The 72089-nt window shown below is 40.0% G+C and overlaps 2 protein-coding genes across 8 annotated transcripts; one reads left to right on the forward strand and one right to left on the reverse strand.

The window, feature by feature from the left end:
* The first annotated feature begins 1376 nt into the window (after positions 1 to 1376).
* On the forward strand, positions 1377 to 43444 carry ckap5 (cytoskeleton associated protein 5). 7 transcript variants are annotated; one of them, XM_056387069.1, is made up of 45 exons: positions 1377 to 1490; positions 6213 to 6309; positions 8700 to 8893; positions 11137 to 11343; positions 13211 to 13382; positions 13477 to 13609; positions 13731 to 13831; positions 14294 to 14407; positions 14545 to 14649; positions 15633 to 15722; positions 17980 to 18144; positions 22131 to 22259; positions 22385 to 22561; positions 22728 to 22829; positions 23734 to 23844; positions 24277 to 24369; positions 25072 to 25257; positions 25378 to 25472; positions 25623 to 25806; positions 25967 to 26115; positions 26520 to 26694; positions 26854 to 26967; positions 27392 to 27520; positions 27658 to 27852; positions 27990 to 28116; positions 28847 to 28932; positions 29235 to 29345; positions 29985 to 30107; positions 31026 to 31175; positions 31268 to 31471; positions 31562 to 31697; positions 31798 to 31991; positions 32080 to 32252; positions 33319 to 33342; positions 34651 to 34824; positions 34935 to 35055; positions 35175 to 35354; positions 35463 to 35650; positions 37743 to 37818; positions 37906 to 38094; positions 38264 to 38401; positions 38514 to 38621; positions 38706 to 38865; positions 38991 to 39109; positions 41143 to 43444. In XM_056387069.1, the coding sequence occupies exons 2-45, from the start codon at positions 6253 to 6255 to the stop codon at positions 41401 to 41403; spliced, it is 6219 nt and encodes a 2072-aa protein (XP_056243044.1). In that variant the 5' UTR covers positions 1377 to 1490; positions 6213 to 6252; the 3' UTR covers positions 41404 to 43444. The 7 variants fall into 7 exon arrangements, with proteins under 7 accessions (XP_056243044.1, XP_056243047.1, XP_056243046.1 ...); XM_056387072.1 differs by having other exon boundaries at positions 38514 to 38597; XM_056387071.1 differs by lacking the exon at positions 33319 to 33342.
* Positions 43445 to 45533: 2089 nt separating this feature from the next.
* Positions 45534 to 50778, reverse strand: LOC130176543 (homeobox protein DBX1-B-like). Its single transcript, XM_056387693.1, has 4 exons — positions 50227 to 50778; positions 49614 to 49697; positions 46451 to 46653; positions 45534 to 46292 (listed from the first exon to the last, which is right to left on the reverse strand). The coding sequence occupies exons 1-4, from the start codon at positions 50594 to 50596 to the stop codon at positions 45993 to 45995; spliced, it is 957 nt and encodes a 318-aa protein (XP_056243668.1). The 5' UTR covers positions 50597 to 50778; the 3' UTR covers positions 45534 to 45992.
* Between the last annotated feature and the right edge of the window lie 21311 nt (positions 50779 to 72089).

The following is a 72089-nucleotide window of genomic DNA, read 5'->3' on the forward strand; positions in this document are numbered from 1 at the left end:
GGCTTTCACTTGTTCAACTTTTAAACATTTTAAGCTTCACTAGTTAACTAGTAAAGTGAAAAGAGGTTGTTACAACTTAACTAGCGAACATTTTGGTCCTCACCAGTTGACAAGTTAAGTTAAAATGTCAACAAGTGTAACTAATGGATATTTTGAACCTCATAGTTCAGTTCAGAGGGCCACTAGTGCATCAAAAAGCTCACTTGTTTGGATCTTGGTGCTACTAGTGCGGCGCCTGGCGTTACTTGTAAGGCTTTTGTTGGAACTACAGTAGTTTGTCAAAAGTACCACTAGTGGCTGGAAAAGAGTGACTAATGAAAGCTTTTTTTTTTACAAATAGTGAGACAAAATGCTGAACTAGTGCAACCAAATGTCCAACCATTGCTGACAAAGACCGAATGTCTGATGTCTGATATCAAAGATATGGAGTAAATTCTCAAATGGCTTTCCATAAACCACTACCAGTGGAGTCACATGTCCTCCGTGGCTGATGACCTCTGTTTTGCAACTCTTAAAGTGATCTCTTTTAGAATATGACCTTCGACTTGTGTGGCCTACATTTATGTGTGTACATTTATGTACATATTTACAAATGCATTACATCAGAATAATTAAGCAATACACGCATGTAATTGGATGAATAACCTGCAGCCATTAAAATCAGTATATAATATCAGAGACAGTAGAGAAACTGTATAGAGGATCTTTGGTAATATCGAATGAAATGCACCTATCATGGGAAGATTTTTATAGGGAGGCCCTCATATCATAGCAGCCAATCAAATCTCATGCAAAGATAAGCAATTCATACGATGGTCCAATCAGCAAAGGAATTTCATATCTTAAGGGCGGGCCCTAGTTCAAATGCAACCAATCAATGACATTTTCTCGCGACAAACAAGGAAGCCAATTATATTATGGGTGATGAATAAAATGTAAACGTGTCAGATGCCAGTTCAACATTTTATAGTATGCGCTGGTGTTTCCTGGTCTGTATTTGATTCTCCATGCAGCGGGACTGTACATAAAGTCTGATTCAATACGAGGGTGATACAGTCGAGGCAGTCCCCCCGTATCCGCCCTTCTCCTGTCTCTCCGCCCTTGGAGGCATTTCAAAAAACTGCAAACAAGTTGGACGTAGGTAGCAACGGTAGAGCCGGAAATCGGTGTTCATTCATACTACAAATAAGAGTTCAAAAGATCACAGTCGCACAGGTAAGATTTATAAATAATTACAACTGTATTCTGCAATGTTAATTTACTGAATATGTCAACCCGTGCAAAATATATGTTAATTAATTTGATACTTTATTTGAACGAGAAATCCGATTGCTGTCAGCTTTATTTTGAAACGGAAGTCGTGTCTTGTCTTGTAGGTGGCACTGGGGACGCTTGTATAAAGCTCGGCTGGGCTGCTCCGTAGTGATTCCATTATCATCCCCATCTAACTGGACTGCCAGCGCCGTATTGTCTCCTAGAGACACTAGCAGGTAACCTAGCGATATAAAATAATTTCCTTATTTTAGTTAAAACTCGTATTTGACTCAGAAGCAGTATGCTAGGTTTTTGTGTTTCTGCAGCTGTCGTTGTTAACTGCGTTGTTAGGCCTGGCTGTGTTGGCGCGGATGGAAGATTAGCTTATAGCCTTGTTTCTAAGCAGCTAACGGCGGCTACCGGCCGCTAGCAAACAATATGGTCTCGCTGTGGACATTTTCTGGATATAATAAGTTTATACCACACATGCCAACAACACAGACGTTTGTTGACAACGTAAGCTGCTTGTATTTTTTGCTGAAGTGGAGCTAACCAAAGGGAGCGGGGTAACGTGCACGTAGCAACTGTAATTGTTGTTGCTAAGTTAGCTAGTTAATGGCGTTCATCTGACTAGTATCTATCGACAGCTAGTTAGGATGCTGACCACTCCCTGTCTGAGCAAAGTAAAAATACTATAAATGACACTCAGGAAAATGGTTAGCTGATTGCACAGCTTGTAAACGGTTGCTAGCCCAATTGATTATGACTGGCTGCATTTGAGGTTGCAGTCTGAGTGCACGGAGGGTAGCTGTACGTGGACTCCAATTTTGAAGTATTTAGTCTAAATTCAGAGATACTTAAGGCCCTCGTGTGTTTATTCTTGTATGCAGGTCAAAATATATTTAATATTGCTTTTACGTTACTGGCATATTTGTGAAACACAATGTATAATTGTGGTTACAGCGGGGTGATGCATCTGTCTTATGTGTGATATGTTGTCTTCTGTGATTGTAATGATAGTGAAATTTACGTTAATCTTTATCGTTCTAAAAGGTTTCATTACAGTTAAATATTTATGAACTAGACTGTGTCAGAGTGGAGTGAACATTAATTACTGCTGCTTGTTTGGCCATTATATCCACATGATGAGTTTTCCTAGCTTGTGTTACCCACTATTAGTTTAAATTGTGGACGTAAACAACAGTAACCTGCTTGAGCAAAACATCATCACTCTGTCAACATCCACGTTTTTTGTCAAAATTATTGAAATATTTGATTCAGCAGCTTTTATAGTTTCAGGATTTTGTTCCTACACACATTCCAACTTCACATTTAACATTGGTTAAAGAGGTACTCCTGAGGTTTGTTTATATGAGAACTTTTAAGGTTGTTGCAAGTGAGCCATGGTGGCTGACCATAAAGAGCTTTTCTTAAACTGTATTGTTTTCAAATGACTCTGCTTGATGGTTTAAGTGCATGCAGAACCTTCCATGTTCCCAAGTGTGTGTGTGCACCTGTGCTATGAACAACCAAAGTCGTGTTGAATTAGCAATTTTCTTTTAATGGAATTTGGTGATCCTTCTATGCAGAGCTCTGCTACAAGTTTTGGTGTCACACATTTTAAGGATTCTATTGTGGATCAATATGCCCCATAGTATTTAGAAGAAATGTCTAATGTCTTCTTCAGCCTGTTTACTAGGCTGGGTTGGATCAATATGAAATATGAACCTATAGCCACTCCCTGAATTTGCATTAGACAGTCACATGCTTGTGCTTTCAATTGGAAGTAAGTACATGTAAGTAAGTGAATGATACATACTGCAACTGCGGGAATGACTATACACGAGTTGGAGTCTCTTTTATGGCCAAAAACGGACAAAGTATCTTTGTTAAAGCATATGACATGTTAATGGGAAGATTTTGCTTAGTTGGATCAGGGTAATACAGATTACTGTTTTGTTCAGACCTATCAATGTCCTGAGGCTGAAGCTTTTATTAAGTTTTTACTTATTGGCTGAGCTATCAGCTGTAGTCTTAATGTATTTAGTCAGTTTTTCGCACTACAGTCAAAAGCTTGTAAAATTATTCAAATATGATTTGGAACCAAACTGATATCCAGTGAGGCTGATATTATTGGCTCTGTACCAGGTTATCTGTAGTGTAAAAGAAATTTCAAACTGGTTTGATATTGAACCAAAAACTGGATGGGACCAGTATACCAAATTCTACCACTAGGTATCCCACTTCACTCAGCAGACGCTCCCGAGTGGAACACAGTGACACTGAGGGAGCCCGTGAATAATAGTGTAGCAACTCCAGTCCACTTGGTGAAGGGAATGCATCTCTAGGGCGGTTCACTAACCGCCAATACTGAACTTTGATCTCCTTCATGTTGCTGGCTTTGGCTCGGCAGTAAATTGCACTGTCTAACACTAGTGGCTCTGTTTGTCAATTTATAAACAAACATAATATTTAGTTAATCACATTGCTATATTACTTCTTACTAATGCAATAGAGTGCCACAGTGATGACATATTTCTGTAGGCCAACCCAGATGTTAGCATCACCCTGGTTCCCTCAACAAAAAGCCAATGGGATTTTTTAAAAACGTGAAAATGTCTTTAGCTTGTGTTAATTAAAGTAGACCATATTTTAGCCATCTAACTAAAAAACCCATAGACTTCAGGATGACTTAAGGCCAGCGCTTCACCCCAACCCCCCCCCCCCCCCCCCCCCCCCCCAATATTTGAATATTTATTTATCTTTTTTGTCACTTCCAATTTATTATATTTTTTATATTTCCTTATTCTCAAGTAATGGTGCTGGCCTCAAAAATCCATTATTGGTTGGATAGTAGAAATCCCTTTATGTACACTGGCAAGAAGAAAAAAAAAGTGAATCCTTTGGCATTACCTTGATTTTATGTTTAAATTTATCCTAAAATATGGTCAGATCTTCATCCAAGTTACAATTATAAACAAACAATCTATTTTTGTAATAACACACAAACCATTGTATTGTTCTTGTTCATATAAAAAATGTCATTCAAACATTCACAGTGTAGGCTGGAAAAATGATCTGAACTCTTCAGCTAATGGCATTAACAAAAGATAATAGGAATCAGGAGTCCAGTCAGTGAAACAAAATTGGAGTAGTGGGTTAGAGCTACTTTGACTCATTAAAAAAACAAAAAACAAACAAACACTGAAACAATTTCAAGCTTGCTATTCACAAGAAACATCTGCTGATGGGAATCAGGCCTCGATGTCATAATTATGATTAGATAATCATCAGTTCACAGTTATACAAGCTGTTTATAAATGGAGGTAATTTCATACTGTGGCTATTCTCATTAGAAGTAGGTGTCCAAAGATGACTCCAAAGGCACAATATGGAATGATCAGTAACATAACAAAAAAACAGCTACATGCTTAAAGGAAACATTGGAGATTGTTAACTTCTCTGTTTATGAGTTGACCAAACACAAATCATGGTGCATGGAGCATGGTGTCCATAGCAGGACACCACAGCCGCTTCTCTCTCAAGAAAACCCCAAAACATCCGTGTGCCTAAAGTTTGTCAAAGAGCAGCTTGACTCTCCACAACACTACTGAGAAATGTTTTCTGGATTGATGAAACTAAAGTTGAATTGTTTTGGAAGACCATGCAGCACTATGTATGTGTAAAAAGGGCTCTGCATGCCAACATGAGAGCATCAACCCAAAGTTGAAGCAGGGTGGAGGGAGCATCATGATTTGGGGATGTGCTTCCTCTGAGACTGGACATCATTGAGGGGAAAATGAATTCTTAAGTTTATCCAGGTGTCTTACAGTATAATTTCAGGGTGACTCTCCATCTGCTGAAACTCCTGAACATTGAGCAGGTCTGATCAGCAGCTACTGGAAGAGCTGGTTTGAGGTTATTGCTGCCAAAGGAGGTTTGACCAGTTATTAAATCCAAGGGTTCACTTACTGTTCCCATCAGCACTCTGAATGTTAATAGGTGTGTTAAATAAAGACACAAAAGATTATAAATGTTTGTTATATTAGCTTAGGGATAACTAATACAATATGGAAAATGTATAATTGTCTACATTTGTGACATAGATGAAGATCAGATCACATTTTATGACCAATCAATGCAGAAAACGAAGTCATTTCTAAGGGTTTACATATTTATTCTTGTTGCTGTCTGTTTACATCAACAAAACAAATCACTCATGTTCTACTTTTTTCTTTTGGTAAAAGTTTAAAAACCATTGATCTAGATTACATACTGTAGATAGATGAATAATATTTTTTTTATATATATATATATATATATACCGAGTTGGATCCCCTTTTGCCTTCAGAACTGCCTTGATTCTTTGTGGCATAGATTCACTAAGGTGCTGGAAACATTCCTCAGAGGTTTTGGTCCATATTTACATGATAGCATCATGCAGTTGCTGCAGATTTGTCGGCTGCAGATCCATGATGCGAATCTCCCGTTCCACCACATCCCATCTCAGTTTGAACTTCAGCAGATCGTCTTGACCATGTCTACATGTCTAAATGCTTTGAGTTGCGTCCATGTGATTAGCCTATTAGATATTTGCATTAACGAGCAGTTGAACAGGTGTGCCTAATAATGTAGCCTGTGAGTGTATATCTGCTGTGTATAAAGTTGTACCTTTTGGTGATTTGTATGTGTTTTTTGTTTTATCTCAACAAAACATTAGATATTGGTGTGTAATTTGGTTATGTGCAGTCCTTGACTGTCCCCAGCAGATGTGTGAGTGAAGAGGGCTGCAGCTGAAAAAACAAATTTAATTAAATTTATTTATTTATTTATTTTTTTTTTTTTGAAAGTGTTCCACTCACACTTATTTATCCCTTTAACAGTAAACTAGTCACAGTTAAGATGAAATGCACTGAATGTCATTTTGTGTCATTAATGCTGTTGTTGTTGTTTTCCAGTTGAGTACCTTTGGGGAAGCCCACCCCTCGAGTGGCCATCATGGGGGACGATAGCGAGTGGATGAAGCTTCCCATCGACCAGAAATGTGAACACAAGGTAACTGATTCATTAACTCAGTTTTCTTAAGATTTCTTTTAAGTCAGATAATGATAGGAAATGTTACTGAGTCCTCCAAAGAAAACGTGTATGCCCTGCTGATGATGCATAGTGTTTCCTTTTGTGGCCTTTTGTATAAATTTTGGACCAGCTAATGGTTCCTACCCATCGGTTCGTATTTACTGTAGCTCATACTTGAACTATACTCAGATTCACAGTTCAACTAACACAGGCACAGCTGCCACTGATTAACTTTGTTACAGACTTGCTTACCTTGTTTAATTGGATCTTATCCCCAAAAGGCTTTTAGTTTGGGATTAAACTAATACACAAATCCAATCCAAATCTTACTAGCGTCCTGTAGACCAATCAAGCATTACATCAATCTTAATATACTATACTGTAAGCAGTTAAATGGGAAACAATACAATGCCAGTTATTAGTTATAGTGTTTGGTTGTACCTTTCCCAAACTTTGTCTCCAAAACAATGGGTTTCAAGTAGGCTCCAGACTGGCTCTTGTTAGGCTGCTTTTATGCAGCACAGTAGCATGTTAACTTCTGCCTGGATTTTTGAGGCTGGTTATATTCTACATTTTCCTCGTTGTTTAATAATGCTACGAAAATACAGAACAAGAATGAATAGTTTCTACTATTAAGTATTGTCTGTGTATAAAACCCTGATATCTCTTAATCCTCCCGTTCGAGTGTTGTCCAAAAACTATTCAAGACGCACTGTTGCACTGGGAGTAATGTTCCTTCATTTCAATTTTGATTCATAGACTGTGCTGCTGCCAGAAATGTGCTGTTTCCAGTTTATTAGGTCCATCTGGCTAAAACTAATACAGCAACCTGAAACAAATCCTGCCTTCATGAATGTTGTAATTAGAGCTGAGATGTTTAGTTGATTGATCGATTTACTTAATCAACAGAAAATTAAATGGCAGCTGCTTTGATAATGTTTTAGTTATTTTCTTCCTACAAAAATGCCAAGCGCTGGGTTGTAGCTTCTCAGATGTTAAGTTAGAAGCTTTTCTTTGTCATACATGACATCTTGGGAGTTTTGGACAGATGTTCAGATGAAAAAGGCAATTTAGATATGTAACCTTGGCTTCTGGGAAATTATAATAGGAATTGTTGCAGCATATTGTATACAAAACAATTGAGTCATTTCAAAAATAACTGGAAGACTAATTGATGATGAAAATAATTGCAGCACTTAATGTTCTTTTTTGTTTAAATTGTTTTAGACAATACACTGTAAGACGTGTTTCTAATATTTAGTCTACCCAGTTTACATCAGAGGATAGATGAATTAATAAAAACACCTCAGCATAAACAGGCTTCTGTAATAAAAATGAGCACCAACATTTTGTTGGTGTTTATCTTTTCACTTTTATTTGTTGATGGTCACAAAAACGTCAAATAATAGACTTACCATTTGAATATTATTTGAGGAATGTATATAAATCTTATAAGGAATATCGAGCTGCAAAGTGAGAGGAGCTGTTTAGATGCCCCTGGAAGCACAAGCTCATTTTTCCATAGACAATATTGGAGCACATCTGTCACTTGGGATTGACATTAAACTGTCCTGGTTTAATCATTACAACACAATATACGAAGCTGTTACTTTATTGGGTACATGTAGCTAAAACTAATGCTTGAAATAAATCCTAACTTCATTAGATGGCAGTAATTTTAGCTAGTACCTTGTCAACCGACAACTGACTATTGACAACTCTGTTAGAAAATATCTGGATCATTTATTAAAAAGTTGAAGGCACGAACCTGTGTACATAAAGAGTTGACGGAAAAGTTAACCAGGACTCCCATGTTGCATTTCAGCAAAAAACCTCCAATCACCAAGCTTGAAAATTCTGATGTTCAATCAAAGCAGCTTGTTTCAGTGAATGAAATACCATTATAAGTTTCTATATAAGTATAGAAATAATTATTTTGGCAAATTAAAAAACACTCCCTGCAGGTATTGATTCTACCCTTCTTGAGCATGTGAGCCAGATAGTTAATTTTAGACTTCACAACCAAATATGAATCATTGTTGAAGTGGAACCAGAGCAAGACTAACAAGCTAAACTGAGATGTACTGAGTAGAGCCTGACCAGTTTGATTAGTCTGTACGTGATCACACACCACTACTTAAACCTTAACTGTGATTAATACTGGCTTTGAAGTGTTTAAAATAGATGGGAAAATGTAAGCCATTGTAGTTCTGCTGATAACAGTGGATGTGAACGGTTCTGCTTTTTCCTGCATATGACCCCGGATAAACTGTTTCTCTCTAACCAAATGGGTTTTTATAAATTCCAGTTGATGATTGTGTTTCTTTCTGTTCCTCATACATTTCTCTGTGACTTGTGCTCTTCTTCAGGTGTGGAAAGCCCGTCTGAATGGATATGAGGAGGCTCTGAAGTTGTTTCAGAGGATAGAAGATGAGAAGAGTCCAGAGTGGGGGAAGTACCTCGGACTGATAAAGAAATTTGTCACAGATTCTAATGCTGTGGCTCAGCTTAAAGGCCTGGAGGCTGCCCTGGCCTTCATTGAGAACGCCCATGTAGCTGGCAAGTAAGTAACAAAAATTTAATCTGCAGACTTGTTACAAAGCCTGGAATTAGCAGAGATTCAGACGGAGAACAGCCCAAGGAAGGGGGCTGAATTGGTCAATCAAATACAGTTTGGTTAGAGTAAGTTCAAACACCAGAGCCCTGCACAACAATTTGTAATGCTCGCAGATGGATGTCTGGAGAGGTAAACAGAATGCTGTTTATGTTAAAGGGTCATCTACCAAAGATTGTGTCCTTGCGTGCATTTGATTGGTCAAGCAGCATTACATCAGCATTGCCAGATGACTTTGCAGTTTTGACAAAGCACTCAGTGTTAGCACCCCTTTTGCACTTCTTTCATGCAGGGTTAAAGGTGGTTGAAAAAGGCCTTATTATTGAAATGACTTTAAAGGAGAAAATGTTAATCAAAAATGTTTCCACTGTCTTTTGAAACTCATTGTAGAGCTGTCCTCTGTGTTTACCAGCACAATAATGTGATGACTGGCTGGTTGTTATTTATGGTGAGAGGCTTGGCAGCTGATCTTGATAATACTGTATGCATCAGATCTGGTTGGTGTGTTGCCAGTGAAGCAGGCTCTCAGTACACCAGGTGCATTTTTTTTTTGGGGGGGGGGGGGTGGATGTTCTCTGTTCACTGAATAAATGATCAAAAAGAAGAACTGGGTGGTGACCAGTGAAGTCAGTGGTTAGGTGACTGGATGTTAGAGGAATGTGGTTTTTACAATGTTGAGAGTAGAAGGATAAAGAAAACACACAGGGCTTGGACTGTCTCTGAGGGAAGAGCCCAGGTGCTCACAGCTGCACTGATGACACAACCCACCATTCACTTGCTAAACAAAAGATCTTTTTCATCACAACTATAGACATTTATGATGCCAGGGTAATGGAACTTGTAAACCTACATTAAATGTAGCTATTATTTCTTACCATTGTCCAGTGAAAATGTCCACTGTGAGGAAGGTCTATGAGAACAATGAGCCAGTCTCAGCAGTAATCCTGTAGTTGTTACAATCCTGCTGAGCCACCAACCAATAAGGTACTCAGTCCAGTTTGATTCCAGATGTACTGCAGGAGTTTGGCCACTGTCTTGTCCAGAAACAATAGAGGCAGAAAATAATAATCTTTTTTTTTTGTTGTTTTTCCTCAATACTATTGTCAAAGTCATTTTTGGTGTGGTTGTTATCATTAGGAGTTTTATTAGTTTTTCCATTTGCCCGTGTTTATCTGCTTTAGCCATGCTGCGCAAAGTCGCACTGACGTATGTTTCCTCTACAGCCTCATAACCGAGGATAATGGAAGCACTGAACCCCAGCAAAAAGTGCTGCTGTGGTCCTGCTAGGCAGGAGGGCTGATGCAGTCACCCCCTGCTGGTCTCTTCCTCTGTCCTCGGTGGCTTAACTGACTGGAGAAAAATGGCTCTTTGTAGTCTGTCTGTGTTCAGCTCTCAGCATGTTTGTAGCTTCTACCTGAATCTCCGTTATTGTAGTTTAGCTTCACTCCTGTGTTGCTTTTTGTACTTTCAGATATCAGCCTTATTTTACTTTTTGTGGTCATTTTCAGCTGTATCAGAGCTGTGTTACTGCTTATACAGATTAGGCTTTGCTGCTGATTCACACCAACAGCTTTCCACTGGCCAACTGAGGGGATGCTTTTATTGTGAAAAAGGTATAGGAAATGTGCTTGTCACAAAATTGGCAGAGTTTAATTAGTGGTATATATAAATTACTTGACCTTGCTGTGCAGTGCAGTGGACAATCACTTGCACTTACACTAGCAGTGTGACTTTATTTTGTATTTGTTTTTTATTTTAAGTAACTCCACTTGCAAAGACTCAGAACTCAATTAGTTTGAGAAAATCCATCATATTCAATGTTGTTTTGCTTTTGTGTTGCCAAAGTTCAGCAGTTACATGTGTAGATGAATTTGACAAATCTGAACTACATTACTCTGAAACAACGTAAATCTGACAAAGATGTTCACTGCAATGAATTAACTGTATCCAAGTTTCTACTCTTTACAAAATGATTTTCACTCCGAATGTAAATGAATGACACCAGTGCTTGCCTGGTATGGTTGTCAGTGATATGAAGTAAACATAACAATCAATAAAAATCAGATTAAATCCAGATGTATCTGTGTATGCTGACCTTTAAAAGTCCATGCAAGTCAACCTTTATAAGACAGTGTCCAAAAGTATATCCAGTGTGCTCTGACATGTGTTTGTGTCTATACCCTTTGTTTCAGGACGACAGGTGAGGTGGTGTCGGGTGTGGTGACCAAAGTGTTTAACCAGCCAAAGGCTCGGGCCAAGGAGCTGGGCACAGACATCTGTCTAATGTACATGGAGATAGAGAAGGCTGAGGTGGTTCAGGATGAGCTTCTAAAAGGACTTGACAACAAGAACCCCAAGATAGTGGTGGCCTGCATTGAGACACTCAGGAAGGCTCTGAGGTGAGTGACGCTCTCCTGGGTTAGAATGACTACACTAAGAAACCAGTAATGATGACGCATTGCTTTTGCTTTTTTCTTGTCAACTCAGGGAGAGGTAGCCAACTAGCCAGACAACAATGAGGCAAAAACAAACTAAATTGGAGCTAGATGCTAGATCAGTGGCTTTTGACTGCCGTTTATGAGGACACGTTTGAGTATTACCGGTAATTAAATTTTTCTTCCATCAATATGGTTTGTAAAAAAATATAATACTAAAGTTAAAATTTGATGGACTATTTATTAAAAAAAAAAAATATGCAGATGACATTTTATAATACTTAATTAACCCCTCAGTATTCCTTATGTCAGTCTGTAATGAACAAATATGGTAAAGTGTCTACTCTATCAACTGGTCCAAGATACTTGCAACTTTTGACCAATCCCAACTGAGGTTGAATGTAACCACAATGTTGCCATAATGACTTAACACACCAGCAACTGAACACCAAATTTTTTATTTAATCACTGCTGGATAATGAGCATTGAAGTTAAAATAATATCAATGTATTCTGGAATATTTGGCTTTGTTAGATCTATCTCTTCAGAATTTATGTAGTTTGAATTTCACGTGAAATTTTTCAATAGTCCATTTCAAGTTATATTTATTTGATTAATTCTAAAATTTACACAACATTAATATTCGCATTAAATAAGCTCAATTCAAATACAGAAAAGTCAAAAAGTCTATTCCACATAAATTCAAATGCTGAAATTCAAGATATGGAATTCAGTTCTGAACATCTGAGACACAGAGGAGGAGCAATTAAACCACACATGGTCTCGCTTTCATTTCTATGAAAGCTGCTCACTGGGCACTGAGAAGCACTCGCCTCATTCCAAAGACGTCTGGAACCGCAGAGCACTGGAGTCCTTCTCCAGTCAAGTTGGCTAAAAGCTGCATGTGCTGAGCAAGCTATCTTCCTATTGGCTTCTCTCACACATTAATGGGATAAAATGATAGTCATAAAGCTCTTCTTGACTTTGCAAGCACCTCAAATTTAGCTTTTGATCAATAGGTGTGTGAATTTCCTCTGAATTTGAGAGTTGCATATATACTAGAAATAAAGTTTGTGAAATTACACAACTTGAAATTGACTTTTGAGCATTTCACAAAAGTTATTTTAGTGAAATAAATAAATTCAATATTTAAGGTTCAACACCAAGTTTTTAGTAGTGATTTACATTTCAAAATTTGGTGTTGAGATGTTGATATAATAGATATTATTATTATTATGGCAATGATTAACTTCCATATATTCCAAATATCTACAAGTACATTTCATTTAAATCCAAACAACACATTCAAACTTAATTTCTAACTTTTTTTCTTTTCTTTTTCTTTTTTTAACTGCAAAACATTAAAGATGGGTTTGAGCGATCGAGCACACTAATATAATCTAACATGGATATTAATACATACATACATACATGCATGTAATGGATAATATTGCATATAAAAGTATAATACTGATAAAATGTGTCAGTGGCACAGTTGTGTCCTCCTGGTGAAAAAAGTGGTGTACTTTCATTTTCTCAGCCTATATTTCTTTCATAGGATTTTCTTCCATTTCTTTAGTTGAAAACCGTGTTATATATGTGTTATATGTCTAATATCAGTTTATCATGTAGTAGCATAGGTTTCACATTGTTTATGGATAGAATAGTGCAGTGATGTCATAGAAAAGTACTGATAGGCCCTTTGACTGCCTCCCACAAAAGAGCTGTTCAATATGAATATGATGACTGCTGGTCAGCCATTACTTGATGTGCCAGTCTTCTATCGCCTGTCAGTGACACTAACAACTTGCCATCCCTTGTCTTCATGTAGTGAGTTTGGATCTAAGATTGTGACATTGAAGCCAGTAGTGAAAGTTTTACCCAAGCAGTTTGAGTCCAGAGAGAAGGCGGTGAGAGACGAAGCTAAGCTGCTGGCTGTAGAGATCTACAGATGGATCAGAGATGCTCTGAGACCACCACTGCAGAACATTAACTCTGTACAGGTGGGACATGCTCATCACGCATTTTCACCCACCTTAATGTTCAACTTTCAGAGTCAGGATAAACTAAGCAATGCTGTTTGTTCTGTCCCTGCAGCTGAAGGACCTGGAGGAGGAGTGGGTGAAGCTGCCTTCATCTCCTGCCAAGCAAACCAGGTTCCTGCGTTCCCAGCAGGACCTGAGGGCAAAGTTTGAACAGCAGCAAGCCCAAGGTGGAGCAGAGTCTGATGGTAGGTTTAAATGCGTAGCAAACTGCTAACAGATGTATATGTCTATGCAAAACCTTGATTTGATGGTGGGGAGTTGTACAGTCATGGTTTGGTGCCATCTCTTCTTCTGTTCCTGTTTCAGGAGAGGATGTGCCAGAAACAGCAGCAGCTGTGGATCCTTATGAACTGCTGGAGGCTGTGGAGATTCTGTCCAAAATGCCCAAAGACTTCTATGAGAAAATAGTAAGTTTATCAAACTATGTAGACTACACAAGAACTTAAACAAAAACATAATGTCTGCCTGTGTTAACTGCTCAGGTTTCATCTTGGATAGGTATACACAAACAAAATTCTGATTGACTTAATTCGACTTGACTGATTTACGTTCAACTTCTAAAACACCATAAGTGGAATTTTATACATGTACAAGACATGAATTTGTAATTAAGCTTTACTGTGTGATGGCAGCACGGTGGTGCAGTGGTTAGCACTGTGGGTTAGGTTAACTGGTGACTCTAAATTTGCCTGTAGGTGTGAATGTGAGCATGATTGTCTCTGGTTATCTGTCCCTGGTATACCAGCTGGGATCAGCTCCAGCCCCTTTACAAACCTCAAGGATAAATGGGTATAGGTAATGTGTGTGTGTGTATGTGTGTGTGTGAGAAATTATTTTGATATGTAACTTTGCTGTGTCTGTTTTTTCAGGAAGCTAAAAAGTGGCAGGAAAGGAAAGAAGCTCTGGAGGCTATCGAAGCTCTGACCAAGAACCCCAAACTAGAGAATGGAGACTATGGAGACCTTGTCAGAGCACTAAAGAAGGTAAAGACTGAAGTACTTCTGTGGTATTATCTGGAAGTAGGTGAAAGGACTCTTATCATAAATAAAGACTGGTCTAGATAGACTTGTGTTGAGGGGGATCTCTTACCTCTTGTTCACTTACTGGTTTTTTGTTCCAGGTTGTTGGGAAAGATGCCAATGTGATGCTCGTGTCATTGGCAGCTAAATGTCTGGCTGGACTGGCCAGTGGCCTCAGGAAGAAATTTGGAACATATTCTGGACTTGTAAGTTAAAGGAATCTATTTATTTTATCACAGTGATTATGTTATTTCTTTTTATAATAAACTGTCTTGGAGTCTCAACAGAAGAGTTTGTTTTAGTATCTAAAAGATTCGGGGTTGTTTTTCTTCCAGTGAAGTTATTGGGTATAATTGGAAAAAACTACTCAAAAGCTTTGTTTTATTAATTTGATTTGAAATCCATTTTGTATGTTTCATTTACTTCTAATGTAAAGGCAGAGCTTCAGACTTTTTACATTGGTTGCCTTGGTGCGCTTCTTCATTTTTTTTTTTTTTTTTTTTTAAATAAATTATTATTATTATTATTATTATTATTATTATTATTTTTATTTATTTATTTAGTTTTTTTTTTTTTCAATGCGCACAAGTAATGAATTTAAGTGTTTGTTTTTTGGGTTTTTTTTGTCCGTTTTATCATCTGAACCATGGCAATAGGACAAGCTGTTCTTTGTGAAAGGCAGCTGTATTGGTATATTTCAGGCTCTGGTTCAGAACCAGTCCTGTCCTCCTCACAGTCCTAAGCTAAGAATGTGTACAGGTGGAGAGGGAGAAGAGCTTGATGCATCATAAGAAGTCCACAGCAGTCTAGGCCTATAGCAGCATAACTGAGGGATGGTTCTGGCAAGACTGAGCCAGGCCTAACTATGAGCTTTATCAAAGAGGAATGTTTTAAATGTAGAGAGTCTGCCTGGACCCAAACTGGAAGATAGTTCTGTAGTAGAGGAGCCTGACAGCTGAAAGCTTTGCCTTCCACACAAGTAAACCTGCATCCTGGGAGTAAATTATTCTAGTGGAGTAATGGAGTACTATGAGCTCTTTAAGATATAATGTGGCCTGGCCATTAAGGGCTTTTGCAGAATTTTTAAATTCTGTTTTGTGATGACTCCGATAAAGGATTTTAAATTCTGGTCTGTTCCATGTATCAAAATCATTGTTTACCGCTAAATTGGAGCCGTGTGTGTGTTTAGGTGGTTCCAACTATTCTGGAGAAGTTCAAGGAGAAGAAGCCTCAGGTTGTCCAGGCCCTGCAAGAGGCGATTGATGCCATCTTCCTCACTGTAAGTACAGTCTAAATACAAGGATTATATTTAGTAGTGAACAACTACCAATTGTGATGAAAGCGAGAACACGAAATCTGTGATAATGTTCTTCAGTCTCGTTCCACCACTTTGGTGTGGCTTCTGTTGGATGAGCACCTCTGTATTAGGTAGGCTTGAATATGTGAAAATCTGTAGTCTGCGCCGACAACAGCCGTGGCCAAAGGTATTGTGTTTTCAGGTTGTCCGTCCGTCATCCCATTATTGTGAACATGATATTGCAGGAACATTTTGAAGGAATTTCTTTAGATTTGGCACAAATGGTCACTTGGACTCAAGTGAACTGAACTGAATGAACTGATTTAGAATTTGGTGGTCAAAGGTCACTGTGACCTCACAAAATGTTTATGCACATATCACATGCTAATTATGATACAATTTAACACAAATGTCTAATAGAATAAAAGGAAGTGATGACATTTTATATGCAAATGGTCAAAGGTCATCTTAACTGTGATATCATAATGTTCTGCAGAAACATTTCTGGTCAATAAATTAAATATTAAGTAACAACTGATTCTCTACACATTTTAAGTTCAGTCACTGCCAGGTTTAACTATTGCAGAGCATATTGAACTAAGTGACAAAAATAAAGTTAACTTGCTAATATATGAACCATTTTTATAAATTATATAAACTTGCTGCTATTTGATTGCTGTTTGGATGGCACAACAGATGTCAAGTAGTAAAGATTTAGCAATATGCAAAGACATTGCTTAAGTTTAAATGGTGAAACTCAATTTTGCAAATTACTAATTTAAAAATAGCTGGTAATTAAGAACATAGGAAGGACTTAACAGACTTAGCTGCAGCTGCACCAGCATTTTCTTAAATTCACCACTAAGTCCTTCTTAAATGATGCCTAAAGTCCCTAGTCTTAGAATGCTGATAATTTACATTTACTCATTTGGCAGATGATTATATTTATGCAAAGTGATTTTTATAAGTTAGGGACATCACTAAAGTGCTACAGTAGAAGGCCTTAGAGAATGCAATAGAAAGTACATGGGGATCAGGTAAAGAAGTGCACATTAAGTGCGAGTTAGGCATGTTAGCTGGTTAGAGGTTATTAGGAGGTGTTAGGTATTATATCGGGGTATTACAAAATTAAAAGGGATTATCCACTCAACATGATTCTGCCTCTTTTCACACACCACGAATGGTAACGACAACAATATCTATACCACCGTGAGCATCCACACTGAGCAATAAGCAGCATAGATGTGATGTGGTGCGTCTTTCAGCACCACGGAGATGAGCAGATAGAGAGAGAGATGTTGTTTATTTCAATAAGTTAATTTTATTGCTGATAGAAAATATATTCAAAGTTTTACTAATCCATACTCCTGTGTGGAACAATTACACCTTAGTCTTCCTAACTGCTGTGGTTCATATATTAGTTATTTTATTTTGTTAAAGCGAAGCATTGAGAATGACACCATGTAAATTTGGGTGTGTCTTGATTGGCTGCTGATGTTTCTATCGTTTATAAAATCACTCTGAAAGTGATCCCAACGATATTGTTCACCACTGTTGTCATTATAGTTGTGGTAGTTATCATTCTTGGTATGGACTGCCCTGAAGAGAACATATCTTGAAGGGGCTATTTGTAAGTTTTCTCTGCTGCCGATCATGGTTTCTTGGCAGGAGCGGTTGGTTTGCTTCAGCAAAAAAATAAAGTGCTGGTCAATGCCAACTTGTCTGCTAAAGTCTTCCGTAAACACACACCAACAGCAAAAGCCCTGTGGAAAGTACCCATGAAAGGAGGCCTGGGAGTGGCCTGGGAGCCATTGTGGGCAATGCATTCTGTTTGTTGTAGGATCATCTACTTTAGATGAATATAGGAAATGTACAATCCTCTTCGGTTTACTTGCTTATAAAGGCACTCAATTTGGAAATAATTGCACATCTACTAGAAAGATGACCTAGTTAAAGATGAATCCTTTTTCCAGCTGTGAAATCCCCTTTAATGTTCATTAAAGTAAGAATTATTTTTTAAAAATCATTCTTCAGTTGGCTTGTCATGACTCTACAGGGTTTGCTGCAAACCCTCATATAATGATTCCTAACTTAACATGACTGTTGTTATTTATAGAGCACTCTACTGATTCTCCAGACCAGCCTCTAATGCGTTTCAGAAGATGCCCCTAATCTAAGTTGGATTGTTATTTTCTGTAGTCTCATAATGTCATATTTAATGTGATGTATCTTTTTCCAGACCACTCTCCAGAACCTCTCGGAGGACATCCTAGCTGTGATGGACAATAAAAACCCCTCCATTAAGCAGCAGGCCTCTCTGTTTCTAGCTCGTTCCTTCAGACACTGCACACAGGCCACGCTGCCCAAGAGCATCCTCAAACCCCTCTGTGCTGCTCTCATTAAGGTACACAAACCCTGGGTGGAAATGTCTTAACAGTGTTATTATCTTTTTCTTTTGGTAACATTGTACATGATAATAAACCTGTTTCTTAGAGTTTACCATCTCAATATCAGACTGACATGAAAATAAAGTTAAGTTAAAATGCTGACCAAAAAGTAGCAAAGTGCTGCTGTCAGGGAGTAGTAAGTAAAGTACTGTACTGTGTAACCTGTAGGAGCACATTGTTGCACAATTCTGACACACTGATTATCATATAGGGGGAGATGTAGGATACTATGTGAGATAGTTTCAGAGTAGGGCAGCTGACAACAAGGGAAAGACCATGTGACAGCCTGTATAGACAGCTGACAGGAGACAAAGATCCCAAGGGTGCTGCCATGGGCTAGCAATCCATGGTAGCAGTGGCGAGGCCTAGCATCTTTGTCACAGCCAGCATAAGCTATGTCAGATATAAGGAAAATACCCCAAGGGTCAGCAAGAGCAGGGGTTGAAGATGACCCACAGGCAAACTACACGGCAACAGACACTGGAATGGACATGACTATGACTTGGATATGCGACTCAGTGAAGGATAGGGGTACGGACCTATTCTCTAGGACTAAAGCTGGGCAGAATAGTTCTCAGGGTGATGTAAGCGTAGTTGGAGAGAATAAAAATGTTAGGCTAGAGGGAAATAAGCTCCAGATTTGTCCTTGTGGCTGGCAGAAAGTAACGTCAGTTAGAGGCCTTAGAATGCATCAGGGAAGAAGAGATGTGTCGCAAAGGAAAGGCAGTGTGGCCGCATCGATCGATACTTTTTAAGAAGTCAATCGAATAAGTCGGATGAAGTCCAGCGACAGGTAGAAAACCACAGTTCGAAGGATATCAATAACACAGCTACAGAGGGGGAGACTACAAGAGGGGATGCAGCTGATATTGAGGTGAACAGGCCAACCAGAGAGAGAAATATGGAGCAGAAAACCAGGGTTAAATGGCCAAGGGCAAATAGCAAGAAAGAATGGGTCAGTCAATACAGATCTATCAGTACTTTTAAGCAGACTAGGAGGAAATCCAAGCACTAGACTAGAGAAGATAGGCAAAGGGAAATGGAGAAATTAGTTAAGGAAAGAAGACAATTAAGAAAGCAGTGGGAAAGGGCAACAGAGGAAGAAAGGGGGGGAATTAATGTGTTGCAAGAAGATTTGAGAGGCGGGCTAGCAGTACTTAGAGGGGCTGAATATCTTAGGAAAAAGAGAAAGAGGAAAGAATATGTAAGGACAGCGTTTTACAGGGACCCTTTCAAGTTTGTTAGAGGATTGTTTAACCAGGAAAACGGAGGGCAGCTTAAGGCAACAAAGTTAGAAGTGGAAAAGTATTTAAGAAACACATATTCAGATTTGGAGCAGAATAGAGTAGTAGGCCTTCCACCCGACATGCCACCATTAGGAAAGATAGATCATGAGATGGATGTTAGACCACCCAGGTGGAAGGAGGTTGAGGAGGTAGTCAGGCGTGCAAAGGCTTCTTCGGCCCCAGGGCCAAATGGAGTCCCCTACCGGGTTTATAAAAGCGCACCTGATATCCTAAAGTTTTTGTGGAGGCAATTAAAAATAGTTTGGGAGAAAAAGGTTATTCCCAGAGCATGGCGTAGCGCAGGAGGTGTTTTTATTCCAAAGGAGAAGGAATCCTCAGACCTGAGTCAGTTTCGAACGATCTCTCTCCTAAATGTAGAGGGGAAGATCTTCTTTAGCGTAGTTGCACGGAGATTAACTAGTTATTTAGAAAGGAATAGCTTAATAGATACTGCAGTACAGAAGGCAGGAATACCAGGTTTCGCAGGGTGTTTAGAGCACACTACCATGATTTGGCATCAAATTCAAGCAGCCAAGACAGAGAAAAGAGACTTGCATGTCATATTTTTGGATTTAGCAAATGCGTTTGGTTCAGTGCAACATAGCCTTATTTGGGAGGCATTTGATTATTTTAGAGTGCCTGGAGTAGTGGTTAATTTAGTAAGGTCGTATTTCCAAGACATTAGACTATGCTTAAGTACAGCAGGCTTTACGACAGGGTGGCAGAGGCTAGAAATAGGCATTATGGCAGGGTGCACGATTTCTCCATTGGCATTCACAATGGTGATGGAGGTAATCATTAGAGCTTCCAAGTGGGTTATAGATGGAGAGAGGCGGCAGGATGGGATGCGCCTTACACCAATTAGGGCCTACATGGATGACATGACGTTGATAACTACAACGGTGCCATGTATGAAAAGAGTACTTGAGAGACTTAATAAAAACTTTAAGTGGGCTAGTATGAAAATCAAGCCTAGTAAGTCTAGAAGTATCTCAATAAGTAAAGGGAAGTTAAGTGATAGGAAGTTTGTAATAGACGAAGAGGAAATTCCATTAATTATGTAAAAACCTGGTGGTACAAGGCAGACTTGAATGACGGAGAACAGGTAGTGCAGTTTCGGAAAGATGTTGCTGAGGGACTGGATAGAATAGATAAGTCGGGGCTTCCAGGAAAGTTGACGTTGTGGTGTCTGCAGTTCGGGTTATTTCCCAGGTTGATGTGGCCACTGTCTGTATATGAGATTCCATTATCTGCTGCAGAAAAAATGGAAAGATTAGTTAGCTTTTACATTAGGAAGTGGCTAGGTGTTCCTAGATGTTTAAGTACGGTGTCACTGTATGGGAAAGGCATACTTCAGCTCCCAGTAACTAGTCTAGTGGAGGAGTTTAAATGTACAAGGTTAGCATAGAGCTCCTGTTATCTGGGAGTAAAGATGCAGTAGTTAGTAAGGTGGTTCCAAACCCAATCAAGGGGAGAAAATGGACAGAGATTGTGGGTAATGTCCAAATAGGCCGGGGAGGCTTGGGGCTTGGCCCAGGCAAACCGGTGTGGAGTAGAGCAGGTCCCAAAGAGAAGAGAAAGCTAGTTGTGGAGCAGGTTTGTAGACAGGAGGAAATATTAAGGGGTGCTAAGGCAGTGGCCCAGGCTAAGTAGGGACAGTGGGTGAAGTAGGATGTAGAGGATTTGTAGCAAGGTCTGTTGTCTCTTTGGTGAGGGAGTTAGGAGGAAGTGGATAGAGTGTGAGGAAAATAGTAAAGGACATGTCAGATGAGGCAGCAAGATCCAGTCAGTGGATTTGGATGAGAAGAAGTAATGGTAGCTGGGGGCCCAGCAGGGGGAGCACTTAGGATAGACAGACTCTTAGGAGAAGCAAGGAAGAAATCCAGGTGAGGAAGTGTTTTTAAGTGGGGGGGTGTGGCCTGTGTGAGCCTCTTTGAGACCATGCGGTTAGTTCAGGTGAGTTGGCCTGTATTGTTTGTTTGTATTGTTTTGAATTGGTTTGTAGTGTGTCTTTGACTGTTTAGGTGAATTTGTTTGTTTTAGGTGAGTGGTATTGTCTTGGAGAGTGGGGGAGTAGGGGAAGGTAGAGCACAGCCTAATCCGGTGGAGGAGAGTTTAGCTTAACAAGGCATCTCTCCCTGACTCTACCTCCCTCATTCAAAATGGCTGCCACTTTCCAAAAAAAAAAAAAATCTAGTCCAATAGAACGGAACTTTTTAGGGGAGTTTTTGTTTGCTGAATCTGCTAGTGTGTTTAGTCCTAGTTGATGATAGTGTTGTTTGTGGTAGCATAGGCAAGATAAAGGAGAAAATAATCGTGGTGTGAGGAGCAGTGATGGCTGGCATTAGGGGAGTGACTCTGGGACGCCAGTGATCACTGTCTAGCCTCCTTGAGGTGTCGTGGGACCAACTAGACGAAACACTGGTGAAAGGAGGTTCCCACCTGATGACCCCAAAGACATGTTAGTTATCACTGCTCATTAGTCTGTATAGCTAAATTAATAGTTATCATAGGACTTAGGATATTAAGCTTAGGGAGCTATTCACTGAGTCTGGTCCATTTTCTGTAGCACAAGTTTCTTGTGTTTACCTTAAATTTCAGGCTGTTGATGAAATTATTTAAATCATTACCTGTTCTTTTCTCTTTAACCATCACAGCAAGTGAATGACTCTGCTCCAGAGGTGCGTGACGCTGCCTTTGAAGCTCTGGGGACGGCCATGAGAGTGGTGGGAGAGAAAGCTGTGAACCCTTTCTTGACTGACTTGGATAAACTCAAACTGGATAAGGTATGGATCAGTGGCAGGATGAATGGAACCCACATCCGCTACGATGAATTAAAACCAGTAGTAAGCTCCAATTTTTACTGTCGGTAACTGCTAAGCACTGTCCTTTTTGTTTAATTTGAAAACAGATAAAGGAGTGTTCTGATAAAGTAGAGCTCCCTGGAGGGAGGAAGGGTGCAGGAGGTGGAGGAGGTGGTGGTGGATTGGCAGACAAGAAGTCTGCAGCTAAAGCTCCTCCCCCTGCTGAAGCTCCACCCAAATCCTCTGCCCCATCCAAGAAGACCCAAAGTGCTGCTTCCAGCAAGGTATGCTCAGAGCAATGCATGTATGGAAAACTAAGATTAATTTAAAAAAATTATGTTTTGTCACCTGGTTGTCCCCAATTTTGCTGGGTCATGGACAATATGAACAAATATATCAAAGTGGCATTAACAGTTTAGAGCTGAAGTGTTTTGCGTCTCTTTTTTGCAGCCATCAGGGGGTCCACCTAAGAAAGGCAAACCAACCTCTGGAGGTGGTGGAAAATCCAAGAAGGCTGCTGACAATAAAGAAGTCACAGAGACTGAACTGTCCGTAAGTCTGTTTGCTTTTGACAAAAGTTTGTCACAATACCATACGAAGAGAAGATGGTTCACATTAGTTATTGGAGCGGTCAGAGTTTGGCTGATGTTTTTCTTGAGCTCCAAAAGCTCCTCAATGACATTCTGTGGCGCAGGTCATTCTTTGCCTGTTGGATAGATGATTCTGTCCCTGGTCCATTTTTGTAGTTAACGTATGTTACTGACTCATCTTCTCTCAAAGAAATGTATTCCTTCTGTGTTAGCAAACGGTATGACGTGACGTACCTTCAGAAACTCCTGTAGGTTAAACCTGGCGTCCCTAATGCCTTTAGGACTAAATGGCCAAACTTGAAGAAACTTGCTTAGCAAAATTAAGGCTACAACCAATCTATAATGTTGTTTGTTTGTTTTAACGCAAAAGCTGGTACCTGCTCCATTGAAAGAAAACATCTGATTTTGTGTGTGAATAAGTAAATTTCAAGTTCTGTTATACATCTTGCATTCCGGCCAGCACAGTAATGGTCCTTCTGGAAATCAATGAGGTTTCTAATTTAGTTTTAGTTTTCAGCCATTAGGAATAGACTTTTCACTTTTTGACATTGTGCCTTGTTAAAACAGGAAAAGCACAGGTAGAATTAATGATGGCTACATTCCCTTTAGGTGAGGCATTTCCAGCGCCCTGGTATTGTGTATGCTCACTCACTGACATGGCGTACTGGTACAGTGAAGGGGATGGAGGCATTGTTACTGTGACTGTTTCGACCTGTGCAAGTCGAAATGTCTGCCATGAAGAGGGTTTTCTATTATGGTTCTGAGGGATTCAGAACAAACAAAATATTGCTGTTGGAATTTCTGATTACTTAAGAGTGTGTGTGTGTGTGTGTGTGTTTGTGTGTGTGTGCGCGTCTTCATATCAGGCTGAGGTGTGTGAGGAGCTGGCAGCAAATGTACTTCCCGGTTCCTGTCTGCAGCAGTTGGACTCGGCCAACTGGAAGGAGAGACTAGCCAGTATGGAGGAGTTCCAGAGGGTAAATGCAGTAATTAGTTGATATAAGTCGGCACCTGCTTTGATTATTAGTTTATTTCAGATTCTAAAATGTGAGGAGTTGAAGCTTTTCTTTGTAATATAAAAGTCACAGATTACATCACATTAGGCTGTCAAATATTATTACATCTGGCATTTTTCTTTTTCTCTGACATTTAATAGACAAAATGATAAATTGATAATGAAAATAATCCAAAATTGCTGCCCAATTTGGCACTAAAGGAAATATTAAAAAAAAAAAAAGTGTTGGGATAATATCAGTGTTGAAGAATCCCTTACTGGTTGAACACCAGCCTTTATGTTTTCAGTGCAGAGGACTTGAAACTCTACATTACATGTTGAAGGCTGATGTGTCACTACATGTCAAACTATAATATGCAGGATTGATAATCTATAGATTCATGTTTGATTCTAGGCTGTCGAGACCATGGATAAGGGGGTGATGCCCTGCCAGGCCTTAGTCAGGATGTTGGCAAAGAAACCAGGCTGGAAGGAAACCAACTTTCAGGTAACTGTCTCCGTTACAGCAGCTGAATGAAATGATCATTTCTGTGAAGCAATTTGGCAGCAGCTGTTTGGACTTGCAGAGTAACATTCCCTACAGGAAAATACTTCATTTTGGCGGGTTTGACCTTCTTAATAATAATAACTCTTTTGAAAGTGTTACTGGCTCAAACATATATGACTAGACTAGAATCAGAATTAAGACAGTCCCTTCACTGCATCCATGTTTCCATCACTTCCTCTTTCCCTTGCAACTTTCAGGAATGAGTCACTTTATGCTTGTTTGCATCTGCATGTATTCCTATTTTGTAGATTTATTTTTTAATACTGCAGGTTATGATCAGAATATCTTTGAATGTGTAGACATGATTTATAAGTGCAGATGCTAAATAGAATTGATGATTAAAATTAGTTGTAGCTGAAAGATGTCGGGCTCTCCCATGATAACATCCATGATACAGATGAAAGGGTCAAATAACGGGTCAAATGAATGAAGAAAGCTTTTAATCACACCTACAATAAACACAATTTAGCTGTTTTTAAGCAGATGCTGATTCGGTAAACAAAATCTATAATTCAGGACTAATACACTTCAGTTGGTTCTTTCGTTTGTCCAATTTCGAACAAGTTTAAAATAAGGGATGTGTTGTCTGCTCCTCAGAGCAGAAATAAAAGCTTATGATGGTGGTCTCCTCTCTTTGTGTAGGTGATGCAGATGAAGCTACACATTGTGGCTCTAATAGCTCAGAGAGGAACGTTTTCAAAGACATCGGCCGGCGTGGTTTTGGATGGCTTGGTGGATAAGGTCGGAGACATCAAATGTGGTGGAAATGCAAAAGAAGGACTGACGGCTATTGGACAGGCCTGCTCACTGCCGTGGACTGCAGAACAGGTTCTTAAACAATTTCTCGGAACATTAGAAGAGTTGCCCTCATAGAACTTGAAAAGAAAGTTGGTTGATAGTGATGATGAGAATGAACATGCTGTATTTACAAGGTTTGTGTTTTGTCAGGTTGTCTCTATGGTATTTGCACAGAAGAATCCCAAGAACCAGGCAGAGTCTCTCAACTGGCTGGCTAATGCCATGAAGGAGTTTGGCTTTGCTGGGTAATTTCCAGTCTTTATTTCAACACTCATTATTATATCAGAGCATTAAAAAAGTCAATTCAGTGTTTTGGCTTAAGAAGAAACACAAAAGATATTACAGCACCTTAAGGGTGTCTGTTGACCTTTTTGACCTTCTCCATCTCTCTCCAGTATCAATGTGAAGGCTTTCATCAACAATGTGAAGACGGCTCTGGGAGCGACTAACCCTGCTGTCCGGACAGCAGCCATCAGCCTGCTGGGAGTCATGTACCTCTACATGGGAGCTCCTCTGCGCATGTTCTTTGAAGATGAGAAGCCTGCCCTCCTCGCACAGATCGATGCTGAATTTGAAAAGGTAAGCACTTTCCAGGTGGATCAGAGAATATGTTAATTAAGACTTAAAATCATCTTATGGTCACCTCACTACTTGGTCATCCTGACAACTGGTTTGCTACAGTGTATGACCCATGAGAGGGAAAATAAGAGATCTTTATGTATGTGTATCATCCTCAAAGATGCAAGGCCAGTCTCCACCAGCTCCAGTCAGATTCACCAAGAAGGCAGCAGCGGAGGAGGAGGGTGATGTCGGAGAGGAGCAGGAAGAAGATGGAGGAGGAGGAGGAGGACAGGACATCATGGACTTACTACCCAGAACAGATATCGGGTAACCAGAAAAGACAAAGCCTCTTTGTCGACCTACACTGACTAATTTTAATGCTTAAATCTGTGAAATAAAAGCTCAACTAAAACCATTTTTTAGTATGAGTATCTAATATAATACCACTATTTGAACATTGAACATTTTGCAAAGAAAATCATTAGTGATGTGATACTCAACATACCTCAGTACTGAAGTTGTACCCAGATATTTACAATAACCAGTGCCATTTATAATGAGAATATGTACATATGTCTAAGAAAACACAAGCACTCATTAATCATCTCACACACACACACACACACACACACACACACACCCTGGAGTTGATGCAGAAAATCCTGACATAAATACTGTACCTGTTTTCTCTCCTATCGCTTCTCATGTGTCTCTTCCCTCCTGTCTTTAAGTGACAAGATCACATCTGATCTGGTGTCTAAAATTGGGGATAAGAACTGGAAGATCAGGAAGGAGGGTCTGGATGAGGCTGCAGCCATAATATCAGACGCCAAGTTCATCACAGCCAACATCGGAGATCTGCCTCTGACCCTGAAAGGTCGACTCAGTGATTCCAACAAGATCCTGGTTAGTAAGAGATCAGGTCTTTCCTGCTTATACAGATTCTAACCTCAACTTTTGTTCTGGCTCCAAAAGCTGTCACTGCACCACAGACTGTTTTCACCAGCACAGCTTTGTTTAACATGAAACAACATGTAAAATGATCATCGTGTGCATGGTCTCCAGGTCCAGCAGACCCTGACTATCCTGCAGCAGCTGGCTACAGCCATGGGACCTGGACTTAAGCACCATGTTAAAGCACTGGGAATCCCCATCATCACTGTTCTTGGAGACAGCAAGGTACTGGGCACAAATCACAAACACACCCCCAGTAACACACATCTTTGTTTCCACATTCAGCAGCAATGGCAGTGTAGTTCTTTAAAGGGCCATTCCATCTTACTTTGTTCAGTGTCCACATTTATTTCTTCATTAATTTATTAATTTAGCAAATTGATTTGATTTAATTACAAGAAAGTTAAAAGAAACACATCAGAACAAAATACACTGTAAATATCAACAGAAGAAAACAGATCTAAAACATAATGATACAAAATAAACGAATCAAAATACTGTGATGTGCATTTTGGAAATGTCCAAACTTTTTATAATCAGAAAATAGTAAATGAGTTAGAGGAGGCATGAGAATATGGAAATCTGTCGATTTGGGAACCGAGTCAAGTCCCTGAATATGTGGTGATGATGGACATGTCTCTGTCTGAAGGCCAATGTCAGGGCGGCTGCCATGACCACTCTGCAGGCCTGGGTGGAGCAGACTGGGATGAAGGAATGGTTGGAGGGAGAAGACCTGTCAGAAGAGCTGAAGAGAGAGAATCCCTTCCTGAGACAGGAGGTACACAGACACACACACTCTCTGTTCTGTCTTGTACCTTCTGGAGACAATTTATAAATTCAGGTGTAAATGTTCCTGAGCTGAATCATTGTACACATGATGCAGATCACACACATAAAACTTTCTTCATCTCACAGGTGCTTGGTTGGTTATCAGAGAAGCTGCCCACTCTGAGGACAGTACCTGGGGATCTGTCGTTGTGTGTCCCTCAGCTTTATGCCTGTCTGGAAGACAGAAATGGAGATGTGAGGAAGAAAGCTCAGGATGCCCTGCCCACCTTCATGATGCACCTGGGCTATGACAAAATGGCCAAGGCTACTGGGAAACTCAAAGTACTGAACTGATTTAGTTCACTATGACTAACAACTTATTGCTTTTTAATAAACGTTTGCAGAGTCTAATTGCTCACAGTGGCAGCTTCAGATTTACAGCTGTGTTGTTTGCAATTATTGTCCTCATCTCCCGCCAGTCTGCGTCCAAGGATCAGGTGATGGCCATGTTGGAAAAAGCCAGAACAGTGATGCCAGCCAAACCTGCTGCTCCTGCCAAAGCTGGAGGGGGAAAAGGCTCTGCAGAGCCGAGCAGAGCTGCTTCAGGTGTGTGTGACATCACAGTGAACAGTCTCACATTAAAACAGATTGTCGAACCACGTCTGTGCTACTTAGTGGTAGTTTTTCATATAATGTACAGACTAGGAGTGAATTCTGACAGCTAGAGTCCCATTTGACAAAATGTAATATTAAATATTCTCTAAACGTCCACACATGTACATCCCTTCATCTCACCTTGCTCTTTTTTTTTTTTTTTTTTTTATTAGCAAAGATTTGCAGGCCTTATTTTTAGTTACTGGTGACCTTTTTTGCTTTTATCATGCGACTTATTATTATTGTTATTATTATTATTATTATTATTATTAAGTCATGTTCTAATCAGATTTGAAAATTGGGTCCAATTTTCCAATCTGTATAATGCCATCTAAATCTACCTGGTTGCCGTGTGTGTGTGTTCGTGTACGAGGTGGAGCCACTAATCACAGGGTTGGAAGTTTGATCACTGGGTCCTCCTGTTCACATATCAGTGTCCTTGAGCAAGACTCCTGTTGATTAGGCTAGTACCTAGCATGGTAACCCGCTGCCATCAGTGTGCGAGTTTGTATGTGAGAGAGAGGCAACTTAGGTGCTGTATAACTGAAGTCCATTTCCAGCACAAACTGGAAAACAAATGCAGTTTTTGCTGTCAAATGCTTTGATAGTCTGCTTAGTGATTGCTTAATAAATATGCTATATTGATACATTGGAGAGAGTTTGACCTGTCTGTCCTCTGCAGCCTCAAGGTCTCAGCCAGCTAGCGAGGACTTTGTTGACAGTAAACCTGAAGTGAAGAAGGTCCGAGGAGGAGTGGCTGCTAAGAAGGTATGTCCATCTAGATCAAGTCCTGTTTATATGTTTCAGTGTGCACACAGAGAACGTTTGATTTTTTTTTTTTTTTTTTTTTGTTAAACTTAATAAATCTGTTAATGACTGTCCAACCAAAACAGAAAAGAATTTCGCTCCAGGCTGACCCCACTGCCTGTGTGGTATTAAATTTGTAGACACACATCACCGTTTGTACTCGAGTTGTTGTCAGTGGTTTTGCATATCAGGCATGTACGTTTCCTTTTTTTGTCGTTTCCTGTCAGTGAAGTGTAAACACTGATGTTTTTCTATTCACCCAGCCTCCCTCCCCTCCCGAGGAACCTGTCCCTCCCCCTTCCTCCAAGGACAAGGACAGTAATGCTAGTAAAAAGCCCCCCAGCAAAGGCAAGGCTGCTGCTGGCAGCCAACAGGTAGATGTGTAACAGGTGTCCTTGTGATGAAACTCAGTCTAGAATCTCTTCACTCTTCGTCTCCATGCTGCTGCTTATTAAAGCTAATGAGCAGCTAACGTGGACAGAGTTTCTCAGTGGACACTCGACAGTTGTTAACCCCTCGGCCAGCTTCTCTCTGCCTTGACCTGGTCCGACCTCGGCTCAGTCTAATCCTGTGTTTCTCGAATCACTAATACTGCCACTGAATATACAAGTGTATAATAAAATGCACATAGACTTGCATTTGTGAGGTGAAATCTGTTTAAAGCTTTAACATGTAACAAGATGCTGACAGGAGATTCAGTAGTTGTTTAGTTTATGCATGCTTAGAGAAAGGGAGCACAAACTGAGAGGTGACTCGTCACTTCGGTGGTTCAGGTTACTCCACTGCATGAATTTGTCTGTGACATGTTTTGGAATAATATCACATCAGTGTTTTCAACACTGTTTAACCTGCACTGAGATCTTTTCAGCGTAACACCCCTTCGTTTCCTGTTTCTACTCTTACTGTCTGTCACTGACACACAACATGATTACATATAATAAGTAGTACACATCCTCAGAGCACAGTGGTTCACGCACTCTCTCTCTCACACTGTGATGTTGCCTTCTTCTCAGGGTGCAGCTGCTAAGAAGCCTCCAGCCAAAGGCATGAAGGATGATGAAGATAAGTCTGGTCCAATCTTCACACTCATCCCCAACGCTAAGGAACAGAGGATCAAAGAGGAGAAGCAACTGAAGGTAAGTGACTGACTGAAAACATGTTATCATCCAGTAGCTTAATGCAGCAACTGTTACACACTGTAGCAAAACAATCCAGCATGGTATAGTGATTTGCAAATAAAACAAGATTAAAATGAAATTTTAATACTTGAATACTTAATCGATTAACTTCAAAGTGTAGTAAAAAACCAATCCTAAATCATCCTTTGCCTTTTTAAAATGGCACCAATACTCCAATTCTGCACTTGTGCAGTTTTTCTTGGTACTCGGCAGATAGTTTGTTCCAAACATCTTTGAGAACTTGCCACTGTTCTTTTGTGGACTTAGGCTCTGTCAGCTGCTTCCGTCTATTCAGTTGTAGGGGAAACACTGCAGCTTGTCTTCTCCTCTCTGCTTCAGCAGTAGAAACAGTCTGACATTATTTGTAACCCTTTTATGTGCATCATTATAATTAAATTTACTTCATAATTGTAATTATAGATTATGGAGTCAATTTGGATAACTCAACTATGACCAGGACACACTTATTTCTCTGACTGTGTGGAAATGTGATGTTACATTACAGACGAAGAACAACACCATTAAAACGCGTTATGTAGGTTAAATGAGTTTAGTGTGGAGCAGCAGCTCTTTGTTTGTACTGTAACTGTACAGAGGCCATGAAAAATATAATTCTCCTAAATGTAACTAAGGTGTATTGAAGAAAACATGAGTAATAATGTTGAGTACTTATAAACCAAAAATATCTGTTGAAAAAAAAGCTCATGAAAAATGACAACACCTAAGTCATTTTGATACAAGGTAGACTTCAGTCTGAGGCCACTGAAAAAACTGTTGGCCTGATTAGAAATGACCTTGTCAGGCTGGCCGGCCTCTGGCTACTGAAGTCGAATATCACAAAATCTGAGCAGAAATTCTGTTTCTTTTGAACTGTAGATTCTGAAATGGAACTTCATTACTCCTCGAGATGAGTATGTGGAGCAGCTGAAGACTCAGATGTCCACCTGCTTTGCTAAGTGGCTGCAGGACGAACTTTATCACCTTGACTTCCAGAGACACGTTAAGGCCATAGGAGTCATGATTGAGGTAACGGTTGATTATATTCATATAAGGGGGTTGTGTTGTAGGAGTCGATTTACTTAGGTAATAAAGTTTGTATGTGTGTTTGTATTTAACAGAGGTTGGAGAGTGAGAGCGAAGCCACTATCGGCTGTCTGGACCTGATTCTGAAGTGGTTCACCCTGCGGTTCTTTGACACCAACACCACAGTCCTGATGAAGGTGCTGGAATATCTAAAGCTGCTGTTTGCCATGTTGAACAGGGAGAACTACCACCTGACCGAGTACGAGGCCACATCCTTCGTCCCCTACCTTATACTCAAGGTGAGCACACATCGCTCAGTGGTAAAACAGGCCACTGTGAAGGTTGTTTGTTTTGTTTTGTATGCTCAGATTCATCTCTCTCGTCCTCAGGTTGGAGAGTCAAAGGATGTGGTTCGCAAAGATGTGCGGGCCATACTGACCATGCTGTGTAAGGTTTACCCAGCATCCAAGGTCTTTCCTTTCCTTATGGATGGAACCAAATCCAAGAACTCCAAACAAAGAGCTGGTATGTCTCTAACTGGCATAAAGCTGCACAAATGTCGGATGGACAAATGTTGGAGGAGACATGTTCTAACCTGTTACTGTGGTGTCCTCCCTGTCCTCAGAATGTCTGGAGGAGTTGGGTTGTTTGATAGAGGGCTATGGGATGAATGTATGCCAGCCGACTCCAGCCAAGTCTCTGAAGGAGATTGCCGTTCACATCGGTGACAGAGACACATCTGTCCGCAATGCCGCTCTGAACACTGTGGTGGCTGTGTATAACGTCTGTGGGGATCAAGTTTACAAACTAATAGGAAATGTAAGATAGAAATCAGCCTTTTCATTCTTTAATCAATCCCAAAACTTGCTCTGTACAATTTTTCATTATTCATTCCCGTCTTTTCCAGCTGTCAGAGAAAGAGATGAGCATGCTGGAGGAGAGAATCAAGCGTTCAGCCAAGAAGACTCCTGCTGCTCCTGCTAAGCAGAGTGCGACAGAGAGGTCCCAGAAAGAGCACCCAACCAACCCCAATGCCACCTTCCTCCGCAAGCCTGCACAGGAGGACCCCAACAAACTCAAGTAGGTCACCTCTGACTCAGGGCTGTGGGATATGAAGCCTAGCTGAATAGAAACCAGTGAGGAGGCCGATAATGTGCTCATCACAAAATATATGATTTTGAGGAACAAAAATTCAGAGTGCTATGTAGTAAATTATAGCAGTTAAATCCTAAAGTGATGCAATTGATCAATGTGATTCATTCAATATATAGCATATATGACAAAAACATGATGCATACAAACTAAAAATAAGACAATTAAAGGATCCATTTGTAAGTTTTGCTATTGCTACATAGCCAGCGTTGGCTTTAACAGCTGTTTACTTACCAGTCTAGAAGAAACGTTGCAAGTTCAGAATCAAACTTCAATCCTTTTACTCACCAGCAGCTGTCTCCAGAGGCGGAAAGCAACACCAGTTAATTCAGTTTTTGCTTCAATTTCAGTCCTTTTTTTTTTATTCTAAATCAACAATAATGTACAACAAGCATCGTAATCAGTCATCAAATGGATATGATTACTGATCAACAGTGATTACCAGAAATCTATTTTGTCAAAGTGATAACAAATCTCTTTGTAAACACTTTTCCATCAGTTTTTGTAACAAATGAGGGCAGTTTTTGAATTGAATTTCAGCGTGAAGCAAAATATCTTGTGTGAAATGTCTTAAACCCCAGTTTCTCCAGCTGTTCTTCATGAGCATGTTTCCATTCTGTCAACCAGCCTCCTCTTTAATCTGTCAGATCCATAACAGACTTCTACATGCTGTCGACTCTTGTGTCTTGACTGTAGTTACATTTTTACCATAAATCTTTTTAATGTTTGTTTTGTTCACGACTAATCTGTCCTTCTCTTCTCACCCTGTTTTACTGAGTCATTGCATGTCGGGTTGCTCTCACAGACACATTTCATTTTAAAGTAAAATTGGGAAATAAAATAATCCTCCTCACTGTCTGTGAGACCAACCTCAGTGTATGCGTCTCTGGCTGGCTGGTGGCCAGCTGTCCGTCTATCTCTTAACCCCTCATCTTTCTTCCTGTGTGATTTCCTCCCTTCTCTGCTCTGCCTGCCTGCCTTCTTTTTGGAGCAGAATAATGTATCGCACGTATAGGATGTGAGTACCTCTTCCTCCTCCTCCTCTTCCCTCTTTTCTTTTGTCATGGTAATAATTCCTCTGAATGCAATCTACTATTCATCATTCTTAATAATTATCAGAAAAGCTTGTGTTAGTTGAGCTTCTTCACATGGTGGGGAATAAGGGTCTAACCTTGTTCCTCACCAGACTAATGATCTACATGTGCTGCTGTCACTTTAAATAAGGTTCATTCTTCCCTCATCACCCTTTTGTCTTACTTGTGAATTTTGTTTATATGGTATGTGGAAATTAGGTCTTACACAATCATGCCAGCTACAAATACAGGGACAGTCAGACTGGCTTTTATATAAACATAACAGGTATGTCCGTGCAATGTATGCTGGGAAAATTGTTGGATCTCCTCTTTAAATGGAACCAGTGGCTGTAGTGAAGTGAACAAACTCAGATTCTGGATCAGCTCATTCATGAAGAAAAGCTGATGATGACGCAGTTTCTTTTTTTCTGCTTGGAAAAGACATTTGTAGCAACAGCCTTTTTCAGTGAGACTCGAATGTGTTTGCTTTAATTGCTCTGCTTATTTAGTCGTGTGAAGAAATGATGTTGGGTCTTTAGAGATTTGTTTGACCAGTGGTTAAATGACGACAGGTGAAGCAGCAGCAAATTTAAAACAAATGAATACAAATATCTCATTTGCTCAGGTTATATAGCACCATCAGTTGGTTTTTGACTAATTATTGATCATTATCGTGGCCAATAGTTTTAATTTATTCCAGTTGTTGAGGCACATGTTCAGTGTTTTTTTTTTTTTTGTTCGTTTTGTTTTGTTTTGTTTTTTTTCACTTTTCTAAACAATAAAAATGTTAAATGTTGGTTTTTGATCAGTGCTGATCGGCTCCAGTCCTGACAGTCCAGTAATTTGGAAAAGATCAGACTATTCACAAACTTTAAATCTTAGGTTCTCCCAAACAGCTTTATTACTGATGCCATCTTCTCCCCTTAATGTTTGACTATTTCAAAGTGTGGATATTGATGGTTTTTAAAGCCTAAATGCATAAAATATGCTTTTAAAAAATGTAATTGATTGTTATAAAATGTTTCTCCTTTTTTGCCATATGACGATCACAAAGTCAAACATTAAATGACCTTCGCATTAGACTGAGGACTGTCACAAACATCCTCACCCTCACATATATTCTCAAACGAAAAAATAAAAGCTTGTGTCAGTCAGACCTGGAGCTGAAAGGCACTGATTGATACACTAGACTAAATACTCTGTCCTTCTCCACCATCTATCCTCCAATCTCTCCCCTCCCTACCTCCATCTAGCCAAGCCCGTCAGAACACCCAGCACAGTGAGTCCTCCCACCCCTCCATCCCCAAGGAGTTCCAGTTAGATTTGGACATGATCGAGATGGACCAGGGCAGAGTGTGTGAGCTTCCGGACCTTGTCCAACACAAGCTGGACGAGCTGCTGGAGCCCATCATGATCCCCGAACCCAAGTAAACACCCTCACAACTGACAAAGTCCGACAGATACTGACACGTATAACATAAAGAACACGCATGAATATTTTATGTGGTTAATGTTGTTTGTGCTTTTGTTTTGAAAGGATGCATTCTGTCTCTCCACACTTTGATGACCTCCACAACAGCACGGCCTCCACCATCAACTTCGTCATTTCTCAGGTGGCGAGTGGAGATATTAACACCAGCATACAGGCACTGGCACAGGTATAACACATACATATATACAGTGGTGTGATCTAACCCATTCTTTTCACTTTGTCATGATACCCTGTCGTTAACATGCTTCAAAGTGAGATCATACGTGTGTGGTTTGTCTCCCGCAGATTGATGAGGTGTTGCGGCAGGAGGACAAAGCAGAGGTCATGTCAGGACACATTGATCAGTTCCTCATTGCCACCTTCATGCAGCTGAGGCTCATCTATAGCACACACATGGCTGACGACCGGCTGGACAAGAGGGACATCATCAAACTGTACAGCTGCATCATAGGAAACATGCTGTCTGTGAGTAACTGCCTGCTGCTGCCCTGATAATGTGACATGACAGTAACTGTAACTACAACAGCGACACACTAACATCCTAATGAACCTCCTCTTGTTCCTCTCCGACAGTTGTTCTCTATGGAGTCTCTGGCCAGAGAGGCATCCATGGGTGTGTTGAAGGACCTGATGCACGGTCTGATCACACTGATGCTGGACAGCAGAGTGGAGGACATAGAAGATGGACAGCAGGTCATCAGATCTGTCAACCTGCTGGTAATCAGGGTCCTGGAGAAGTCGGACCAGACCAACATGATCAGGTTAGTGTGAAGAAACACTTGGCATCAAAATGAAATTTCATTTAATTTGCTCAGGACCATGAAATTATTCCAAAAGCTCAGTAGTTCTGTACTTCTGTAACACTGCTGGTTGTCTTCAATCTTCCTGACTTCGACATCTTGATCAGATGCGTTCATCAGCTGTTTTATAAAAAGAGTTTGTGTAGCATTTATTTTAACAACAGTCCCTGTGTCAGTAGACACTGTTTACTGTTAATGCAGACTCAAACATCCTCCCTGTTTACCAGTTGTAATTGTTGTGCGTGTTGTACAGCAGTTTTCATTTGAAAGTGAAACATTTGTGTAGAGAATGTGTTTAATTGACGGTAGCTTTATACTAGGGATGTTAATAATTAACTGTTAACCGACAATAAGAATTTTGACCAATAAATACTATCAGTTACAAAAAAGATACACACATATGAGAGACAATCCCTCCTCATTGATTAGTATCCTTTTGACCAGTGGAAAGCTAATCAGATGTGCTTCCCGAGGCTGACCACTCTAGTGGAGGCGCTATCTCTGCATTCCTGGGACATCGGTACCATCTGAGAGGGTATTCTCCGCTGCAGGTCTCACAGTTAACAGTATCACACCAGACTAACCCCACCGCATGTCGACATGTTGTTATTCCTGAACAAAAACTAGTAGACAAGCTGTCCGCTGTGCTGCGGTATGAGGTAGTCCTGGCCTGTTTATTTTATTTTGAGGTCTGCAAAATGCGACTGCAAGTTTATGTTTTGTTCACCTGTTGGCTGTTTTTGATCATTAATTAGTCAATTGATCACCAAGTTTCTACAGTAGCCCAGAACAGACAAACCAAACACTGGCTCTAGAGAGGGGCGAGGGAAGTGGTATTCAATTGGTTGATATCTGTTACTTCACAGCTAGGTGCCACTAAATCCTACACAGTAGTCCTTTAACAGAAATACTGTTTTATTCATTCATCTTTTTCACTTAATTCTACTTGGCTATGTTTTTTGATTGAGATTCAGCTACCATCAAAGAAACACAACACTTCCTGCACAGATGAGCTGCATTAAAAGCCTTCCAGCATCTTTAAGGACCTGATAATGATAATTAGGGTTTCAGTGTGAAAGATTTACAGTGTTGAGTTTCATAGACAGAAGATTTAAAGCGATCGAAAAACTTCCTGCTGAAACAACTAAATAACTTTGTAAATAACATTGTTAATAAACACTTGTCACATTCACAAAGAGAAATTCAGAGCAGCAAAGTGGTGAGAATGATATGACTGTGGTACTGATGGAATTAGTGCTGTGTAAATGTACTTGAGCTACTGCTACTCTCCATCTGCCATTAATCTCCAGCAGCACTGGTGTCCTCAGGAACACGCTAATGTTGCCTGAATTGCTGCAGCTTGGCGTTGTGTCAGGATCAGGTGTCACTAGCTTGAGCTTGTCTGTCCCTGCTCCAGCTTATTCCTGATGTTGATGCTTTTGTCGTCCACTTCCTTATGTTCAGATTCATTTAATGAGGGTAAAGTTTTGCACATATCACTTTCAACATCTGAGTTAACTTTGTTTAGCTTAACCAACCAAGTATAACCAACTATAAAGTCAAGCTTGAAATATAATCCCTTGGTCATACATGTGGATATATACGTTGGTTTTAATTGTTTAAAATGACCATTTTTGTTTTACATAATGTTTAGTCTTCCATGACTAATGTGTACAACTTACTTAGACTTTCCTGGCTTAGCTGTAAAAGGATCTTTAGATTATTTGTGGTCACTGAGTGAATTCAACTGAAGGAGCACAGTGACCTGTTTGGATGTGCCTGACAGACAATGACAAGAATGACATAAAGAAATTTAGAAAAAAAAAAACAATGGCAGTAGGTTTTCCACCTCCTTCTGGGGGATTTAAAGGTGTTCCCAAGTTAGATGAGATATAAAATCTCTCCAGTGTTCTTAGGCTACACAAGGACCTCCTATCAGTTGTACCAGAAAACCTCCAGGAGGCATCCTGACCAGATGTTAGAACCACCTCAACTTTGGACTGAAGGAGCAGTAGCTCACTAAATTAACATTTGTTACTTGTTGTCTCTGCAGTGCTCTGTTGGTTTTGCTTCAGGACAGTTTAGTCACAACAGCTGGTCCTCCGATGTTCTCTGAACTGATCATGAAGGTAAGGAGGATCACAGCACAGGACCTTACCATACTGCATCACTATTGTACACTTCAGACCGACTGTCCTGTGTTTGTGTGTGTTCAGTGTCTGTGGAGAATGATCCGCTTTCTCCCAGAGACCATCAACACCATCAACCTGGACCGGATCTTACTGGAAGTCCACAACTTCATGAGAGTTTTCCCCAAAGAGAAACTCAAGCAGCTCAAGAGTGATGTCCCACACAGAACCCTCAAGACTCTGTTACACACACTCTGCAAGCTCACTGGGGCCAAGGTAACACACACACACACACACACACAGACACTGTATATACTCTCTGTATGTCATATTCTGAGCAGCGATTTAGTTAAATCCTTTGGTCAGATGGTTCAGATCCTGGGTCAGATATTGAGTTACCTATGAAGTTTTTATCTTTTGATTGTATTAATGTCTTGATAAACAGATCCTAGACCACCTATCGATGATAGAGAATCGTAATGAATCAGAGTTGGAGGCTCATCTGAGGCGGGTGGTCAAACACTCTGGAAACCTGTCAGGACTCAAGAGTGACCGAGGCAATGAGAAGTCTGGTCTGCGTGTGGTGAGCAACAACAAAAACACTAAAGTGGCCATTTTATTATAATGTAAAGAATTAAAAGAAACTCAGCAGTTCTGTGTCTCTAAATGAATTTTGTCCTTTGTTTTGTTCCCAGGACGACCGAATGTCAAAGGCAAAGGTCAGTGACATTCTGTCTGAAATCTTCAAGAAGATTGGCTCCAAGGAGAACACTAAAGAGGTCAGCGCCCTGCATCCCGAAAAAGTGTGTGTGTGTGTATGGACAGAAACCATTGCTAATTAAAACAAAGAGCCTGGAAAACTTCAGTAATGTGTGGATCTTTCTCAGGGTTTGACAGAGCTGTACGAGTACAAACAGAAGTACTCGGATGCAGACCTGGAGCCTTTCCTCAAAAACACATCCCAGTTCTTCCAGAGTTACGTGGAGCGAGGCCTTCGTATGATCGAGTCTGAGAGAGAGGGCAAGGCTCGCATCCAGACCTCAGCAGGTACAACTGGAACATTTCCCTGCGTGCTTTGGTGAGAATGAAGTCCGGGGTGTATAGTAACAGTGTTTTGTGCATTTTCCTGTGTGTGTGTGTGTGTGTGTGTGTGTGTGTGTGTGTCTCTGCAGTGATCCCTCAGCACGGTGTGGACTCCAGTCTGAGCAGCAACAATGAGGAGCTGAAACCAGCTGTTTACTATGAGAGACTCAAGATCCTGAGACAGAGACAAGGGCTGGAAAACACCAGGGTTAGTGTACTCTCTCTCTCTCTCTCTCTCACACACACACACACACACACACACACACACACACACACACACACACACACACACACACACAGAGCCTTTAAGGCAGTCTGTTGCATTGCATGGTTTTAAAGCGTCATGTCTGGCCTCAATCCTGAGCATCTGGAGGAAGCCAAACAGTTTAATCTTGGTTTCATCAGACCAGAGAATCTTGTTTCTAAGTCTGAGAGTCCTTTAGCTGCTGCTTTTCTTTTTTTTTTTTTTTTTTTCAAACTCTTTGGATTTTCACGTGGAATCTACTGATCACCTGAATTTACTCAATTGGACTCCAATCAAAGTGCAGAAATATCTCAAAATTTAGAGTTTCATAGTAAAATCTCTAAATACTTCTGTGATATTTCATTTTACAGTAGTGTTTGTAACTCCAATTGCTAATAATATTATTGTTCATTTGTTATTAACTGTTTTTATTATTATTATTATTATTATTATCGACAATGAGCTAATGGACACATGCATTTCCCCTAGGGGATTAATAAAGTACGTATCTATCTATGTAATAGTTTTTTGTTCATAAGCTTTTACATCAACGCTAATTTCCAGAGCCCTCTCCTTTTATTAGCTTTCATTGAACATGTAATAAAATCGTATTTTCAACAAATTGCAGAAAATGTCTAAATCTACTGTTAAAAAAAATGATATTATAATTATTTGGTAACATTAGCTGCTGTGAAACCAGATGAGTTTACACTGTCTTTCACAAAGGCCTACTGCTGCCTAAATTGTAGAAAGCTTTTATTTTCATGCACAGGTAGTGCCACAGTATGAGCGGTAGCTTTGCACATGTTTAAATGAATGAATCGGAACAAAAAAACTATATTTAATGTGGATCAGTCAGTGTCTCTGTGTCTCTGTTCTGATCCACTGGATCTGTACATGTCTGTTGATAACCAACAAAAACTTGTTTGAAGGATTTTAGAAAGAGAATGTCAGCAAGTTGTCTTTGTTGAGTTTATGTAGTTTATCCACCAGAGTGCGCTACAGGTTTATCAACTTTAAAATGTTCAAATATTTAGGATGTATGTACATCACAGTCTTATGAATATCTACTTTTAAGGGGTTAAAACAGTGACCTGTTCATGTTATGACAACAAAATATAAGCAAATGTATACCTAATTTCTTTTAATTATATGTGTCAAAATCTCAATAGGCTCCAACACACATTTGATAGAAATTTGTTCCCTGAATTTAGCCTCACAGGCAGTGTTCACCTGCTTAATGTTTGCTTCTAAAGTCAGAAACTGACTAGCTGAAACTGAAGACAAGAGCTGGAGGCTGAACTCACACCAACAACCTCCATTTACCAAAAACATGCAACCAGAGCAGATACTTGTATTTCATCAAGAACAATGACAGTAGGATAGGGCTGAATGATTCGTTACCATTATATTGTAACCGCAAGTTGAAAGTGCAGTATTAGCAAGTGAAACAGATATAAAGACGATTGTGCTGTTGACTAAGTAATGTCAACTAATGTTGTGATCTATCACTAATATCTTAATAAATCACAGCTAAACTGGTAAATCTTTCTATACAAAACTTAAACATTGACTTTTCTTTTGACAGGCTTAGAAAAATTTCATGTGATACTTTGCCGGTAGAAACAAGATTTATTTGTGTGGCATAAAAAACAAAAGCAGGTCTATGCTAATTTACAGAAAATTATTTAAATTGCTATTTTTCTATCTAATGCTGCAAATGCAATGAGACATTTTCATCAAATCACTCAGCTGTAGCATAGGACCAGGTGAACATGTCTGATGTTTGCTTTTAGTCAAAATATATTAACTACAGTTGTTACAGTGGCACAGCCACAGGACTGTTTGTGTTTTGTGGAAATTAAAAGTTGGAGTCAGAAGTTTTTGATGTACAGCAGTCTGGGTGAAATAAATGTTACATTAAGTAACTGAGTAATATTTACTATATGTACAGATAAGAAGCTGACATATCTTCTTCTTCTTTCCACCTCCATCAGGGAGTTGGAAGCAGCGACGACGAGCCTCAGCAGCGACCTGCCATCTCGTCCCTGCTGTCCTCGAAGCCGTCGGTGGCCTCCTCCACTGACATGCTCCACAGCAAGCTGTCTCAGCTCAAAGAGTCTAGAGAGATGTACCAGCAGGAACACAATGCACATTCCCACTCCCCGACGCATGCGCACACTCGCTCAGCCTCGCCAGCGGCCAACCTGGATGACCTGAAGAAACGTCTGGAGAGGATAAAGAGCAACCGGCAGTAAGGAGCACCAAACCAACCACGTCACCATCTCATCCGCTCAGCCTGTGGAGTCCAGCTGGTTGTAGAAAACACAACATCCTCCTTTTTAACTCTGTTTATATCCTTGTTCTGGTAGATCGAGGTAGAAAGCACTTGGACACTAAAGCCCCGCCCTCTGTATTGACAAATCCGGTAGCAACAGACAAACACACCCTCGAATTTGAACCTGACTCCACCCACTGTGCCTGTATGTTGTTAGAAATCAGACACCCTGATCTGACTGTAGCTGAGTACATTCAGATTGAACTAAGGCTGTGATTTTTAGCCTCCACAAACAGACTGCAGAAACTATCCCAGTGTTTTAGGTACAATTCAAACTCATTAAAAGATGTTTTATCTTCACATCAAATCACTTTTGTTTTTAAGTGTTGACCATCAGAACAGAAGAGACGAAGCTAAGTCCAGAGTCTAGGAGTGAGCTTTGAGTCGGATGTAGTTCTCAGTCTGTACAGTTTGATCCTGAAGAACAAACTGTAACACCCACCTAACCCCACCTCACTCCACTCTCCCTCCTGTCCTGTCCCGGCCTTTTCTTTCAGGTTGCCCCCTCCTTCCTCCCTCCTCTCTCCTGTGTACACTTTTCACTGCATTATAATAATGAAATAGTGAACTTAACCTCCTTCTGTCTTCTTTAATATCATAACACAATATGTTTGTACATATTTAAAGGTTGTTAACCACTTAACTGTTATGAAGCGCTTCTCATGTGGTCACAGGAAAATACACGTTGTTTCTTCCTGTTTCACGACGTACCACATCGCCGCTGCCGCTGCTGCTGCTGCTGCTGTTTGGATAGAGAAACACTGTTGTAAAGGACTGAAGTCACATCTGTAGTTGTGTGACCGCCCTCATGTGGCTGAGCACTGAACGCTTGTACACTGTCATGGTATCAGTTTGTACTTCTCAGTGATTTCAGCCTCTTTTGGATGGGGGCATCTAATGATTTTGAATAATTGCGGAAAGTTTACGTATCCTATGTTGGCGTCAGTAAATGATGATTAGACAAACATCAGGAAGAAAGGTTGATGTCTCTTTCAAAATAGCACATATTATAGGACTTGAAGCTCCAGCACTTAGTTTAATCAAAAAAGTGTCTGATTTGTCCATTTCAGACATTTTTTTTCTGTGTTTAGAGTCATGAAATAAGCTCAACAGCATCAACATCAACCCCCTCCTCTGTCATCCTTCTGCCCCTGATGGTGGCTCTAAAAAGGAAGTTCTTTCTGTTTGGTCGCGGTTATGTAAGAAACCCTTCCACTTTTATTCTGAAAATCTTCTGTTGTGGCCTTTTAGTAAGCGATTGTCTAAAGTGGTTTTCAGTTTCCCTTTTTTTTTTTTTTTTAAGAGAGAAAAAATATTTCTTCCCAGACAAACTGGAAATAATCAGCTGTAGTGTTTGGTTGTGATTTAAAACCTGCAGGCGTTTGGTGGTACACTGAGTTCAGTTCCTGAGCTGCTTCACTCAGGAAGTCCAGACCCAGCAGAGCTGTGTACAGGTGTGTTTCAGTTGCGTGTTGGACTGTGCTGTGGGTTGACATTTGGCTGTAAATAGTGTATGTACTGTCCTCCATTAACACCCCCCCACCCCACCCCCCAGTTATTTAACAGCAGAACAGGACTGTAGAGCCAACATGGCTGTCACTGTAAAGCGCATCAACCAAACTTGTTGTATATGTACGGCTCTTTATCCAGCTGAAGGAAGTTCACTCTGTGTCTGTAGGCTTAAAGAGCATGGCATGAAGGCAGTGATTGTTTTAATTTCTCCTGTAAATAAAGTTTGCATTATTAAAACAACTGTTTAATTAAGTAATTGTTTTTCTAAAGACGGCGATGATGATGGCCCTGTTAGTCATCTCTTCTGTAGCTGAATGTTGAGTAAAGAAACACAAATAACATTGTTTTTGTATTTAATTCAGATGTCAGTCTTACATTGTTGCTCTCCAGCTTTCCTTGTATAATCCATAGTGGAAAATGGCAATAAAGTCTTGTTTTTTTTTTTTTTTTAACAATCCATCTGTGACTATGCTCTTTTTATTTATGTGTGAATTCATCTAAAACGGAGTTGTCTTCTTTGTGTTATTCTTTTCATGTGTTCTACTGTAGTCTGGAGGGCTGCTGCTGCTGCTGTGTTGAACTGATGCAGCTAAGCAGGAAGTTGGTTCTTAAAACCTGCAGCAGGAAGCTCATTTCATTATTCTCAGAACCTTCTCATTAAGGAAAGTGGTTTCAGATTTTTGACTTTGCAATGTTGTCTGAATTTTTCTGTTCTCACTTGGAAAGTTTCAACATGCATCATACTCTTTCTTATTTAATATTTCTAGGATCAGATATCCAGTTTTTCAGAAGTCCTGGAAAACTGATCCACACTATTTGTGTCTTCATGACTAGATTAATACTGAGTCAAGGAGTTGTGTAACTCGTCTGCAGATGGTTCAAAATGCTGCAGCCGTCGTCTGAAGGCGAATCGCAGGAGCTCCTACCCCCAGTGTTGGCCTCTCTCTGTCAGCTGCCAGTGGAGTTTAGAATCCAGTGTAAAATTTTAGTTAGTTTCAGCCTGAACATGTTAAACCTCCTGAGTACATCTCTGAAATACAGTAACTTGAAGTCTCTGAGTTTGGCTAAACAGTGTCAGGTGAATGTTCCCAGACTTCTATTTGAAGGGAGACCCAAAACCCAAGACTGGACACAATTGGATCATCCAGATCGAATCACACTTTTAAGAACTCCTCGAAATTTTTTTATATTTTCTTATCTTTTCTTTAACTTTTTGTGTTTCTGTTTTGTTTTGTTTGTCTGTCCTGACTGCATATTTTGTGCCAATTGCTTTTATTATGAAACACTTTGGGACTCTTGTTTTGAAAAGTCCTTTACAAATAAAACTTAACTTCCTTTATAGCCGATCAAATCACTCTAAGAAAAAGATTTAGAAATGCCACAACATATAGTTGCACTTTTTTTATCACAAGAATATATTCTTTTATTTTCCACATTTATACTGAAGAACACCCTCCCCCCTTTTTTCACTTCAGTGCAGTATAAATAATCTGTCAAATATATCACATTAAAACTGCAGTGGGAATTGGTTTTACATGCATCTATGATAGAAGTCTCCTCAACAGAACTAACTTCAGTTAGGTCAGTCAACAGTTCACAGGTGTCTCATCCATCTACATCACTGACTCATGTCCCTGCGACCTGTAGCAGTGCATCAATTACAACATGGACGTCCTCAGTTTCTCAGATAATAAGCCTGTGTATGAAGTGAGGCAGATGTGACACCATTAAAATCTGATCACATCCTTACAGAAGTTGACACTGATCGATATTGTTGCCTTCATAAGGCCATAAACAGTGAAGTAGGAATCTGCACGTACAGCGGATTCAGGCTTTACTTTTTGCACTTTATTGTGTTGTGGATTTAATTTTAAATGGATAAAATTGATATTTTTCATCATCACCATACTCAATCTACATTGTGTTCCCAGGAACACAGTGGCCTCAATAACTGTGAAGTGGAAGAAGTGTGGAACCACCGGGACTCAAACTGAGTAACCAGGCAACAAGGACCTTGGTCAGGGAGGTGACCAAGACCCCAAAGGTCACTCTATCAGAGCTTCAGAAGTCCTCTGCAGAGATGGAGAAACTGCTGGAAGAACAACCATCTCAGGACTTTATGGCAGGGGGGGTTCTCAGCAGCAGGGGCAGAGAGACTGGTCAGAACTGAGGGAAATATAAATGCAGCCAAATAGAAGAAAATCTGCTCCAGAATTCATGTGACCATAATGACCTCAAGCATACAGGCAAGACGACACTGCAGAGGCTTTGGGACAAGTCTCTGTCCTTGAGTGCCCCAGCCAGAGCCCAGATCATCTATAGAGAGACCTGAAGATGGCAGCTCATAGACACTTCCTATCCAGTCTGATGAGGGTTGAGAGGATCTGTCAGGAAGAATGTGATAAACTGCCCAAATCCTGGTGAGTAAATCTGGTAGAGACTTGTAAATGAAGACTTGAAGATGTAATTGTTGCTAAACTACTGAATTAAGGCTCTTAATACTTTTGTAAATATATTACATTTTAATGTGCAGTAAACCTCAGATACAGCGACCTCTGGTGGCATCAGGGGATTTCTACTGGACACAGCAGTGGGATTATACGACTGTCCTCAACCTTAAACCAAAGCCAAGCCAATGATTATCATCCTATGTTTGTTTAGTTCCAGTAGTTTCACATCAGTAGGACACTTAACATCAACACTAAACGAAACGTGTTATTTATTTATTATTTATTTGAGAAAATATAAAGAATACAAATATGTGTGAAAAGAACAATTTGTATATTTAAGAGTTAAACATTTCAATCTACAAATATTAAATCTAAAACAGCTCAGTATACCTTATTAAATGTATATAGATACACTGAACTACATATAATGTAATACAAACTCTGTACAGGAACATGGCACTGAGGCTGAGAAAATACAGCTATGAATCGAGCAGGTTCAAGCACTTCTGGTGTTTACTTCCATTCATCAGACTCTTCTATCAGGTTCTTAAGAGACTGTGATTTCTTCACTGTCTGACTCTTTGCTGGACTCTGACGGAGACGAAGGATTGTGATGATGATGATGATGGTGGTGGTGAAGGTGTGACTCCTGGCTGTCCAGCTGTACTTGGCTGGTGGGTGCAGTCCTGTCAAGCCTCTGGCAGTAGGTGCTGCCTACATCAGTGAGGTCTGGGTGGGGGTTGGTCTTGGTGGGGAGGGTCTGCTGGCGACAGCCGCCCGTCGAGAGCAGCTCCCTCTCTTTAGAGTTTCTCCACTTCATCCTGCGGTTCTGGAACCAGATCTTCACCTGCACAGGGCACAGAGGAAAAACAATGTCAGTCACACGACCAGCCAGAATCACAGCTAGTTTTAAATTCACAATATAAGAGCAATGAAGCATAAACAAGTTTGTTCTTGCTCATTATATAAAGCAATGAAATCACAAATCAAATCCTCCATGGCCACCTGTGAGTCTTTAAGTCCAAGTTTACTGGCGAGTTTCTTCCTGTCTGGTTTGCTGATGTATTTCTGCTTCTGGAAAGTTCTTTCCAGGGCCTTCCTCTGCAGGTCTGAGAACACGGCCCGCCGCAGCATGCCCCTCCTGGGCTTCCCTCTGGGGGCCAGAGGCCATGAAAACGTCCCCGGTACAGGAATCACAGAGGAGGAGGCTGGAGGGACAAACACACAAGAGAGGGTAGAGGTTTAATGATCTGGATCTGCCCCATGATCACATACAGGACCAGAGGTGTTACCCTGCATTCTGAACCTGACTGATAATGTAAAATTGATGAGGGTGTACAAACTCTGAGAATACAGATTCTCCTCCAGAACATATCAAAAGTACTGAGGTCATAATTCAGAGCCCCCACCATTTCACCTGCTTGTATTTATAATTAAGGTCAAAGCATTAAAGGTCTTTTAATTCATATATACTGTGTACATGTCTTACATGTTAATCCTTCCCTCTGGATGAAGGTTCATAGTCCCCAAAGTAATTTTACCTAACCTAACCTAACCCAACCTAACTTTAACCTAACCTAACTTTAACCTAACCTAACCAAGTCTAACTTTAACTTAATCTAACCCAACCTAACTTTAACCTAATCTAACCCAACCTAGCTTTAACCGAATTTATCTAACCTAACCTAATCAAACCTAACCTAACTTTAACCTAATCTAACCTAACATGATTGGAGAGAAGTGTTTCATTTGTTTTTTTTAGGGTTAGGGTTAGTTAGCACAGGGTTTAATAGTTTTATAGTTATATCGACGATGTTGTTAAGCATATTATTTTATTTATTTATTTTATTTTTTCATGATTTTATTATTTATTTAATATATATATATATATTTTTTTTTAAATATATACTGCTAAAGGATCAATGTTAATTTGGTTGTGTATTTAAATGCAATGACAATAAAGAATCTACCTAATTTTTTTTACAGGTTGATTCTTATTGGTCAAAGCGTCAGGCCTTCCTGTTTCCACCATCAGCCAACAGACTCCCTGATGCCGCCTGTAATACACTTGATCTGCCTGAAATTTGATATTTAAAAGCCCAATTTGTCCGGCAGTGGAAACAGAGCCTATGCTAATAAGACGGGCTCTCCAAAGCTCCGCTCACACTGCCTCTAATGAAGCATGAAGGGGGATTGTTAGAGGCTGCAAATGGAGAGAGAAAGGTGATTGTGTTGTAATGAATTGAGTGGAAAAGGCCGTCGACAGGCCAGTATATTACAGGCCCATTAAAGAAAGGTCAGTATAATGTAGAGCTGTTAGAAAGTCCTCACTCAGGCTTTACACAGAGGTCGGGCTGTTCAGTGTTATACACCTGCTGTAACTATTATTCCAGATGTTCTGTCTGAAAATACAAAACTGATTTTATTTCTTTTTGTAGAATTTATTAATCTGCTGATCAGTTAGAAACTAAATCAAATCAAATCTCACATGGATTTGATCCTGTGAGGAACGGTGCGAGCTCAAACCTTCAAGATGTGTGCGTGTGCGTGTGAGTGTGTGTGTGAGTGTGTGTGTGTAGGCGCACGTGTGTCTGTGTGTGTGTGGTTTTGGCTCCTATTGGTCACGGTGCTGGGAGCTTTGTGGGCAGGCAGAGGGGCTTGGTGGGAAAACGACGGCGCGTGAAGAGGCGCCGAGTTCCTGAGCTGGGAAGATACCCGCCTCACATTTAGACCATGACAAACGGCACTAATATATTTGAAGCGTGACAAACTGGACTAATTTGTAGATTAGGACAACTGGTGCTAATGTCAGCAGTCAGTGTATCGCCTAAATAGGCCTTCAAATTGGCAGAGCTGTTTCCAGGCTGTCCGGGGTATTCCCATGCTAAAAGGCTGACGACGTCTTTAAACAGCCAGCTCAGACCTCACCATCTGCATGAGCGGCTCAAATGTGTTTTCACAAACAGTTTGAGAAGCTGTAAAATCCAGACTTTAAGAACTGAACCGTTTATTCGAGGGTGTTTTCAGTTTCATCGCTTTTAATGTGAGTAATTATAGTCAGAGATTAAAGTTCACAGGGGAAAGGACTACTTTTTTTTATTATCTATTTATTCAAAGTACATTATTAATCACATCTATATATCAGTTCATTAACAAATTAATATAAATAATAATAATAATTAATATAATTAATAAATATGAGTCTGAAATGTTCCTTGAATCATAGACTGTGAGGCACATAGAAACAATATGTTACACCATGAGTTAGTTATCATTAGTAATTAGTTTAATTATAGTTAATTAATCCGTCATCTTTATTAACATGTATATGCATGTATGAAAACACCCTCTGAGTTGCAATAATATGACATAACTAATCAGTGTAAAGAGCTAGCAAAAATATTTTCTGTATAATTAATTTATAACTGCTTTTGGATTGTTTTTTTCTTTTTTTACCAAACACTCTTTTTCAGTCTCTATGAAAAGTATAATAATGTTATGATGTAGGCCTACTCATCACTGAGACTTTGAGGTGTGGGTGTGGCAGAGGAAAATGAAATCTCCTCTGAAAAAGTTTCTGTTCAAAGTGCAGAATGAGCTGTGAAAGATAGAAATCTGGCAAAGTAACCATTGAATCATACACATTATTTAATCCTGCAGATGTATCAAGTGTTGTTACTCTCTTAGATAATAAGAATATTTTTATTCCACCTTATAAAAATGATAGTTTAAAGAAAACTTTTTTTTTTTTTTTACCATACTCTATTTCATAGGATTATCTGTTTATTTTTTTTCTTTTAACAAAAATAAAGGGTAAAGTGACGGCAAACTGCAAATGAGGTGTTTATTATTAGTATTAATAAGAGGATTCAAATGGACAGTGAACGATAGTCAGAGCAGAAGAGAAGTGCTGATTTCGTCTGTTTGTGCATTATAGTAAACAGATGTGAATATGAGCTGAATGGCAACATGAGGTTTCTATCATTAGATAAACGTCCAATATAAAGTGATGCAGAGATTTAAATGCAATAAATAGACATAAATAAGTGGTGAATGCGGCGCTGTTCTCTCTTATAAATTGTATATGATTTGACTATAAATGAACAGCATCTGTCCTGGAGCTCTGAAAACACTGATGCCAATATAGAGCAGTGGTGAGTCCACCTACCTGTGAAATAGGTAGCTCTGATGAAGGGATGGAGGCCTCCGTCAAAGAAAGGCAAAGGGAAGGACTTGGTCTGAAAACTCTGGACTGGAGGAGCAAACAGAGAAATAATACAAAATGACTTCTCAGTAGGACAAATAACAGGAACAGAAACACATAGAAATGTATCAAAATGATAAATATTAAGCAATTATAGCTTCTTATACTATTATTATATATTTCAATAAAACAAAGGCCTATAGTAATGACTGTATTGGTTGAAACAATACACATTTTATATTTGATGCACATCAGCAAAATGATATTTGAAGTCTAATGCGACTTAATTATATGTTTTAAGATTCAACAGAGTCAATATATTGTTGATATTTTTTTTATATAATCAGTATTTTGGTCAGTTGTATCACATTTTCAACAATAGTGAGAGTGACATTTGCAATGCTGGTGGACTAATAATAATAATAATAATAATAATAATAATAATAATAAATATAAATCAATTTTTATTATTATTTGTTATTATTACTAGGAGTAGCCCCAGTAGTAGTAGTAGTACTGCAATAAAAATCGAAAATGATAAACTATCCATCATCAATTATTTTCTCATCATGCTCACCGCTTCGTGTGGACGGTGCCAGGATCGCATTGACGCCGAACTTGAGGTAGCCGGAGTCCGGGCAGGCAGTTTGCGGAGAGCCGTGGCTGCTGCGGGTCTGCTGGCTGGAGCTCTGCAGCACAGACCGCTCTGTGCTGGGTCCTAACGCCCGGGGAGAGGCGCCCGGCCGCGGACTGAGCGGGAGAACGTCCCCCGGATTTCTGGAAGAGAAAGTCCGATGAATGTAACTGACAGGCTGGCTCAGCTGGAGGAGATCCTCCACCAGAAAGCCTGAGCGGAGTGACCGGGTCAGGGGCGAGGACAGGGCAGCGGGAGGACGCAGTAAGCCCGGGTAGAGAGGAGGCGGCAGAGCGCTGCAGGGGAACATCATGGTTGTCCGAGGTGGAAAAGTTTTGTGCTCCTTTCGCTTTTTCAATTTTAATTTTTACAGACTTTTCTTTAAGAAAAAATAAAGAGGAACTTAAACAACACACACTCCCTCTGTGCTCTGTGTATCTGTGTCTGTGTCCCTCTTAGATTTTATACAGGGGAGTCACTCCTACACACACAAACACACACAAACACACACACACACACACACACACACACACACACACACACTCGAGCGCGCGCACAAGTTCAACCCTCAGCCCATCTCTCAGCGTGAAGCTCTTTGAAAGTTCAAGGCGAGGGGATTGGTCAGCGGCTCTCCGGTTCATCTGTGATTGGGCCTCAGTCAACAACAGTTACATTGCCCCGCTGCTTTGATCCACTTTATTTCTCTGGTTGATTTTCTGCAGCTGATATAGATCTGTCACTGTCACTAATGAAAACTGAGATGCATGTGTAACACATGACAATGTACTGTGTGAAACGCCACATATTTAGCCTACAGTTGCTTTTATAATGGTCCAACTTGAATTAATTCTGAACTGATAAAATCATTTGATTAGATAATTTACCTTGGTGATAGATGAAGCAGGGGCGGAGCTAGACTCCCAGCACAGAGGGGGCAGAGAATTCTGAAGGGGGGCCCAAGGGAGCGGAGCATCAACTGACAGGCAGTTCAGCATCCCCTCTGATGGATGCTGACAGGCAGGTGCTCTGCCTCAGCACCACATCCGTGTTACACAGGGATAACATAAACATAAAATACACGTGGTGGTCTACGACACTATACAGGTAACAGAGTTTATATATAGCACGTGATTCCACTTGCTGTAATTGCCAAATTTATGTTCATGTTCAAGGGCGCCCTCTCTTGGAGGTAGTAGATATATGCCACTGGCAGCTTTGAGACATGGTGTGCAAATATAGTGTAGTAATGTCCATATGTACATCGTGTGAACATATATGTGCACTGTGATTTGTATAAACGTTCATGAGAAAAATTACGAGTGGGTCTCTGTACTTTTTAAGTGCTGAAATGTAAAAATAACAGCATATCGCACGCTCTAAGCTAGCTAGTTAGCCTCTGAGCTAACATAAAGATAAGCAAGCCCCCTGCCCCTCATTCTCCGCACACAACGCAGAGTCGAGGGGTTGCCTGAACCTACAGTGAAGTGCAGCTAAACACAGTTACACTTATTCAGATATAGAATAGACAGTACCAGTTAATAAAGACGAATTATGGATGTTTCACTCACCAGTTGTCCCTGCTCAGCCTGCTGTAGTTTAGTCTTGTCCATTTGTGTATCCGACAATCCTTCATACAATAATATAATCCATAACATACAGATAATAAACAGTTTAACAAATTTTATCTTATACATAGCATGGTCCCTTCATGATCTGCTTTCAGCGATGCTAGCCTTGTTGTTAGCCACTGTCATGCTAGTGGTGCTAGCGTTAGATTCTATCATCATCATCATGGTTCTGTCGAAGGGACGAACAAGACAAGAAGTGAAATGTTAGAAGAGCACAAGATGTAGTCAAACTGTTGGTGATTTAATTCAACTGATTGGTTCTTTCTCTCCATTATACCTTAGATAAATTAAATAAACTCATCAGTTAATGTTACAGTTACACTGTGGCTTCACCACACAGTACATCGCATTAAACCGACCAATAGCGTAACGTCATCCCTCAATCAGCATCAGTCAGTCAAGTACAGACATTTGCTGTTGCGGTCGGGCCAGAAAGTAGCTCAGTAGGGACTCCTACTGAGCCTGGGCCCTGGGGCTGTCCCACTCACCCTTTGCCCCCACCCTCCATCCACTTGTGCTGCGAGGTGTTGGCTCAGTGTAGACACAACACAAAGCTCAATGTGTTCTTACTGTCTCAAAATGAAGAATGCTCTAAGAAACCAGGCACAATCAACGAATCATTCACATGTTAATGTAGGAATTAGCCATAAAAATTACATTTTTCAGTCCAGGTAGGGAGGTAAACTTATTCAATTATTGGGATTTAAAAACTAGACAACGGTGATTCACCCCCAAAAACCCATGTTGATATCAAGAAACACAGAATAATGACAAAAAGCTGCATACCACATAACACTTGGCTCAGCCTTTTTCTTTCCTGCTGAAAATATCCAGGACCTCCTCTGGAGTCACTTTGATGTCATTGTGCTCCATCTTAAGTCTTTAATTCTCCTGATTCTTGAAACACTTCTCTCAACGTGAGCAGTTGTCAGTGGAAGTGTTTCCAAAAGGCCAAAGAGTCCAAACACATTTGGGAAGAAAGTTTCACTTTCTGCCTTCACCACACAGACAACTTCTAACATCTTCAGAGTAAAGCAACTGTGTTCTTCTTAGTTCTTCATCTGAACATTCATTCAGTATCAACACATGGTCAGGAAACAAGAAGCTGTGCGTACAGATCACTTCTTTGTGTTTTGTGAATCTGCAGGTGTAATGAGTAAAAGTCCAGCTGCAGTGTTCCAGCTCAACAGATCATAGTTTTCTTTAGGGCAGTTGATGTGTTTGACAATTTTCTCACTAATAGTATCGATTGCAATTATATTGCCACCAACAGACAGGACCTGAGCTCCATGACCTCCTCTCCACAATAAAGACCTGGACAGAGGAGAGACCACACAAACACACCAGAGGTAAAAAACCAAGCACATCATTCACACGTCTAGGTGAAGGAAACAAACACATAGAGGGAGAGAGAGAGACAGGGAAGAGGCTGGAACTCTTGAAGGATGAAGATCCACAGTCAAAACATCTGGAATGAAGTATTGGCTGCCAGGAAAGTAAGAGAGAGAGAGAGAGGACGAGAGGTCCCAGGACAGCTGATGGTCCACCAACAGAAAGAGAGGACAGGGAGAGAGAGAGAGAGATAGAATCAGGTTGAGCGTTAACACTGCAGAGAGGTTCACACGCAAACTGAATGAAACCAATAAGGCTCCGAAAGACTTCACTAAGAGGATCACAGGCCTTATTCAGGTAAATATTGAAGTCACCTGTAATTAAAATCTCATCAGTAACAAGGTCTGAGATAAATCCTCCAAATTCTACTAAAAATTGAGTGGTGGAAGTTTGTTGCCTGGACGAAAGAATGTATTGCTACTGGAGATGGTTTGGAGTTAAAAGTAGTATCAAGTTTGGAGGTAACATTGAAATAGACTTGTAGATTAAGGCCAAGGTATCACCTTGTTTAGTTGCCTGGGAAACATGGGCTGGTAAACTCAGGTGGGGAAACTTCCTTTCATAGTTTAAGATATGTTTCTACCTGAACATCTACATCGACAAACGTCTTGACTTGTTTTTTCTTTTGTGATCTCTCACTGCTTCATCATAATGTTACTGGTGTCATCGAGGATAGCAATGTTGGTAAAACCAAGTTTAGCCTCTATGTCAAAGGCTCTGGCCGAGGTAGATGGTAAAAAGGCGTCATCTATTACCTGTTTAACCATGTCAGAAGAGGGGGAGGAGACACACAGACCAATAGGACTACCGCTAACACTAACAATGTTTGAGAGGGAAGTAGCAAGTCTGAAAAGATATGAATTTGACACAAAGTGAGAAGTAGAAGATACAGTAATGTTTTAAGAGGAGAGAAGAATGAAGAGATTAAACAGAAACGAGAGACAGCAGTGAAAATCAGGGAGTCACCCTGAATCCTAATGGCCTCTGAGGCCAATTTCAATTAAGTCTTTCCCTGTTTTCTGTGATGACTTCTCTTTCAGAGTCTAAGTTGAGTGATATGTCATCTGTTTTGCCCTTATTGCTTCAAAAATCTCAACTTTTACCATAATAATGATGATATTTTGTCCTGGTATGATCTCTAATTTCTTCTAGAGCATGCTTCCAGTTGGAATATGGCTACCAACACGATCACCGTTACCCAGACCTTCCACTCCAAAAGCCACACAGCCACACAAGCAGCCATCCGCCTGTAGAGAGAACATGAGCCACGTCTCTCCATTGCTGCTGACAACGCAACCTCGACTTTTTCACAGGAAAAGAATGTCCTGCTGCAGGCGCCCAGTCAAGAGAATGTACTGTATGTTTGCTGTCAGCAGGTCCTGGATTTCAACAATACACAGTCTATTATATCAGTCCATAGATCTGGTTCATTTTTTAGCATTAGCTTTCTTCTGCAACCCAATACACGCAGGTTTCATCATCAATTCACCGCAGCGACAGCACAGTACACTATTATAACTCTATTATTATTTATTTATTTATAATGAATGATAATAAATATGAATCATGATTACTTCTGTTCCCAAACACAGGCACTCACACTCATTAAGCTCTGACCTTGGCCTTTCGGTTCCTCTGATCCAGTTAAGCATGAAGCGACTGTCAGCAGCACGCCCGCTGTCCGTCCCCTCATCTGCTGTCAGTCCCAGCAGCATCACTTGATGCTCAAAGCAGCTCTAAGACTATTATGTAAATATCTTGTTGGATCTGATAATGAATTGAAAAACAGGATTTGGGCCTTTCACCAAGAAACCTGACGGTGGTTTCTATTGCAGACCTCCGTCTCCTTCCTGTTAACACTGATGAGAATTATAATTATTCTACATTTAATAAACCGCTTAATGTAACATCAGTTACTGAAGTCAAGATTTTCAAAATAATGACAGCAGGTATTTTATCGCATGAATCCAGAATTGTTATCCTCACCTTGCATCATCATCATCATCATCATCCTCATCATCTTGTGATGTCACCAGTTGTCACTCAGTCTACAAGTTGAGGAAACAGGAGGTCTTTCTGCTTAAAGTGATTTAAACAGAGAGACTTAAAGTCTTTGCTTTAAAGCTTTGTTCTCATTGCCTTTGATCATGGTGGTTGTCTGTGCGCCCGCTGTTGATTTGACCGAGTTTAGTAGTTTAGAAACACACAACCCCCTCTGCCTGTGACCACCAGGAAATCCTCTAAATGATGACAGTAGGCGACTGCTCGCTCGCTACAGTCACTTATATTTGACTTTAAGAACTTTTTGCTGCAGTGAACATTTAAAGTAGTAGTACAGGTTTTTAAAGCTATTTGTATGTTGTCCCCACATTATCTACCTACAGCACACTGCAGTAAATAGTCATCTAAACTCCATGAAAATGAATGCTGTGTAAACTCCACATTTGCGCCAGAGGAACCTTAAAATTAAGGAGAAATTTCCATGAGCTGTCATAGCGCTTACATTAACCTAATTAGCATTTAACAGTTAATTAGCAACAATAAACTATATTCATAACTATAACTAAAATAAATAGGCTAACCTAATTGATGGAAAACTTATATAATGCTGTAAATATTAGCTAAGGCTCAGTGTTTTTGTAACGTATACTCACCTTTGACCTTTTCTGAAAAACAAACTAGTATTTATTTGCATGACTTTTATTAAGTTTGCTCTCATTGCCTTGTTTGGGACAAAAATGGTAATTTTTTAAATAACCAGGTTGTCACTGTGGAGGTGCTCTGACAACAGGGACGATTATGAACTGCAGTGGGTGGACTTCAGAAAGACAGAGGGGAGAGATGAACAAAGGAACGTCTAAAGAAGATTTGGTCTGGGACTTTAGGGTGCGAGATGTAAGTCCCTGAGGGTGAGCGATAAGACCTGTGACTAATGGCATTTGAGCTTGTGCTGCTCTCCCCCTCTATGTTCACCTAACATGTCGCCTATATTTCTCTGAACAAGCATCATTTCTCGCCCAGCAGACGACCCGGCCTGATCCCCACCGCGGGGCCCGCTGACAGGTCAAAACATCATTTAACATGAATGCTGGGCTTCCACTGGAATGTTCTTTTGATTGTAATGGTTAATGGTTCATTTCTCAAGCTTCACTGATATTCTGTTCTGTGACTGGTTCATTTGTGACCAAAGATGTGTGATACAGGAATAAATGAATACATCATCGACAAACCCGTTAAAGAACCTTTTGTTCTTACCTTGATTTTTCCTGCAAACGTCCACCGATGTCCAGGCTGTTTGCTCACAGCGCGCTGCTCCATATTCACTGACACTGAGCGCAGGCCGACTTTTCTGCTCACAAGTCTGCTTTATATTTATGGTGCCACTGAAGTTACAACCAGAGGAACTTATATAGGACAGTCATTTGTGGTATCATTGGAGCTCCCTGCCTTGAATGAAATTATATATTTTTTAAAAACTTACATGTAAAGAATTTTCACTGGAACCTTTAGTGAAGAAATAGTCCTTTCAAAAGCTGGTTTGAAAGAGATGTTTTACATGGATCTGTTTTTGCTTGAACAATAAACTAGTAAACAAACCTTTTTAATGCCCCCAAATAATTGAAACAATTTTAAAATAAAATTGACAATATGGAAATGTGTTGATAACAATTAGTGACAAAAACAACTTCTTTACATGTTTGATAGAATGTGGTTATTATAGAACAAGGGGAAGAGATCATACAAGAATATAAAGGGAACAACTATTCCTCAATAAAAAATGGCTGTGGATTGCTGTGCAAACTAAAAGAACTTAGTTAAAATGTAATAACTAAAAATCATAATTTACTGTGTATATCTAGATAAAAATGAAAGGAACATATCCAGTATAATTCATCCATGTGTGGTTCCTCTGGTGGCCACAGGCTCCAGCAGCACGTCTTAAGGCCTGAAGCCATATTGAACAGTTCTTCTCATTTTCAAGTAATTTTACTCAACTGCACCGAGCAACTGCTTTTATCACAGCGTGGCCCAAATCTATCTGAATTTAAATGCACCTCATTTTGGTATAATGTTGTAAACTATTCTCCTTCTGAACCTATTTTGAAGTCATCATGATGAAATGATCGGCTCGTCAACAAAAGGAACCAATCATTATACGAGCAGCGGATTTGCTGAGTGGCAGCTCCGCTGGGAAATATGACACCTTAACCAAAACCCCTCTCAAAGAGAGAGAGAGAGAGAGAAATTGTTGCGTTCAAAGCATTTTATTCCTCCAGAAAATCCCTCTATTGTATTGAAGTGGAGCAGATGGTTCTCTGGGAGGGAATATGGGAATCAGCAGAACTAATTTCTCCTCCTGATCTGACAGACAGACCGGCCTGCTGCTCAACTCTTAACCAGCACAACAGCTGTTGGTGAATTAAACCAGTTAAGACTCATTTTAAAGCTATTAGCCTCTTGAAGTCTTACAATATCAACCCTCCCCACCGAACTCCCTGAATTGATTACACGTACAAAGAGGGAAAACAACTAAGTCTGTGTCTATTGAGAAGTAATAACTAGTTAAGACTCATGTCACAGCACTAAGCCTCCGAGTCTTAACGAACATTTACCAAAACAAACAATCTCATAAAATGACAATACATGAACTGCTACTACTATCTAATGAAAGCATGAGGGATGGATATCAGTAGACATTGAAGTCTTTTTCAAAATGATGCTGACAAATGTCTCACATGAAGCTGCTGTAGCTGTATGAAGATGTATTTATGTTAAAGTTGTTTCTCTCCATCTGTCTTTCATGTAGGCAACAGAACCACTGCCAGTGTTTCCCATTAACATTCAACATTGACATCAACAATATGACTAAGCAGAGTTAAAATGTCTGTGATTATACTGTTCAAGAAATATCAAAAGTCCATCCATCCATTTTCTACCGCTTATCCTCTAGTAGGGTCGCGGGGGGCTAGAGGCGGGGTAAATATCAAAAGTAAATCAGAAAGAAACCTGGGTTGAAAGAAAAACTTAGCATTTTGGGTAATTACTAGTATTATATAAATTTGTCTTAGCAAACATTTATTTAAAAAAAAGATGGAATATAAGTTTCTGTATATTATTTCTAGCATCTGTAGTTGTGTTAATCAACCAAGAGTAAGCAGTATGCTAGCTTTTATTATATTATATATTTAAGTTCAAATAAATGAATAAATACATTTGTTTTACATTCCCTTTTCAAATCCTATAAAATATGACTGCTATCAGTTATCTTTAGATATGAAACCAGGAGAAAATTTTACCTTTGTACGAGCTGCTTCAACCTAGCTTGTATATTTGGTTTAGCTAGCATGCTACATGAAACTTTGTCATCATCATACAGCTACTGTTGTTTTACTTACGACATAGTTGTTAATTAAGAAGAATTGCAGGTGTCATGAAAGGGAAAAAATATGTGAAAGTGTGTATAAATGAATAAATCAAACTTCAAATTAGTAACGTCTTGGCACATATACATTTTTCATAGCAGTGAAAGCAAATCATTTCATATCAGCGAGCTCAAATGAGTTAATATTTGATTAGTAATAAAGTGTGAATCAATTCCTTCATATTAAATGTGAATGAATAAATCCAGTATTTGTAGGCACATCAGCACCACAGTAAAGCTGCTAGCCTGTTAAGCTAACACTCTGGGCTCCTCTCCTCCGCTGTCAGCCACAATTTACCAAATGAAAACTCACATGTTCACAATGGAGAGGAGGGAGATTGCATATTAGAGTGATCACAGCTTATTGGGAAAAGGTGTCAGTGTGACTGTGAAAATACTTTGTTCACATTCAGTACCTATCTCAGTGAATCGATAGCCAATAGTGTCAACTCTGCCTCTCTCTCTCTCTGCATTGCGCCCACTCTCTCACTCTCTCTGTCTCTCTCGGTGTCTCTCGGCTGGAGCATCTGTTTCCAGGCACTGTGGAACAGAGTGGATTAGTGGGGCCTTCAGTGTCGGAGTGAAGCGACAAGCATTAAAGCCATATTAACTTTCCATTAAACATCACCTCGCTCTGTTGAGGGAGAAAGAGACACAAGCCCTGGGATAAAGCTCCTTACAGAGAGAGGGAGTGTGTGTTGAACCTGGTCCCTCAATGTACTTTTTCTACACTGGAAAAGAAAATGCAGAACAATAATTACTGAATGACACCCTGTGAAATTTTACATTTAGACTCACTGTAGTTTTGTCATGTTTAATTTATGTCAGTGGCATCATCAAACCGTGAATATCACTCATCCAGTTTCTGAAGCATCAAAGTTCATGAGAATATTTTCCATATTTTTCATTGAGCTGACATAAGTTAAGAAAATGATTTCTTGATTCCCCTGAAATAATGTCATAATGATTTCAGATGTAATGTGTAGATATGATTCACTTCCAACTTATTCAAAAAAAGATGGAATATAAGTTTGTGTATATTATTTCTAGCATTTCTGTAGTTGTATTAATCCAATTGCTCAAAGAGTTAGCAGTATGCTAGCTTTTATTATTTTATATATTTAAGTTTAAATTAAACAGCAATTCATTCAATTTGTTTTACATTCCCTTTTCAAAACTTATAAAAAATGAGTTAGCTAGTTAGCTTTAGATTATGTAACCCTGGATTTTTTTTAACCTTTCTACCAGCTACAGATGTTTCATAGTTTGTATATCTGGTTAACTAGCATGCTACATAAAACTTTGTAATTTATAGGCTCTTGCATGACAGCTTCCACTGGGTTCCCCCTTTAGCGTCATTTTTTAACCTGCAGAGGCAATATAATGTTTGCATGAGTGAAGCTACATTTATTAATATCAGCTGAGCCACCAGGTGGTTTTTGGAGTTAATGGCAGACGTACAAGCACATGACTACATGACTATCACACCAGAGATCCCGGTTTGCATCCAAGTGCTTAGGTTTAGCCAACAAAATGCTAAGGTTAGGGAAAGATTGTGGTGTCGTTTAATCAAGCAGCAACCTCCAATGCTGAAAAATGAAGCCAACACTGAGGTACCAAAAACTGCAGTTCCTCTAATGACCACTAGAGTCTAGATCTAATCGTGAGTCAATTCCCGTAGACTCCCATGTTAAAATGTCCAACTTTACAGCAGAAATAAACATGTTAACAGCTTGGTACAAAAAACTGTTTTGGTCTCTAGAGCTAATTTCTTCCTTAATGACACCTGTACAAGAGGTGAATTTTTACATAACTCACTTGTTTAAATTGCTTAAACTTCTACATAATTGAGGGCGTGTTATTTGAGTGACAGGCCGGTGAGCATATGATTGCCACAAGCAAGCATTCACCGAAGTCTTGGCTTGACAGGCGCCTCTCCTCTTTCCCATTTTTGTTTTAGCTGGGAGTTTGGCGGAGTCATGTACTGCCAAGATGGTGACACTGGAGCAGCCCTCTCTGAGCTTCAAAACCACTCATCAGAAACCTGTGGGTGACATCACATAGGCTACGTCCATCGTTATTTACATTCTATGGGTTCAATACAGAATGACTAGTACCAAACCATAATGCGCTCTCACCCCATACTCAAAATGTCAGACGATAGGCTGTGGTCTGCTCGAGTTATGCGTAAACTCTAACGCAGAAGAGAACATAAGAAGTCTATTGGACTGCCACCCTGTGAGGGATTAGGTTATAACATTGAATTATTTTACTGTGATGGAATACCGTTTTGTTGATTTCAAGAATTCTCTTGTGAAGTTATTGCAGTCAAGACATTTTACTATAAAGAAAACAGACTAAAGGTGATTGATTAATTGAGAATTTTACAGTGAATCAAATATCTTGTGATATCATGTAATAAAGTCAGCATTTTCCTGTCTTCCTTATTGTTTTGGTTTTATGGCCGTTATGCTTCACTTTCAACGCTCTCATCCACCTTGTTGACATTTTTCTCAGGAGTTAGTGGAGACCAAACCAAAGCTACAAGGAGATAAAATAAGAGGTGACAAGGGAAGGTGGGATCAGATGAAATACGTCATGTTTTCTTAAATGTTTTGTGAAATGTTGTTGCCTCGTGTTTTGACCCTCAGGGCCACCGTAGTGATCCCCTGACATCAGGTCAAGATTGCACATACCTGCAAAACTAATGACAATCCATCAGCCTCAGCTGTACTTTGTGTTTATTTCCAATTAGCAAATGCTAAACTAAGATGGTGAACCGATGACCAGCATGTTAGCATTGTTATTGTGAGCATGTTAGCATGACGACATTAGCATTTAGCTCAAAGCATTGCCTCACAATGCCATTAGCGATTAGCCCGTGTTGCTGACAAATATGAGAAATTGGTTGCCTCAGTGCCCCCATCAGAGCCTTGGGACACTTGTGACATAGAGCACTCTCATTGAATGCTCATTAGTTGTAGGATTGGTCATGGGAGCTCAAAGCAACTCATGGCTGTGCTAACAATCTGTCCCATTATAAGAGCTTTCATTCTTACATTCACAGCCCATTCTGCTCCTGGAGTCTCATAACGTTGTGCAGCTCTGCAGCGGGAGGCTTTAAGCACCTGGCAGGTTGTTTAGAGGGGAGCTTGTAAATGCCTGTGGTTAAAATGAGCTCTGGGGCCCAAACACAAGCCAAGCAGTGCTGGGGAAGAGGGGAGGGAGACCGATTTGGTTGTCAAGTCTAGTTTACGTTTTGGTTTTGTCAGCGGAGCGGGGAAAGAGAAAGTGACCCAGCGCCTCACACCAACCTGTTGCCTCAGTGTACGTACCTCTGTTTTTTTTCTTGTGCTATTCAGATGGAGCTTTGGACTAAGCGTCATTTAAGAACCACAGGAAACCACGGTACACGGTGTGGACCATGAGTAATCACTGCACAAATTCATTCAGATTCAGCCACCACAGCACTTAGTGACTCTGTGTTTCCACAGCAGTTGAAAAAGTATGCTATATATTTGTTCTACAAAAAATGTATTTATTTATTTACTCAATGAGAGATTGATTGAGTCACAGAAGCTGAGCAGAGGCTCAGAAGAGGCGCCAGAGTTCCTGGCTCTTTAGGGAAGTCACCGGGACAATTAAGACTAGATTAGATTTCTGGGCCTAAATGTAGTCAAAGCTAATCCAGTTCAAAATAGATTATTATATTCTAATTATTATTATATCATTCCATCACACCACTGTTCCTCCCTTCAACATAAATGGTGAAACTTAAATCATTCTCAATGGGCCTAAACCTGGTTTAATGAGGGATATCTCTGCATGTAAAATGTGTGTGTTGTATCAGTCACTCATGGAAACATCATTCTACATATTAACTTCCTGTCTCACTGCTGTGTGTATATTATTGTAAAAGTATCTACTCATTTGTACTGCTGGAGTGGGTGTTTTGAGTCAGTTCTTTTTAGAGGGAATTTTGTTTCAGGCTGGGGGTGTACAGAGAGCCTGGGGAAGCACCTTGTCCAAAGGCCTGCATTAAGCCGGGCTGATGGGTTCAGTGCAGGGTTGAGGGCAGAGACTCTGAGCTAGCTGAGGTGACGAGACCAAGGTTAGCACTAGGCTTAAAGATGAATACGGCCAGTCTTATTTCTGAGGTGGGCTGAATACAAGGACGCCAGCGCAGCACTGCATGGCTAGCAGGTATTGAGGCGTGCCACGCCACATAATTGGATTGAATGCCAGCCATGGTATTTATGTCACTTCTCATCTTGTCAATCCCATAACAGGCATGGCAACGGCGTGGGGATCTCCCATGGTGACGGGACTTTGCCTTATTCAGATAGAATGGAGAAAAAAGAGCCAAGCCTCATTTAATTCACGTTTAATTCTCACTCAAACCGTTTTAAGGGCTGATGTTATTTGCATAACAGGGAAAAAGGGACTCTCCAGGCTTTTCCAGTGTCCCTGTGTGTGTGTGTGTGTGTGTGTGTGTGTGTGTGTGAGAGGGAGAGAGAGAGAGAGAGAGACAGAACAGGAACAGTGTTGTAATTGAAAGTGTATAGTAGGCTTATATATGCATATGCTGAGGGACAAGCGTTCTCACACGGATCAGCAGACAGAGAGATTCTGTTGCAGAACACTCATGCGTACCGCTGTTTATCCACAGATTGAACTCGTTTATGTGATGGCATTTCCACACAGCGTGACACAGTTACATCTCCCCATCATTGGAACTCCACATTGAACAAATACAAAACTACTTTGCCTCAGAGACTTTGTCTTATAAGTAATAATTCATGTGAGATTCAGTGAAAATAATCCTTTTCACATTCAATACCGGATTAAGTTCAAAACACAAGTTCATCAGCTTTCATTGGAAAAATGTTCAGAACAAAGACTGATCAAATTATCTCTGTGGGAAAATCGATTATTAAATAGAAAAACTACATTAATATAAACTAAATATAAGAATAAATGAGAAGAATCATAGATATCGCAACCAACAACTGTAACACTAACTGTTAGTGGAAATGTTTGCAGACTTCAAGATAGAGGCCAACTAGTAAAGTAGAAACAATAATGATAACTGAAAAAAAATGCACAAACAGAGTTTTGAGAGAATGAAAAACAATAAAAAAAAACAAAAAAAACAGCAACAACAATTTAGCCATATCTAATGATGGTGATCACCAACAGACATGATATCATCCTGCTGGCAACAAAAAAGTCACAGAATAATTCATCTCTCTGTCGGTTGTATAGATCAATTCTTCTTCCCTTTATAAAGCAACAGTCTGGGAAAAACCTTAATCCCAAGTTCCAGCCAGAACTGACAGACAAGCTTCGGATAAAACAGACGTGCAAAACTCATATTGAGTAAAAGAAAAAAACATGCCATAAAATTCACAAGACTTTGATTTATTAATTAATCTGTTGCGTCAATAGAATAGAGGTTTAAAGATTTAAAGATTTAACCAATTTAAAGGTCGGACTACTTTATTAGAATTTGAGAAATAGCCTATACTCACAAAATTAAGCATAAAAATAAAGTAATGCATAAAACACAATTTACTGACCAATTGAATCAACACAACACAATCATTTCCTCATGTTATTTAGTTTATGGAGGTATTAGTAGCAGTTTCTTTAAAGACCACTGTATCATTGCTGTTTGTCTCATCTGTAACCTGATATATTTAGGTTCTTCTTCCTGTTCGAAAACAGACTTACACCACAAGCAAGAAACACAAAGCTGAGGTTTATACAAACACTCACTGGACTAGACATGACTAGATTAGATTAACTGGTTTGTTACACCATCTAGCCTTTTTGGTGTCCCCCCCCCAACTTTGTTTTTAGTGATCAGACATCAGAAGCCAAGTAAATGTTAGGCAGCTCAGCTCCCAGCCCCTATAAGACATCCTGTGTCTGCTGAACAGCGTTGGTGATTCACAGATTTTTAACACGAAACTGTGTTTTTCAGTGTCTCTACTGCTTTTAATCAGCAGGTCTGTTTGTTGTAGAGAGGAGGTGAAGACAAGTACTTCCATGATCCCACGCTATTTCACGGCGTCGACCCCTGGCGGCAGAAGATACATACTGTGCGTTTAAGTCCTTTGTGTCATTGTACTGCAGATAATGTAGCACTACTATGTGGCATTAGAAGCATATTCTGCTCTCGGTTCCCCCTCGACACTCTGCTCCCTGGATACCAGCCCACGTTGCCTCTGCTGTGAGTCGGCTCTGGGTTTGGCAAATGAACGTCCGGTTCACTCCACCTCTGCTAAAGTGTGGAGCAAAGCCACCAAGACTTTGATAATGTCAAAATGCAGTTCTCTTTGCCTCTGACGCGACACATGAACCTGAAAGCTGATGAGAATTTTGTTGAATTGTGAACTGAAAACAGCTCTAACTAGCCAAACTTTCATTTTTAGGCTAAAACTACACTCTTCTATTTGTGCACTGATGAGCCTTTCTCACAACAGATAGTTTAGGAAAAGCACAAGTGGAGTGAGCACAATATGAGCTGTGCCGCGTCTCATCCTTCATGCATAAATCTTGGTATAGGTTTGTTGATGAAATTGAAATTTGCCCAGGAGAGGAAAATGCTGCAGGCCAGTCGTGCCACTGTGTGCAGCCTCAAAAGGATGCCGACCCTGAACTGGGACACAGGCCCTGGAACTAAATGACATGTTACCATTGTAAATGTGATTAATTACACCCTGGACAGGTCTCCAGTCTATCACAGGACTGACCTGTAGGGATAAACAGCCCCTCACACTCACATTCACACCTATGGGAACTTTTTGATTTTTTATGGTCGCCAATTGACCTAATGTGCATGTCTTTGGACTGTGTGAGGAAGCCGGAGTACCCGGAGGGAACCCACACAGGCACAGGGAGATGCAGACTCCACACAGAAAGGGTTCCGCAGTTCGAACCCAGAACCTTTTGATGTTACAGTGCTAACCACTGTACCACCGTGCCGCCCTCTCCCTGCTCCGACATGTCATAACGTCTACTGGTAGATTAGGCTACAGGCCTCATTCAAACTTGTGTCAGAACTGGTTCTGGTTGTGTGTTACCATTAGCAACAGTCTGTTGTGATGATGATGGGAAGATGGCTCTTTATTTGTATCTAGACTACAGCCACAATTAGTGAATTCTATGGAAACAAAGGAGAGCAGTAGGTTGTTTACCTCGAGTCAGCAGCAGCAGCAGCATGAAGAAGAGGCCCAGTGAGTGTTCAGTGTTTGTTCAGGAGTTCTGTTTTTTTGTGGTTGGTCCAAAAGGAAACAGTGTGGAAGTTGTTGGCTTAACACTTCTCAATAAAAGATGTCTACAACAGTGTTGACAGAACTGAATACTGCTGTCGTTTATATACCTGGGTCCCTGAGTTAGCTGATTAGCCCCGTTAGCTCTGCCCACTTCCTGCCAGTATTGCTAACCCAGCTCAGTGTTGCCTGTGTCTTGTCTCTGTCTGTTTTGTTTTTTTTATTTTATTTATTTATTTTTTGACATGATTTCTTTGCTCCGCCTCCCAGTGTCTCAGGTTCAGAGGATCTCAGATTTTTAGGGATGTTGCTCAACAATGTCACTGTTTAACATCAAACCCCTGACAACAAGAAAATAAAGAGGGGAAAATCACAGAAAACAGGAAGAATTTTTTGTCTGTTAGGATTCTATATTTATATTTTGCTGATGTGACAGCATAATGTGGAATACAAAAACATTTAGCTCTCTCTAGCCAATACTTCCTAGCGTGTGTGAGCACTTTGAGTATTTTTCCACAGTTGTTACCAATCTATTAGCAGATTGTGATCAATAAAACAACCTGATTCACTGATGTACAACCAAAAGCAGAACATGTGGACTTGACTAGGACTCAACAAGAAAACAAGACCAACACCAAAACCTTTGTTTAGATTTGGAAAATTATTAAACAATTAAAATACTTAATAAATAATAAATAATTTAAATGTTAACCCCTCAAAACTGAAAAAACAATAAAAGAAACTAATACTGTACATTGTAAATAAAACATATATAATGCAACATTACCTAAGTACAAGTATGTGATTCATTTGAATCATGTTTTATTGTTATTTCTAATTTTGAATTTGATCATTTAGGTTTGATAGTTATGTTCCCAAGTCTCAGTATTTGTAAAAATAATATGTAAATCAGACGTTTAAAACCTGCCAGTTTTTTCATGATACTATCCTCAAAGGTTCTTTTGCTGCCACAAAGATTTCCTCCGCTGTACTCCGCTCTCATCTCTGTTGGTCCACCCAAACTAAAACACAAAAAAACAAAAACATTTCCGTCGCCATATTGGTTTCAGGATTTTCTTTTATTTATTCTTAACTAAGACATTAGATTTGAAAGAAAGAAACAATCATTACCCAAGAGGAACAAACAGTACTAAGGGTAATGTTTACTTTTGTCTTCTTCTCCCTCTGTAGCTCTTTAATCCTGAACCTCTGTCTAGAATTTCTACCTACCTCCCACCCCTCTCCTCTCAGGACTAATCCCTGGTTCAACCTTTGATTTTAACCTCAGCGCTCTCCCTTGATCCAGCTGTCTCCTTGAGCAGAGAGAGAGAGAGAGAGAGAGAGAGAGAGAGAGAGAGAGGGCAGAGGGATAAAGTGACTAATCAGCTTCCTGCTGCTTCTCTCTTCATGCTCTTTGTTGGCTTTCGGCCCTTTAGCCTGTCTCTTTGCTACCTGCATGCAGACACACAAACACACAGGCACATGTTATGATATGCTCCGACTACACATGTATATGCGTACTTGTGGTTTGATCTGGTTCCCTGGTGGACTCCATTGTGTGGGGGCAGGAAACAGCTAATCCAGTCAGACCCGACCCAGTCAGGGACCTGTTGCTCATATAATCTAACTGGCAGGAGTTCTGCTATGGGAATAGGAAAAAGTAAAAATCTATCTTTCACACCACATCTCTTGGTTTCTGTTGAGGGCAGTGGCAGACTCAGGCTGTCTGAGGGGCAGGGGCAAGAAAATATAAAGGGCTCCTGATGCACTCAGTAGGCCCCCATGAGCAGATGATGTATGTTTGGCAAAAGGGCGACATCCCCTATTAACATTAACATTTCATAGTCTGATTCAGTGTGTAAGGAAAACAATATCTCTGTATTAAAAAGGGGGTTTTCTTTTTTAAACATTTATTTTGTAAAACATAAAACACAGGAAATGTTTTCAATGTTTATTTCTCAAACACATCTGTAGTAAAAACATGGAACTACTAAGAGTTTGAGATTTCTAATCTCGCTCTACACTACAAGATTAGAAAATAATGGCGCACCACACACTACAGGATATTAGATTATCGTGGCAGAAGGAGCAATAAAGGAGCAATGCACCACTGCATGTGATCTCAGAAGCAGAAGTAAACGAGATGGAGACTGCGGTGCAACTGGGTTGGGGAGACAGGATCAACATGGGTTGTCTGAGATTTTAACTTTTTATTGTTAATATCTGTCAACAGTACCTGATGCTAGCCTCAAGGGCTAGAATTTTTACTGTTGCTTGTGTCTATCAAACATGTTTGATATTAATGGTGTGGCCTTGATGAGTTTGTGAGCAGTTCTGGAGACTGGATCCGTGAACCCCTCACATTACCAGATAATCTGGGCTGAACATACAGACCAGGATGCAGGACCAAATTTGCCCTCTGATTGTCAGGAGGCGTGAATCAGGGATAAATCAGCCCGAACCTCCTGCAGTGCCTGGCTTCAGAGGGAACCTTCATGGTATTTCTTTTCATCCTTGGACATGACCCACACTGAACATATTCACTGACAGGGGATCAGGTTTACGCATCGTAGACTTAAAGATAAAGGAACAACGGTTATTAAAAGTTAACCATCAAAGTAAACTGAACCAGTCATTTCTCCGTAGCACCTGTGACATCTGTTTGTGGTGAAATGGATCACTAGGATATTTCACAGCAGACAGTTTTTGACTTGTCATAGTGAGAGGAGCACAGGTGTTACTAATGACATTAATGACGCCTCTGATCTATTAAAGTGAGCCAGTAAACCATGACAGTGAGCCAGCATGAACAATACCAGGACCCTGAGAGTGTATCAGCTAAATGGAATTCAGCCATCAGTCACTTTATTATTTACACGTGTGCTTTTCCAACTGTGAAATGACAAAATGTCACAGTAGAAAAACGTCTATATCTATCTATACATCATCAAAGGGGTATTCCTGCAGTGTACAGCTTACTACCATGAATGTAGAGGACTTGTAAGAGACAGATTGGAAAAAAGAATTGTCACAATCAAAGCTGCAGAGGCTGAGATGTCCTGAATTTTAGTGCCAAGTATAGGTCAAGCTCCAAAAACACTTTTTCCTACATTTCCCACAATGCATCTAATAGCATTGCATCATTAAACCCTATGACCCCAGTTCATAATGTAGGCTGTCTGTCACAAACCTGTCTCCAAACCCTAGCTGAGATACAACAAGGCTTATGTGGATTACTCAGTGAGTTAATGAGGAAAGAGGCAAAATGTTAAAAAGGTTGTATTAAAATAAATGTATTTCAAATGTTTTCATTTTTCATTTTTCTTTCATTTCTTTTCTTTTCTTTTCTCTTCCAGCAGCAGGAGTGTGAGCCTGGGGAAGAAAGACCACATGATCTTGTTGTGGGCAGAACTTAACGTTCATTTTCACGGTGCAGATATTCAAAAGTCTGAAATGACATTTAAATATCCATTCTGAGAAAAACAAACACTTTTCATATTACAAGCAGACTGACAGTCTTAAAGAAAAATCACCATTGATGGTACAAGCAACGTGTCCGTTATCAATGAAGAACATTTCAAAAGGCTGAATTCAAAAGTGCACATAAAGAAGAGGATGAAAACATTTTCATTTCCTGTTTGAAAACTGTGTCCAGCAGCCATTCTTTCTCATACAGCGAATGTGCATGAAGACACACACGTGCACACACACAAGATTATGGTCATGGTGCCCAGCGTGAGTGCTATTCACTCTACTTCCTATTTCAGCTTTGTTTGATAATTTCACATGGACTAAAGTCAGCAGCCCTCGCAAAACAGCCTGCACGTGCACACACACACACTGACTCACACACGAGAATAAAGGAACAGCCAGGAGGATATCCCCATTTCTTCCATATCAGGGTTCCTTTGAAAGCTTCCACCCAGAGCTGAATGAGAGGTTTCATTGAAGCCATTCACCTCAATGATCTGCTCTGATCTACTCACAATCGACCATATCTGTCATACATGGGTAGGTCTGAGACCCAGGAGAGAGCGAGAGAGAGAGAGAGAGAGAGAGAGACAGAGAGAGAGAGAGAGAGAGAGAGAGAGAGAGAGAGAGAGAGAGGGTGGGGGGGTTGGAGAAACAAAGAAAGACATGAAGTAAGAAAGAAAGAAAGTAAGAAAGAAAGAGGGATCTCATGCAAAACAATATGGTGTCTAGATACATTCACGTGCCACTCACACTCTCTTTCTCTCTATCTCACATACACACACACACACACACACACACACACACACACACACACACACCCACACACACATGCACATGCACAAGCAGCAGAAAGTCAACAGTGAGAGGTGGGACACAGGCATGGTCTTTAGTTATGCCTTTTTCACAACCAGACAGTAATGGTATCAATTTACCATGGACATTACCAGCATGAACACACACAAACGCACACAGGCGTGCACACATACGCATGCACGCACGCACACACACACACACATACACACATTCACACACACACACACACACAGTGAGTAATCCCTTACTTAAAGGGTAATTTCATGGGGGTCTGTCTTGAGAAAGTTGAGAAAAGCTAAAGTAGAAATCCAGTCACTTCTATGCTCCAACGCTTGTCAAAGTCAAATGCAACATGTCCATATAAGTATCAAACTATGCTGATATTTTTGTGTTTCTGTCTGATCCAAAAACTTAAATTTCTGGCGGTTTTTATTTCTATATTTATCTTTATATATATATTGTATCTGCATCCAACTGCTACATCAAATACTTTAAACTTTAAAATATGGTGAAGCAGAGAAAAAACCCTGTGACTGTAGTTTGAACGCACAGTATGTAGCTTCCACCTCAAGGGGTTTCTCAGTCAAAACAATAACCAAAAGATAGTGTTGGGTGATGTCATGAAATAGCGTGGGATCATGGGAGTTGTTGTCTTCATAACCATTGCTATCAGCTTCTCCTGGTTTGGATTCCTTCAGTGTCAGTGGTTCAAGAGGTTTTTACCTGCAGCTGAATCATCTACAGAGTTCTCCTCCTCTCCCCAACAAACAGAGCAGGTGATTATAAGTAGAAACACTGAATAAAGCAGTTTCATATTTAAAGTCAGTGTTTCACCGACGTTCCACGGGGGTCAGAGACATCAGGGTAGAGTTGGAGCTGAGATTGATGCTAACCTTTGTTTGGATTGTTTCTCTGATAATTTATGAACCAGATGTTCAGCAGGTTTTTACCAGCAGCTGAATAATCCACAGAGGTGTCCTCCTCTCCATAACAAACACACCAGGGGATTCAAACGAGTAGAAACACAGAAACAAGCTGTTTCACTTTAAAAATCAATGATTCTCTAAAGCTGTTCAGTGACACAGGACAGGACGTCTCCAGCAGCTGGGAGCTGAGCTGTCTCACATTTCCTCAGCTTGTTTCTCTGATAACTTCAGATCCAGACGTCCGACGACTAAAATCCTTCATCTGGTTCAAATATATAATTGTAAACCACCACGGTGTAAAAAGTGTATCGTAAAAATGTGGCTTAAAACTGGATTACAAACAGATTTTAAGCTTCTCTCAGGAAACCATAACGTAAAGACATAACACAGTCACGTATTTCTCTAGGTCTGAGACTGGATCTGAAACATTTGGAATAATGTAAGTACACAACACAAAAAATATATAACAGGTTTAGTCATGCAGTCATGGACATTTCAATGTGAAAAAGTTACATATTAAAACTTTTAAATATGTTTCTGCATCATCAATCAAAAATATACTGTACTGCATGTAATATGAGTGGGAGGAGACTGTGCTGTTGAATTGCTCTGATTGGTTTGTGGTTGCTCCAGACTGTGACTGACAGCTTAGTTCAACAGGGTTTTTAAATGTCCTAAATATAGGCTGTGTTCTGTGCCATGAAATGATGCAAAAGTCAAGCAGATATTTGATATAGTTTAATCATGGGGAAAGCACCTGTGTGTCAGCTCCGTCAGAGACAAAGAGATGTTCACACCTGCAACCTGTCTTTTGTTAAATGTTCACTGCTTCCTGTTGGAGAAGTCATGGGGATGATTTGAGGTATAGATTCAC

Source organism: Seriola aureovittata, chromosome 10, assembly GCF_021018895.1.
Source record: "Seriola aureovittata isolate HTS-2021-v1 ecotype China chromosome 10, ASM2101889v1, whole genome shotgun sequence".
Classification (NCBI taxonomy): domain Eukaryota; kingdom Metazoa; phylum Chordata; class Actinopteri; order Carangiformes; family Carangidae; genus Seriola; species Seriola aureovittata.

Excerpts from the sequence above, each read along its gene's own strand:
- ckap5 (XM_056387069.1), top strand. The coding sequence starts at position 6,253 with ATGGGGGACGATAGCGAGTGGATGAAGCTTCCCATCGACCAGAAATGT. Across the intron at positions 14,408-14,544 it reads TTGTCAGAGCACTAAAGAAG|GTTGTTGGGAAAGATGCCAA; the intron begins GTAAAGACTGAA and ends TTTTTGTTCCAG. Across the intron at positions 30,108-31,025 it reads AAGAGGAGAAGCAACTGAAG|ATTCTGAAATGGAACTTCAT; the intron begins GTAAGTGACTGA and ends TTTGAACTGTAG.
- LOC130176543 (XM_056387693.1), bottom strand. The coding sequence starts at position 50,596 with ATGATGTTCCCCTGCAGCGCTCTGCCGCCTCCTCTCTACCCGGGCTTA. Across the intron at positions 49,698-50,226 it reads GGCACCGTCCACACGAAGCG|TCCAGAGTTTTCAGACCAAG; the intron begins GTGAGCATGATG and ends TTGCTCCTCCAG. Across the intron at positions 46,293-46,450 it reads TTGGACTTAAAGACTCACAG|GTGAAGATCTGGTTCCAGAA; the intron begins GTGGCCATGGAG and ends TGCCCTGTGCAG.